This window comes from Chrysemys picta, chromosome 1 (assembly GCF_011386835.1).
Source record: "Chrysemys picta bellii isolate R12L10 chromosome 1, ASM1138683v2, whole genome shotgun sequence".
Lineage (NCBI taxonomy): Eukaryota > Metazoa > Chordata > Testudines > Emydidae > Chrysemys > Chrysemys picta.
This window is the reverse complement of record NC_088791.1, coordinates 353,428,570-353,499,124: the sequence shown is the minus strand read 5'-3', so window position 1 is coordinate 353,499,124 and position 70,555 is coordinate 353,428,570. Positions and strand designations below refer to the sequence as shown.

The 70,555-nt window shown below is 49.0% G+C and overlaps 4 protein-coding genes across 5 annotated transcripts; all 4 read left to right on the top strand.

Annotated features, from left to right (window-relative positions):
* The first annotated feature begins 13,395 nt into the window (after positions 1-13,395).
* Positions 13,396-15,381, top strand: LOC101944802 (olfactory receptor 52R1-like). The gene has a single exon (XM_065549904.1). It carries the CDS (start codon positions 13,617-13,619, stop codon positions 14,784-14,786), a length of 1,170 nt encoding a protein of 389 aa, XP_065405976.1. The 5' UTR covers positions 13,396-13,616; the 3' UTR covers positions 14,787-15,381.
* An 11,659-nt stretch (positions 15,382-27,040) lies between these two features.
* LOC101944533 (olfactory receptor 52E4-like) lies at positions 27,041-28,041 on the top strand. Its single transcript, XM_008177856.2, has one exon. It carries the CDS (start codon positions 27,041-27,043, stop codon positions 28,037-28,039), a length of 999 nt encoding a protein of 332 aa, XP_008176078.2. The 3' UTR covers positions 28,040-28,041.
* Positions 28,042-30,385: 2,344 nt separating this feature from the next.
* LOC101944005 (olfactory receptor 52L1-like) lies at positions 30,386-57,178 on the top strand. Of its 2 annotated transcripts, none has more exons than XM_065581911.1 (2): positions 30,386-30,546; positions 56,081-57,178. In XM_065581911.1, the coding sequence occupies exon 2, from the start codon at positions 56,128-56,130 to the stop codon at positions 57,070-57,072; it is 945 nt and encodes a 314-aa protein (XP_065437983.1). In that variant the 5' UTR covers positions 30,386-30,546; positions 56,081-56,127; the 3' UTR covers positions 57,073-57,178. The 2 variants fall into 2 exon arrangements, with proteins under 2 accessions (XP_065437983.1, XP_008173109.2); XM_008174887.4 differs by lacking the exon at positions 30,386-30,546 and adding an exon at positions 53,622-54,219.
* Positions 48,053-49,056, top strand: LOC101944271 (olfactory receptor 52L1-like). The gene has a single exon (XM_008174888.3). It carries the CDS (start codon positions 48,080-48,082, stop codon positions 49,022-49,024), a length of 945 nt encoding a protein of 314 aa, XP_008173110.2. The 5' UTR covers positions 48,053-48,079; the 3' UTR covers positions 49,025-49,056.
* Positions 57,179-70,555: the final 13,377 nt, after the last annotated feature.

The window sequence follows — 70,555 nt, the reverse complement described above, 5'->3', positions numbered from 1 at the left end:
CTTCTGAGCTTTTCCCCGCAAGGCGCTGACCCTCTCGCTCACTCCTCTTCTCCCCCCGTCACTCGCTGAGTCTCCCTCACCAGCTGAGTTCCCTCTGCTCTGGGGCTGAGACAGGATCTGCTGCAGCCTGACAAGGAGCCTGCAGGGAGTGCAGCAGCAAGCAGTGCTGGGGCCCACAGGCCAGTCAGGAGTGGAGAGGGACACCAGGAAATCACATAAAGCAGCTGAGGGTTGGGAGCAGGTTGAGTGGCTGGTGGGTGAGATTGTGCCTCATACAGCTTGTGGGCCCTAAAGCTTGCCTACAAAGTCCTGAGTGAAGAGACCATTGTGTGCCTTATTTCTTTAGCTTTCCGACCCCTTTTGTTACTCCCGTCTGGGAGCCTGTAGCAGGCAGGGTCCCTGCAATGGGGATGGGCTGGGAGCCCTTTGCCCTGAGTCAGGCCTTGGGGGCCATGCAAGGGATTAGCTTTGAAGCTAGGAGGACAGCAGCTGAGAGAGGTGGAAGGACAAGCCCCTGTGTTAGCTGGGAAGGCGGGATGCTGGGCAGAGGCCGGGGTGGTGTTGGTAGCTCACAGGGAGGGAGATAAACGGCACAGCTGCCATTAGCCGGCTATTTACACAATTACACAGCACCGTATCTGGAGCTACAGGGCACCCATTGCCCAGGGGCTGAAGCTGAACAGTGAAGCTGAGTCTAACATTCGCTCTGTGTGATGCTTTTGATCACTACATCTACAATCTCTTTATCTAGGCTGCTAGCAGTATGATCCCCATGTCATGGACGGACTGAGCCATGCAGAGGTAAAGTGTTTTACCCAAGGCCACACAATGAGTAGGTGGTAGGGCTGAGAATAGGAACCGGGAGTCCTGACCCCCCAACACCATTGCTCTGGCCACGAACTGGCACTGGTCCTCTGATACCAGTACATCACCATTCATCATAACTTCAGACACAAAGATGATACATGCATATAAACAGGATAGTCATAACTAGCAAATCATAACTTTCCCATTCACATCTGACAGGATATACTTTGTACAAGATTTGTTGATATTGCATAACCGTAGTAGAAACAATGATTTCTTAGGAATGTGTATTTCTGCAATATTGGCCCTGGTCTTGCCAGATTCTGTGAGCAGGTCCTGCTGTGACATTATTGACAAAAACAATGACCGTATAGATCATTGTTACAACCATTGTTATATATTTGCAGCAAATATTGTACAAAGGTTGTTGTGTGAGTTGTCTATGAAAAGATTATGATTTGCTTATGTTTATGCTATCGGTATATGTGTAACTTTTTTGTAGTTGAAGTTATGAATATTGACTATGTACTTGTATCTCAATGTGTTTTGATTGTAAGTAGCCTCAGTAAAGCATTTGGTCAGCTTCTTGAGAAACGACTAGTCTCAGTAAGTGCCCAATCAAGAAACACTTAACTGAGAATGGACTTTGCCAGACGCCAATCCACATCTGAGCTTTCCTGGGAACGTTCAAACTAACATGTAAACAATGGTGTCGGCCTGCAAACTGAGTCATGCATGGACATGTGACTTGCCCATGTGACTCCAAGGTCTATCTTGCTGCTGTATTTTCCACAGTAAGAACAAAAGGGGTCCTTCCACAGGGTAAAGAATATAAAAGGCCCTGAGAAACCCTCCGTTTTGTTTTCAGTTCTGCTTCTAACCTCTGGAGCATGGGTTCTCAAACTGGGGGTCGAGACCCCTCAGGCGGTCACGAGTTTATTACATAGGAGGTCGTGAGCTGTCAGCCTCCATCCCAAACCCTGCTTTGCCTCCAGCATTTATAATGGTGTTAAATATATGTAACCCTTTTGCCCATCTAAGTTGGCAGCAACAAGGGCCGGGTTCTATATCTAGGGGTTCCGTTTCAATAACACAATGCAAAACCGGCTCGAGCCCCCACCCAGTGACGTGGGACAATTACATACCACCCCCTGGGTGCCTCTAAGAGGCAATACTTCCCCTCTCGCAAGCACCGAGTCTGAGTGTAGCAGAAAATGTTTAATAACATGAGGTAAACGACATCAGCATTAAATTGGAAAAACACCACAAACAGGATTCATAACACAAACCATGAGCAAAAAAAAAACCCACCCCAGCAAAGTGGGCCGTGTCCTTTCCCTTTGGTTCTTGAATCCAGCAACCCAAAAATCACCCAGAGTCCCCAAAATCCAACACCCCCAAAGTCTCTCTTCCTGGTCAGTGCAGCCCCAGAGTAAAAGGGGGGCACGCAGGGTGTTATGGGGCACTTTATGTGATCTGAGGCCGGCCGGCCGTCTCTCCGTGGGGTTCCGCCGCAGCCTTCACCACGAGCCAGTCCACTTCCTGCCGTCCCACAAACTGCTCTGCTCTACAAGCTGCTCCGCTCTGCGACCTGTGAGCCACTCCAGCCGTCCCCGCAAACAGCTCCGCTCGCCATTCCTTGGGCCACTCCAACCGCCCCCACAAGGCTCCGCACTGCTCACTGCTCCTCCAGTCGTCCCCACAAATTGCTCCACCAGCTGCTTAGCAATATAGCTTCAGGCTCCCCCACTAAATAACCTTAACTCTTGTGTGATTTCAGCTCAGAGTAGGGGAGCCCTAGTGCACTATTGGCCCAAAGTGAATTCAGCTCAGCAGCCTGTAACTAGACTCCTAATGGAATCAAAGCTAGCTCTTACATTGAACAGTGGAGAGAGAAGATGTTTCAATTGGTGTTTCAAGCCCTCAGAGGGGGACACATACTCTCAGGTATAAATATCTATCCACATCTCTGAATTCACTGTGTTTTGTAACCCATGCCCCTTGTAAAGCAAGTGCTACTAAGGTAATGGTGAAGGACTCACTCAGTCCTTCTGTCATACAACAGTTCCACTGGCCTTGATTCACAGAATCAGGGTAACAAAACTTTATTCTCCCTGCCCCAATAACAAAGAAACTGGGGATCCCACACCAGCCAAAGTAACCACTTTCAGTTGTTGTTGTCCCAGGCTAGGCGAGTGGGTGTGCCTATGCAAACAAGATCAGCCCCTGGAGTTCTTTTCCACACTCGCCATAATTCACCACCAGATGTCAGGATGGAGCTCATCCTGACTCTGCTTGCATCTATAAAAAAGTGTTTTTAATTTATTAGGGGGGTGAGGTTTGCTATGCGAAAGGAGTCACCATTACAAAAGTTTGAGAACCACGGCTTTGGAGAAACCTTGTTACAAACTGAAGCTCTGAACAAAGGACTGATGACCCATCCCAGCTATGGATGTTCCAGAGACTTGATTTGAACCTGCAGTTTATTCTATCCCTGCTACAAGCCTGACTCAATAACTTTGCCATTACTGTATGGAATTGATTCCATTTAAACAATTCTAGCTCTCATCTATATTTCTTTCTTTTTATGAATAAACCTTAGATTTTTGGATTCTAAAGGATTGGCAACAGCGTGATTTGTGGGTAAGATCTGACATGTATATTGACCTGGGTCTGGGACTTGATCCCGTGGGATCAGGAGTACCTTTTTTTTTACTGGGATATTGGTTTTCATAATCATTCATCCCCATAACGAGTGGCCCTGGTGGTGATACTGGGAAACTGGAGTGCCTAAGGGAATTGATTGTATGACTTCTGGTTAGACAGTGAGGTAAAACCAAAGTCCTCTCTGTTTGGCTGGTTTGGTGCCTTAATAGTAAAGGAACTCCAGATTTGGGCTGTAACTGCCCTGCTCTAAGCCATTTTTCCTGGATTGATACTCTCAGTTGTGTCCCTCCAGAGGCCGCTTCGTTACAGCACCGAACAAGATCTCACCTGGACATAAGAAAGGAGTAACTGCATTCTAGATAAAGCCAATTTTCCTCAACTTCTGTGGAGACAGGTGGGCTTGGAAGGAATGGAACCTCCTCAGAAGAGGGAACACAAAGAGAAGGTGTTGGTCCAGCCCCATAAAAACACAGAGACTGGATGAGACAGAAGAAGCTGGGGCAGCAGAGAGGCACAAGGGTGGGAGAGGGGACTTTTTGGTTGCAGGGCTATGGCTGCAATAGAGAGACAGACGCCAGCTGGAGAAGAAGCTGTGAGTTTCAACCCCAAAGGGCTCTGACAAAATCTCAAAGACTGCTCCAGGGTGGTGGGGGAACAGAGGCAAGGAATGGTGTACAGGTGTTGTGTTGTGTTTACCTGGATCTGGGTACCTCCTGTGCTGTCTAAAGTAGAGGAATTGTTTTAGCTACCCCTTTTGTAAAACCTGGGTGTGTTTGCTTCAGGAATCATGGGCCGCAAAGGAGAGAAACTGGAGACAGAATGAGCCCATGTGGGAGCTCTGGGAAGGGTGTGCCGAAGCAATTGGACAGTCTGGGTGAGCTGAGCAAAACCTAGTCTCAGGACCTTCGTGTTCAGGTCTCCACTTCCAGAGAGAGGCGCTAGAATGGAAGCTTCACCCCGATGGTGGGTCTAGAAACCCAGAGCCAGAGACAGGGCCTGAATGCTGCTATGATTCCAAAGCACATGGGTCCAGTGTGTTGGACCCAAACACAGCTGCGTGGGGGGTGTCCACCTCTAGGAGCTTAAGCGAGGCAACCCAAACCTGGAGCTGCTACAAGGATGCTAGGGGACTGTGAGTGGAAGGGGAGTGGGACTGGGTGGGGAGGTGTCCACAAGATGTTATCTTCACCCAAATGTGGCCAACTCTTCTCTGCCCTCGGTGTTTCCATGAGTGCTCTGGTTCCTGGCCTTATCCACCCTGAATCCCTGAAGGAAATATTTCCTGAACCAGGCAGTGCTGGTTTGGGATCAAGGAGACAAATTGTCTCTCCCTTGGAAAGTGCTCCTAGGAATGGCCTCCCTCTCTCTGCCACAATTGTGCATACAATCGTATGTGCCAGTTACAAACACTTAAGGGGGTGTTATTCCATCAGTGTCAGTGGCAATTGCAGGTGCAGTGCTGTGAATCGCTGCATCTGAGAGCTGATCTGGCTGGGCAAGAAGCAGTGCACATTAGTCTGGTTATGAATCCAGGTAAAACTACCCTGGTCATTACCATCAAGCAGCCTGCAGTTGCAAACTGCAACCAGCCTCGGCATGAACTTGTCTGGAGGGATTGCTGGGCAGGTGGCAGCTTCATAGACAGGGCTGGACGGTGCTGAAAAGATGTGGGCGTTTGTGGAGTAGCAGCTGCTGCCCTGTTCCCATCTTCAGCCATTGTGGGGATTTCTTGGCAGCAGGCTTCCTACAAAGCTGCAGATCTACAGAACAAGGGGGACCCCGGCTCCCATTGACGGAAGCGAAATGGGGGGGCTGAGGAAGGCTGAGGAACTCTGGGCCGACGTGTTCAATGCGCGTGGTCTCCAGCAGCTGGTCCGTATCAAGGGGTAGCACAAGCTCAGGAGTGAGCATATACTGAACCCAGCGAATGCCCTCATCAGCTGTGTCAGTTTGGGCAGCTTTCAGGCTGGGGACACATTACTAGAGTGAAAGACCAGGATTTCTGAAGTGGGCACACTGAGGAATGCCACTACAAGGCCAGTGATCATGTTTCTGCCAAACGTCGTTGGCACAATATGACTGCCACTGCACGAATATACAACTTAACAACCTTGAACAGCTTTCCAAAGATCTATCCAGACAGCGCTCGGTTTGCAAGGAGGCTACGTTCCTCTGGGATTTGCCATGAAGATGATGATGTTCATGACTGACTGGACGAATAGCCCCCCAAATACTGTTACAAAAGGTCTATTGATCCAGTAACGTGTGTGAGGCTGAGGCCTGACAAACAAAAAGTGCAGGTGACACTCGCTGAACAAGGAAAGAGAGAGGGACATTTCCAGGGGGTCAGGTATTGTGCGTGTGATGGGTAGCAGGGAAAACACTCTTTCCTTTTCCTTTTCTCTGTACCTCGGCTTGCTTTCCTCCTGTGGAACAGAGCAGAATGCAGTCTTTTTCAGGACATGGGTGTATGTCTTATTTAAAAATACAAAATTAGATCTCACAGAGCTGTAGTTCTATAGATGTATTGCTCTGACATGCTGTACCCCAAAGTAACACCCTGGCAACCCCAAATTTACCACTGTTACATAATTGCAATAAAGCTTGTACTGTTCAAGAACAGGGGCTGGTGCGTTATCCTTTCCATATTGAGGGAGGGGAAGACTGGGTAATAAACTTACACTGGTCAGGTTTCTGACCAGGACAAGATGGTACAGCTCTGAGGTCCTAGGCTGGGGATATGGGGGAAATTGGCTGGAGCCTCTTTATTGTTGGTTCCTGAGTGACTGGCAAAAACATTCATGTAACTTTGCGGGGTGTGTCCTTTCCTGAGAATGTTTGTGTGAGTGCAGGACCTGCAGGGGTTTGCAGATTTCCATATTATCACTGTGTGAGAGGGGGCCCAGACTGGTATGCCAGTGGGCTCAGCGGTACTCCAGTTCCAGGATGCACCCTGGGCAAGTCCGTCACAGTGGTGCAGCGAGCAGTGTGAAATGCACAACTTCTTGTTCTGCGAGAGATTTGCACTTGATACACAGATGTGGAGATTTTAAGTGAGACGTTAAGTGTGACGGCTGTAAGTCAGTGACAGAGGTTACCAGTTTGTTCCTTCCTGTTTCTTATTTCGGGAATGGGATGTAGGGACAGAAAAGAAGTAAGATGAGGGAAAAGAGAAACAACGGTGAAATTGGAGCTATTCCGATTGCAGGCAGTAGAAAAAGAACATAGGAGAATTTTGGAGCTAAAGCAGAGAGACGCTGCCAGAGAGGAGGCTGAACACAGGACGTCTATGGAACTAAAACAACAAGAAATTGAGGAGAAAGTGGGAGATTGGAAACACCAATTGGACTTGCTGGGAAAGTAGAACCAGAACCTTCCCACTCCACTGATTCTCACCTCTCCAAAAATCCACAGATGGGAACAGCTGTGTCCTGCATGCAATGAGGCGGGTGATATTGCTGAATACTTCACTACCTTTGAGATGCTGTGTGTGATACAAAAGTTTCATAAATATACACTTGCACTGAGGTTGTGAATGAAATAGGAGACAGACTTGTTGAAAGTCTCTGGGTAAGGATAAAAGGGGTAAAAAACAAGGATGATGTCATGTGTGATAGGGAAGGGTAGGGAGCATGGCCCGTCAATGAACACAATGGGCCATGGAAGACATTTATCCCCACCTGATGGACTTTCCTGTGGACATTCTTTTATGTATGGTAGGTGTAGTAAACAAGAAGCCCTATGGGGATACTGCTTCTCAGCTAACACCTGTAAACAGGCTCAAAGCTTGTCACAGAAGGGAAACCATAATAAACCTGGTCTGCTTTGGGGAAAGGGAGACTGAGGCATACCACCGCATGACATTCATGAATATCTGTATTGAGTTCTTACCAGTGGGAAAAGCACAATAGTTAACAATGCAGCACAGATACAAAGTGTGGTTTTCTAGCGACCCAGAGAAGGCACACTACTTGCTGACTTTTGAGATCACTACGCTGATGTTCAAAATGTTAAAAGGTACACAGAACTGTGCAATAACACATGCAGGTAACAATACAATGTTGTGCAACACCTGAATATTTGAAATGCAAAATAGAATTACGCTCACGAACAGGGGCTGGTGCATTATCCTCTCCATATTGAGAGAAGGGCAGACTGGGTAATAAACTTACACTGGTCAGGCTTCTGACCATGGCGTGATGATACACCTCTGTGGTCCTAGGCTGGAGAACCAGGATAAATTAGCAGGAGCCTCTCTTGTTGGTTCATGAGTGGCTCGTGAAAGCAGTCATGTCCCTGTCCATGTATGGCTGTGTAAGTGCAAGAGCTGGAGATGATTGCAGCATGTCACAGCATCACAGTATGAGATGGATCCCAGATCGGTATGCCAGAGTGGTCAGTGGTACCCCAGTTCAAGGTGGCACCCCAGGGAAATCCATCACATCCACGCAAAGAACAGGCCCTGCTACAGCATGAGTCCATTTCCTTCTTTTCATGCGCTCAGTTACTGACGAAGAAATGGTGGCTACAGTAGGCAAGCCAGGACTCCTGGGTTCTGTCTGTCATTCTCTCTGTGACCTTGGCTAGGTCACATCTCCTTTGCCTCAGTTTACCTATCTGTGTAATGGGGTTATGTTCATAGTAATTTCCTCTTGCTAAGTATTTTGAAGATCCTTCAATGAAACGTGCTGCATGGTATGATGATAGTTACTGGTGAGAATTACTGGTCTCTGAGACCTTAGCGACAGCCCTGTGTGCCTGCAGAAAGTGCTCATGTCTCCCCTCAGGCCACTTTCTCATAAGAACATAAGAACGGCCACACTGGGTCAGATCAAAGGTCCATCTAGTATCCTGTCTTCCAACAGTGGTTAATGCCAGGTGCCCCAGAGGGAAAGAACAGAACAGGTAACCACCAAGTGATCCATCTCCTAATGCCCATTCCGAGGTTCTAGCAAGGAGAGAGTGGGAACACCATCCCAGTCCGTCTTCGCTAATAGCGAGGGATGGATCCATCCTCCATGAACTTATCTAGTTCTATTTGGAACTAGATCTCCAGATATGTGTTAGAGATTAAGAACAGTTACTAGGGGTGGGGAGTAGAATATCCCTCATCTGCCTAGTTACTCACATCTTACTCTGAAGCATCTGGGTTCAGCCACTTTCAGAGCCAGGATCCTGGGCTAGGTGCACATCCATGCATGTTTAGGAACCCAAAGCGTCCTGACTATCACAGGTGCTGACCATCCACAAGGCCAAAGAATCATAGGAGATTAGGGTTGGAAGAGACCTAGGTATTATCCCTAATTCTCTTACTCATACACTATAATTGTTAAATATACACAAATTCACAGAGCAGCCAATTCCTCTGTGACTCATCACAGAGCCCAAAAGTTCTCATCTCCCTTTGGGAAGGTCCCTTAATTACTGTTTACTCCTAAAGCTGGATAAAGAACAAAGAAGCACAGACATGGAAAGAGAGTCATTGGCTAGAGTGTCTCCAGTGTCCAGCCTGTTTACATTCAGATGCCGCTTTGCCCCTAGAGGCTGAGCGAATTACCCTGGGATTGCACAGAGCTCTGTTATAAACAGTGCTCACCACTGTATTGGCTCTCGGCGTCGGATGTTGCTGCAGATGCTGGGGTGAGAGAGGTATGGGACACGGCTACCTGAGGGGGATTCCCAGGGAAGATACTTCTGTCTCAGACTTCACAGGTACCCATCTGTCACTGAAGAGCTCACCTGCTTGACAAACCCAGTGCAACAACAAGCACACGGTGGGATAGAGAATAGGTCTGTGGTTCTTTCTGCTCTGCAGAGCCGACAAACATCCCAAGGCACTTTTCACAGGTAATGAGTTTGCGCCAGTATCATGGGCCAAAATGTCCCTTTCTGCTAATGGCCTCTAGCCCCAAGGCGGCTGCATTTCAATGGCACAGTGAATCCTTGAGGATGAAAGGTGTTACTAGATGTACAATACAAAGGCCAAATTCTGGGGCCCCGGCCCATGGTTTAATCAGGCCCCTCCGAGGCTAAACTTTTCTTGGAGAAAGAACTGAATAAAAACCTCAGTAGCCAGCTGTGTGTTCATGCACAGAGACTGTCACCTCCTCCTCTTGCATCTCAGAGCTCTGGCTGTTTATGGTGGGGGCGGGTCGCAAGGGGAGGCTATTTCCTGACTTTTATCTGCTGGAAAGCATGGAGGTTCTAATGGTCCTCACTGGAACAATTATAAGAATTTTTCAACATGGGCAAGACATCTTCTCTCCTAGCTTCGTTTGAGAATGCAGCTGAACTGTTAGGTCTGAAACTTTGAAAATAAAGTTCAGCTGGAAGCAGACACCCAGCATGGGAAATTTCAGTCCAAACGCTTCAGGTTTGGTAAACTTATAAGCAACTGAAAATGAGGTTCCCTAATTGAAAGTGACAGACAGCCTTAACTAACGGTGGTGCCACCAGCACCACCTACAATGGCCAATCCATTTCTAAATTCCATTCAACTAAATGCTTTGCTCCAATAATGTCTCTGGCAAGGAGTTCCACAGGTCAAATAGGTATTATGTAAACAATTTTCTTTTCTCAGTGTTATATGTTCAGATTTTCAATGTAATCGAATGTAGTTGAATGTTCCCTTGTTCATGTTTTGTGAGACACAGTAAATATAAATGCTTGATCTACTTTCTTTATTGATAGATTCACAGGATACAGGGGACCCTTATATCATCCAGCCTCACCTCCTGTATGACACAGGTCATTATGTTTCACCCATTTATCCCTTTATTGAGCTCCATAACTAATGTGTGAATAAGGTATGGTGTACACTGGGGTTTTACATCATGGAATCATAGAGCCACAGGGTCAGAAGGGACCGCAAGGGTCATCTAGTTTAATCCCTGCCGAGATGCAGGATTTGTTCTGTCTAAACGATCTCTGACACATGGCTATCCAGCCCCCTTTGGAACACCTCCAGTGAAGGAGCTTCCACAACCTCCCGAGGCTTCTGCTCCTTTGTTCTCCTGTTATTACAGTTAGCAATTTTTTCCTCAGGTTTAATCTAAATCTACTTTGCTGTAGTTTGAACCCACTGCCTCTTGTCCTGCCCTCAGTGACAAGAGAGAACATTTTTTCTCCAACTTTTTTGTGGCGGCCTTTCAAGTATCTGAAGGCTGCTGGCATGTCCCCCCTTTACCTCCTCTTTTCCAAACGAAACATACCCAGTTGCTTCAGCCTTTGCTCTATGGTTTGTATTCCAGCCCTTGGAGCCTCCTTTTCTCTCAACTCTGGATCCTTTCTAGTTTCTCTACGTCCTTCCTATGGATTGGTGACCACGACTGGACACCACACTCCAGCTGTAGCCTAAGCCGTGCCAAGTAGAGCGTTATAATCACCTCCTGTGACTTGCATGCTGTGCCTGTGTTAATGCAACCTAGCCCGACATTTGTCTGGTTTCAGCTTTCAACTACTGGGTCTGGCTCTGCCTTTCTTCCGCTCTACTCTGCGCTGGTTAGGCCTCAACCGGAGTATTGTGTCCAGTTCTGGGCATTGCATTTCAAGAAAGATGTGGAGAAATTGGAGAGGGTCCAGAGAAGAGCAACGAGAATGTTGAAAGGTCTTGAGAACATGACCTATGAAGGAAGGCTGAAAGAATTGGGTTTGTTTAGTTTGGAAAAGAGAAGACTGAGAGGGGACATGATAGCAGTTTTCAGGTATCTAAAAGGGTGTCATAAGGAGGAGGGAGAAAACTTGTTCATCTTAGCCTCTAAGGATAGAGCAAGAAATAATGGGCTTAAACTGCTGCAAGGGAGGTCTAGGTTGGACATTAGGAAAAAGTTCCTAACTGTCAGGGTGGTTAAACACTGGAATAAATTGCCTAGGGAGGTTGTGGAATCTCCACCTCTGGAGATATTTATGAGTAGGTTAGATAAATGTCTATCAGGGATGGTCTCGACAGTATTGGGTCCTGCCATTCGGGCAGGGGACTGGACTCGATGACCTCTCAAGGTCCCTTCCAGTCCTAGAATGTATGAATCTATGAATCTGTGAATCAATCAGTGTGCCCGCCCTGGCACCCTCACTGTAATAATCACTCCGCCAATCTCTGGGTCATCCTAAAATTTTATTTGCAGTGATCAGAATCATAGAATATCAATGTTGGAAGGGACCTCAGGAGGTCATCTAGTCCAACCCACTGTTCAAAGCAGAACCAATCCCCAGACAGATTTTTGCCCCAGATCCCTAAATGGCCCCCTCAAGGATTAAACTCACAACCATGGTTTAAGCAGGCCAATGCTCAAACCACTGAGCACTCCCCCCCCCCGCATTTTCCATTCCCTTCTAAACCATTGATGAAAATATTGAAGAGTATTGGCCTAGAACTGATTCCTGCAGAACCCCACTAGAATCAGCCGCATTCACTGACAGTGGCCCATTGACAAGAGCTTTCTGGGATCCTTCAGTTAGCCAGATTTTAGTCCATTTTACATGTGCTCTACTGATATTGTAGACTGTTCATATTTTTTTCTGAATGTTTTCCCCTACTAAATGAAGTGCCTCAGATAATCAAACTTTATTTCATCTGTGGGGTTTCCTTGATCAACCAAACTTGTACCCTCATTGAAGGATGAAATCAGGTTTCTTTGACAAGACCTCTTTTCCATAAACTCTCTTGTTGATTGGCATTAATTATATTCCTAGACTTTTTTTTAATCTAATCCCATACCAGCTTTTCCATTGTTTCCTAACCTTGTCAAATCTTTTTTAAAACATTCCCTTTTGTCTTAATAAATTACATTTAACACAGTACTGTCCTGTAGTTCCTTTTTTTTTTTTTTGGCTCTGCTGCTGTCTGATTGCGCACTTCTGGTTCCAAATGAGATGTGTGGTTGTTTGTAACACTAAGGTTCTATTGTAGATGCTGTTTATCATCCTCTTAGACCGCTAATGGACTGGAAAGTATTAAATCATCTTAGGCGATATGAGTAAATCATACCGCTTCTTTATAAATGTAGAACAAAAAATAAGTATTGAACACATCTACCTTTTCTGCAACATTAGCAAGTTTCCTTTCTCTCTCTAGGAATTGGCCTAAAACTTTTCTCGGATTTCCTTTATCAGTGCTCATAAGTTGTATTGCTTGCTGTCTATGTCCCTGTTTCCCATTTGTTATATATTGCTTTCCCCACCCCTAATAGCTGCCTTCCATTTGTCACTAAACCAGGTTTTTAGCCAAAGTTGTCCACTTCCTTGACTTTGGAATTGTGGCTTTCTAGTTATCTAATAAACTCTTCCAATAAAATTTCCTCTTTTCCTTTCCAGTTTCCTGTCTAATTTTTTCCTCCCAATCCATTTTTCTGATAATTTGCCTCATATCTGGGGAAGCACAAAGTGTCTAAAGGTATTACTGGTTGGGAACTGTTCTCTGTTTGTCCATTTGAACGTAATCAGTTCCATTGTATATTTTCCTCTCCTCTATCATATACCCCTTATTTGTCTCTTCTCTAAACTAAACAGTCCCAGACTTTTCAGTGTGTCCACATCTCGAACCTCCCCCATTCTCATAGCCTGTCTCAGAAATCCCCTTTCTATCTGCTATATCCTTTATAGAGACTGAGTGACCACAACAGAGTGTGTGTCCAGAGCCGGTTATCCTCTATCCCCTTTCTTAGGTATGAGAACATTGTCTTTCTTTTGGCCAGTCCTGCAAATGAACAGGTGTTTCCATGGAGCTTCTGTCAATGTGGCCCAGGTCTTTTCCCTGCCGCTTGGTCTAGCTGGGATGTTTACCCCTGTACATGTCTGGCTAAGCTTTGGTCTTTTCCACTCTCAGATTTTGAGCAACGGGCTAAATAGGGAACTCCTTACAGCATGGACTCTCTAGCCTGGGATTCATTGCATTAAGGAACAATGGTGGATAACCAGTATCCACACTCCGGTTTCCTGCTGGTGCCTATTAAGGATTTCCACACCACGATCTGTAGGAATTACTGACACATGGAGGACCATAAAATATAGAATTGGAATTAGTAGGGTCAGTGTTTCATAATTCCTTTATCTCAATAATGAAAATATCATTTTTCAGTGTGTGAAGAGCGACCAATCTGCTTCATCCATGAGAACAGCCTCCAGTAGTGCATGTAGTGTCTCATATGAACATTGTCTCTCCATCCAGGCATTTATACTGCAACCATCACCCTAGAGCCTGGGCACATACAGGAAGTCTGATGAATGTACGGTACGTGCAGGAGACACCGTTCTACCTCAGAGTTGGACACCTTCTCCCCTACTCCATGTCAGATTCCAACACAACCGAATTCACCAACCCCTCCACCTTCATCCTGTTGGGCATTCCTGGGCTGGAGGCAGCCCATGTCTGGATCTCCATACCCTTCTGCACCATGTACATCATAGCCATCTTGGGGAACCTCACCATCCTGTCCATCGTAAAGACGGAACCAAGCCTCCATGTGCCCATGTACTATTTCCTCTGCATGCTGGCCATCACCGACCTGGTCCTGACTACATCTACTCTGCCAAAATCGCTCAGCATTTTCTGGTTCAATTCCAGGGAAATAGAATTCAGTGCCTGCCTCACCCAGATGTACTTCCTTCACTGCTTTTTAGTAATGGAGTCTGGGTTCTTCGTGGCCATGGCTTTGGATCGCTACGTGGCCATCTGCGATCCCCTGAGACATTCCACCATCCTGACAGACCCTGTGGTGGCCAACATCGGTGTGGCCGTAGTACTGCGTGGTGGCATGATCATACTGCCCTCTTTCCTCCTGGCAATTCAGTGGCCATATTGCAGAACCAACATCATTCCCCACACGCACTGTGATCACATGGCTGTGATGAAGCTGGTCTGTGCTGACATCCACATCACTAGTTACTACGGCCTATTTGTGCTATTCTTTGTGACCGGTGTGGATGTATTTTTTATTGTCGTGTCCTATATCCAGATCCTCAGAGCCATCTTCAGCCTCCCCACAAAGGATGCCCGGCTCAAGACTCTTGGGACCTGCGTCTCCCACCTCTGTGCCATCTTAGCCTTTTACATGCCAGCTCTCTTCTCCTTCCTCATGTACCGTTTTGGCCACAATGTGCCCCTACATTTCCACGTTATCATTGGCAACGTGTACCTCCTGGTGCCCCCTATGATGAACCCCATCATCTATGGCGTGAGGACCAAACAGATCCGGAACAGGCTTCTCCGGCTCATTACTCGTAAAGGGACTAAGTTTTTCTCTTGGTGCTCTGGTTCTCAGACCAAGTTCCATGCAGATCTGGGTGGTGACTTGGTCCTGGGCCCTCTTCCCTGAATCACTGGCTGATCAGTGAGAGACATTAAATCATTTCCTGACATTAGTCTGCTTTGTCAGCGTGACAAACTTGGGAATGGGTCTGTGTACAACTCATTAACTCATAGGGTTGCCACCTTGCTAATTTCTGGTAACTGGACCCCTGATGTCCTGCCCCCTGCCCTGCCTCTCCCTCCAATGCCCAGATTCTGCTCCAAATCTCATCTCAAGGCTCCACCCACTTCTGCGCTTTTCCCCGCAAGGTGCTGACCCTCTCGCTCACTCCTCTTCTCCCCCCATCACTCGCTGAGTCTCCCTCACCAGCTGAGTTCCCTCTGCTCTGGGGATGAGACAGGAGCTGCTGCAGCCTGACAAGGAGCCTGCAGGGAGTGCAGCAGCAAGCCGTGCTGGGGCCCACAGGCCAGTCAGGAGTGGAGAGGGACACCAGGAAATCACGTAAAAGCAGCTGAGGGTTGGGAGCAGGTTGAGTGGCTGGTGGGTGAGATTGTGCGTCATACAGCTTGTGAGCCCTAAAGCTCAGCTACAAAGTCCTGAGTGAAGAGACCATTGTGTGCGTTATTTCTTTAGCTTTCTGACCCCTTTTGTTACTCCCGGCTGGGAGACTATAGCAGGCAGGATCTATGCAATGATTATGGGCTGGGACCCCTTTGCCCTGAGCCAGGCCTTGGGGGCAGGGCAAGGGATCAGCTTTGAAGCTAGGTGGATAACAGCTGAGAGAGGCGGAAGGATCAGCCCCTGTGTTAGCTGGGAAGGCGGGATGCTGGGCAGAGGTCGGGGTGGTGTTGGTAGCTCACAGGGAGGGAGATAAATGGCACAGCTACCATTAGCCGGCTATTTACACAAATACACAGCACCTTATCTAGAACTACAGGGCACCCATTGCCCAGGGGCTGAAGCTGAACTGTGAAGCTGAGTCTAACGTTCGCTCTGAGTGACGCTTTTGATCACTACATCTACAATCGCTTTATCTGGCTGCTAGCAGTATTATCCCCATGTCATGGACTGAGTGAGCCACGCAGAGGTAAAGTGATTTACCCAAGGCCACACAATGAGTAGGTGGTAGGGCTGAGAATAGGAACCGGGAGTCCTGACCCCCGAACCCCACTGCTCTGGCCATGAACTGGCACTGGTCCTCTGATACCAGTACATCACCATTCATCATAACTTCAGACACAAAGATGATATATGCATACAAACAGGAGAGTCATACTTAGCAAATCATAACTTTCCCATTCACATCTGACAGGACATACCTTCTATGCACATTACAAGTGGCAGAGAGAGGGAGGCCATTCTGAGGAGCACTTTCCAAGGGAGAGACAAATCATCTCCCTGCCCCCAAACCAGCACTGCCTGGTTCAGGAAACATTTCCTTCAGGGATTCTGACTGTATCAGGGCAGGAACCAGACCACTCGTGGAAACACTGAGGCCAGAGGAGCCACATTTGGGTGAAGAGAACATCTTGTGGACACCTCCCCACCCAGCCCCACTTCCCTTCCACACATAGTCCCCTAGCATCCATGTAGCAGCTCCAGGTTTGCTGTCACAGCCTTGCTTAAGCTCCCGCAGGTGGACACTCACCAGAAGGTATGTTTGGGTTCCACACCCTAGACCCATGTGCTTTTGAGTCGGAGCAGCATTCAGGCCCTGTCTTTGGCTCTGGGTTTCTAGCTCCAATCTTCAGGTGCAGCTTCTGTTCTAGCGCTTCCCTCTGGTAGTGGAGACCTGAATGCCAAGGTCCCGAAACTAGTTTTTGCTTGGCTCCCCCAGACTCTCCAATTGCTTCAGCACACCCTTCCCAGAGCTCCTGTTTGGGCTCATTCTATTTCTAGTTTCTCTCTTTGTGGCCCATGATTCCTGTAGCAAACACATGCAGGTTTTGCAAAAGGGGTTGCTAAAACAATTCCTCTACTTTAGACAGCACAGGAGATACCCAGATCCAGATAAACACAATACAAAACTTGTACACCATTCCTGTAATTGTCACAGGCTTCTGACCAGGACAAGATGGTACAACTCTGAGGTCCTAAGCTGGGGATATGGGGAAAATTGGCTGGATCCTCTTTATTGTTGGCCCCTGAGTGACTGCCAAAAACATTCATGTAACTCTGCTGGGTGTGTCCTTTCCTGAGAATGTTTGTGTGAGTGCAGGACCTGCTGGTGTTTGAAGCTTTTCACATTATCACTGTGTGGGAGGGCACCCAGCCTGGTATGCCAGAGGGCTCAGAGGTACTCCAGTTCCAGGATGCACCCCGCGGAAGTCTGTCACAGTGGCATAGCGAGCAGTGTGAAATGCCCAACTTGTTGTTCTGCGAGAGATTTGCACTTGATACACTGGTGTGGAGATTTTAAGTGAGATGTTAAGTGTGGTGACTATAAGTCAGTGACAGAGGTTACCAGTTTGTTTCTTCCTGTTTCTTATTTCGGGAACGGGATGTAGGGACAGAAAAGAAGTAAGACGAGGGAAAAGAGTGAAACAATTGTGAAATTGGAGCTATTCAGATTACAGGCAGTAGAAAAAGAAACAGAACATAGGAAAATTTTAGAGCTAAAGCAGAGAGAGGCTTCCAGAGAGGAGGCTGAACACAGGAGAGCTGTGGAACTGAAACAACAAGAAATTGAGGAGAAAGAAGGAGAGCAGAAACACCAATTGGACTAGCTGGAAAAGTAGAACCAGAACCCTCCCACTGCACTGATTCCCACCTCTCCAAAAATCCACAGATGGGAACAGCTGTGTCCCGCATACAGTGAGTCAGGTGATATTGCTGAATACTTCACTACCTTTGAAAGGCTTTGTGTGATTGATAAAATTTATAAGTATACACTTGGACTGAGGTTGTGAATGAAATAGGAGACAGACTTGTTGGAAGTCTCTGGGTAAGAATAAAAGGGGTAAAAAAGAAGGGTGATGTCATGTGTGATAGGGCAGGGCAGGGAGCCATGGGAGAGTGATAGAGGGGAGATATATAAGCCCTAGGCTAATTAAGGCGTGGTTCCCTCTAGACTAGGGTGGGTTGCTACAGGTTAATTGGAGCACCTGTAGTCAATGAAGACCCCTTATAACCTTACCTTACAAGACCCTGGCATAACAAGACCCCAAAGATGACCTTAGACTGAGATCCCTTCTGAAGGGGACACTGAGGAGAAAGGAAAATGAGTAATTTAACACATATTAAAGTTCAGGGAGGTGTTTAAAAACACAATGGGTATTGAACAAACCAAACGGTCCAAGCAGAAGATGTGGTATAATAAAAATACTTGGAAATGCCTGCCTGTGATAAAAGATTTGGTGTTATGGTTAAATATCATGATGCAAAGTTTGTTAATAATTTTAGAACTTTCTTATAATTTTTAAGAAAGAATTTGGTACTGATGGTAAATCCTATGAAAAGGTGTAACACGCATGATTTTCAATGAAAGCTTTTGGACGTTCTAGGAATAGTAAACAAGAAGCCTTGTGAGGATACTACTTCTCAGCTAACACCTGTACACAGACTCAAAGCTTATCACAGCAGGAAACCATAATAAACCTGGTCTGCTGTGTGGAAGGGGAAACGTAGGCCCTCCCAGTCACGGCATTGATGAATATCTGTACTGAGTTATCACCAATTGGAAAAGCACAATGGTTAACAATGGTGCACAGATACAAAGAGGTTCTCTAGCGACCCAGAGAAGCCACACTTGCTGACTTTTGAGATCACTGGGCTGCTCTATGAAGTTTTAAAAGGTACACAGAACCTTGCACAAACACCTGTGGGTAACACCACAATGTTTGCAATACTTGAGAGTTGTATGGTCAAAAGCTAAAGAGGGTCTTGGGCACATTGCCTCCATATTAGTCAGTGACTAACACTCCTGCAGTAAACTAAGGAGGGAGGTGTAACATTCTGTTCCCCAAAGCAACACCCGGGCACCCTCATATTTACCATGGTTATGTGATTATGAAGTGTTTTATACGACATATGTCACATAAGGTATCAATGGGAAATTTATGATTTGCTGAATATGATTACCCTAGTTGTATGCGTGTATCATTTTTGTACCTAAAGTTATGTATGTTGACTAGGTAGTAGTATTGGATGTGTTTGCTCCTGGGTAACACCCACAAGGTACTTAAATCCACTCTAGCCAGTACATTGTGGATGAACCATCCAAGGTAACGCCCATTAAGAAACACAATAGGCCTTAGAAGAAGCTTCTCCCCACCTGATGGACTTTCCTGTGAAAGGCCTGCTATGACTTATCAAAGCATACAAGGGCATGTGACCAACTCATGTGACACTGGACTCCATCTTGTGCCTGAACTTTTCCACTAACTGTGCTGGGGGCTTTTGCTTGGAAGAATGAATTTCCCTCCACATGGCAGAAGCTGTAACAGGTGGAATTGACATCATCTCTTGGCCTCACTCCCTCCACAACTCAACACCTGGAACCACCTTAGAAACAAGAACTGAACTGGGGCTGTGGTCCCACGCTGAGGAGGTTTCTAGCCTGTTTATGGAAGATTGGCGGACTGTTTGTTCCATCAGAGTGACACACTCCTTGTATATTGCATAGATTGTAATTTTGTTTTTTTCGTAGGTAACTAACTTTGATCTGTCGATCTTTCTGTGTCGTTAATAAATCTGTTTTATATATTTTTACCTAATACAGTGTGTTATTTGAAATGCAAAGGGGAAATCTGCTCATGAACAGGGGCTGGTGCATTGTCATCTCCACATTGAGGGGGGGCGGACCAGGTAATACACTTACACTGGTCAGGAATTTGACTAGGGCAAGACAGTGCAGCTCTGGGGTCCTAGGCTGGGGAGCTGGGGGAAGTGGCTCGAGCCTCTCTATTGTTGGTTCATGAGTGGCTAGTGAAAGCTTTCATATAACCACAGCTGGGTGTGTCCCTGCCTGTGTGTGGCTGTGTAAATGCAAGACCTGGAGACAATTGCAGCTTGTCAGAGCTTCCCAGTGTGAGAGGGGGCACAGATTGGTCTACCAGAGGGGTCAGCAGTACCCCAGTTCCAGGTTACACCCCGCGGAAGTCCATCACACCCACCACATGAACAGGCCCTGCTAGACCATGAGTCCTTTTCCCTTTTGTCATGTGCCCAATTATTGATGGAGAGACCATGGTTATGGCAGGGAAGACAGGACTCCTTGGTTCTGTCTGTCATCGCTGTGTGACGTTGGTCAAGTCACTCTCCCTGTGGATCAGTTTACCTATCTGTAAAATGGGGATACATTCATAATGACTTTCCTTTGCTAGGTCTTTTGAATATCCTTCAGTGAAAGGTGCTGCACAGTATGATGATAGTTACTGATGAGAATTACTGATCTCTGATCCCTTAGCAACAGCCCTGTGTGCTTGCAGAATGTGTTCATGTCTCCCCTAAGGCATCTTTCTCTGGATTTCTCTGTCTATTCTCTACACTTCCCTCCTGGGCATTTACAGGGTATCAGACCCTATGGAGGTCTCGGAATTATCCCTAGGTTTATTACTAATCCATTATAATTTTTAAATATGCAGAAATGCACATAGCAGCCAATTCATCTCTGACTAAGCAGTGATCCCAAGAGTTCTCATCTCCCTTTGAGAAAGTCCCTTAATTGCTGTTTACTCCTTAAGGAGGATAAAGAACACAGAATCACAGACAGGCTTGTCTCCAGACTGTTTACATTCAGATGCTACTTCTCCACTAGACGCTGAACGAAACCCCCTGGGATTGCACAGAGCTATATTATAAACAGTGCACACCCCAGTTTCAGCTCTCAGTGTGGGATGCTGCTGCAGATGCTGGGGTGAGAGAGGTGTGGGACACGGCTACCTGAGGGGGATTGCCAAGGAAGACACGTCTGACTCAGGATTCAAAGGTACCCATCTCTTGCTGAGGAGCTCACCTGCTCGACAAACCCAGTGCTACATGGGCATAATGGGATAGAGAATAATTCTGGGGTCCTTTCCGCTCTGTGGAGCCATTAATCATCCCAGGGCCCTTCCCACAGGGATGAATTTGCTGCAGTATCACTGGCCAAAGTGTCCCTCTTTGATGTGCCCTCCCTCCCACCCCCGACTCATGGTCTCCAGCCCCTAGGCAGCTGCATTTCCGTGGCACAGTGGATCCTTCAAGATGGACAATACAAAAGCCAAATTCTGAGGCTGTAGCCTGTAGTAGTTTGCTTAGGCCCCACTGAGGCAAACTCCCCTTGGAATAAGAACTGACGGCATGTCTATGTGAATAGCATAGCTGAAGTCAACATAATTAGATCTTCACTGAAGTTAGTCGACAACTGACGCTCTCCTGTCAACTCTGCCTATGGAGTACGGAGTCAATGGGAGAGCGCTCAGAGGTCGATATATCGCATCTAGACTAGACACAATAAATCAACCCCCGCTGGATCGATCGCTGCCCACCGATACGGCGGGTAGTGTAGACAGGCCCTGAGTAGAGGCCTTGGGAGACAGTTAGGTATTAATGCACAAAAACTGTCACCTCCTCCTCTAGCCTCTCAGGGCTCTTGCTCCCACCAGCGGGAGGGCCCTTGGGCGGCTGTTACTTGACATGGGCCAGACACATTTTCTCCTAGATTAATTTCAGAATTTGGCTGAACTGTTATGCCTGAAAAAAAAATCAGCCAGAAGCAGACACACTGCATGGGAAATTTCAGTCCAAATGCTTAAAGTTTGTCTAATTTATAAGCAACTGAAAATAAGGTCTCCTAATTGAAGGTGTCAGACAGCCTTAACTAACGGTGGTGCCCCCAGCACCACCTAGAAGGGCCAATCTATTTGTGAATGCCATTCAGCTAAACTCTTTGCTCCAATAATGTCTGTGGCAAGGAGTTCCACAGGTCAAATAGGTATTATGTAAACAATTTTCTTTTATCAGTTTTATATGTTCAGACTTTCAATGTAATTGAATGTCCCCTTGTTCATGTGTTATGAAACACAGTGAATATAAATGCCTGATCCACTTTCTTTATCAATAGATTGATAGAGTTTCAGACCTGAAAGGACCATTAGATCATCCATTCTGATCTCCTGCATTGCAGAAGCCATTACATTTGACCCAGTTAACCCACTATTAAGACCAATATGTAACTGAGGCCTGGTCTACATAAGAGACCACAAGGGTCATTTAGTCTAACCCCCTGCAAAGATGCAGGATCTGAACCATCCCAGCCTCCTTATGAAACTCTCCATTGAAGGAGCTTCCACAGCCTGTTGTGGCATCTGGTCCGTTGCCCGGCTGTTCTCACAGTTTGGAAGCTTTTCCTGAGATTTCATCAACATCTGCTCTGCTGTACTTTGAACCCATTGCCTCTTGTTCTGCCCTCTGTGGCAAGAGAAAACTTTTCTCCATCTTTTTATAGCAGCCTTTCAAGTATTTGAAGACTGCTGCCATGCCCCCCTCAATCTCTTCCTTTCCAAACTGAACATACCCAGTTTCTTCAGCCTTTGACTGCATGTAGCTGGACCGCTTGGTAATAGTGAGCATAATATGTTAAATTTAACATCCCTGTGATGGGTAAAACATCACACCAGCCCAACACTGTCACATTTCATTTCAGACAAGGGAACTACACAAAATGAGGAGGCTAGTTAAACAGAAATTAAACGCTACCGCTCTCAAAGTGAAATCCCTGCAAGCTGCATGGAAACTTTTTAAAGACACCATAATAAAGGCTCAACTTAAATGTATCCCCCAAATTAAAAAACATAGTAAGGGAAGGAAAAAAGAGCCACCGTGGCTAAACAGCAGAGTAAAAAAAGCAGTGAGAGGCAAAAAGGCATCTTTTAAAAATGAGACGTTAAATCCTACTGAGGAAAATAGAAAGCAGCATAAACTCTGGCAAATGAAGTTAAAAAGTATAATTAGGAAAGCCAAGAAAGAATTTGAAGAACAGCTAGCCAAAGACTCAAAGAAATAGCAAATAATACTACTAATAATAATAAGTACATGAGAAGCAGGAACCCTGCTAAATAACCAGTCGGCCCACTGGACGATTGAGAGGCTAAAGGAGCACTCAAGGATGATAAGATCATTGCGGAGAAGCTAAATGAATTCTTTGCATCGGTCGTCATGGCTGAGGATGTGAGGGAGATTCCCAAACCTGAGCCATTCTATTTAGGTGACAAATCTGAGAAAATGTCGCAGATTGAGGTGTCATTAGAGGAGGTTTTGGAACAAATTGATAAACTAAACAGTAATAAGTCACCAGGACCCAGATGGTATGCATAAATGATCAGGAAAAAGGGGTAAACATTGAGGTGGCAAAATTTGCAAATGATACAAAATTGTTCAAGATAGTTAAGTCCCAGGCAGATTCAAAGAGCTACAAAGGGATCTCTCAAAACTGGGTGACAGGGCAACTAAATGGCAGATGAAATTCAATGTCGATAAATACAAAGTAATGGGATTAGAAAACATAATCCCACCTATACATATAAAACAATGGGGTCTAAATTAGTTGAGATCTTGGAGTCATAGTGAATAGTTCTCTGAAAATATCCACTCAATGTGCAGCAGCAGACAAAAAAATAAAGAGAATGTTGGGAACTAATAAGAAAGGGATAGATAATAAGGCAATAAATATCTTATTGCCTCTATATAACTCCATGGTATGCCAAATCTTGAATACTGTGTGCAGATGTAGTTGCTCCATCTCAAAACAGATATATTGGAATTGGAAAAGGTTCAGAAAAGAGCAACAAAAATCATGAGTGGTATGGAACAGGTTCCATATGAAGAGAGATTAATAAGACTGGGATTTTTCAGCTTGAAAAGAGAGGACTAAGGGTGGGGGGATATTATAGAGGTCTATAATAGAGGGGTCACCAAATGAAATCAGTAGGCAGCAGGTTTAAAACAAACAAAAGGAAATATTTTTCCACATAATGCACAGTCAACCGGCGGAACTCCTTGCCAGAGGATGTTGTGAAGGCCAAGATTATAACAGGGTTCAAAAAAGAACTAGAGAAGTTCATGGAGGATAGGTCCATCAATGGCTATTAGCCAGGATGGACAGGGATAGTGTCCCTAGCCTCTGCTTCTCAGAAGCTGGGTATGGGCTACAGGGGACAGATCACTTGATGATTACCTTTTCTGTTCATTCCCTCTGGGGCACCTGGCATTGGCCACTATCGGTAGACAGGATACTGGGCTAGAAGGACCTCTGGTCTGACCCAGTATGGCCTCTCTTATGTTCTTGTGGATTGAATTCCATCCCTTTGATCATCTTTGTCTCTTGCCTCTGGATCCTTTCCAGTTTCTCGACATCCTTTCTATACATTTGTGACCAAACCAGGAACTAGTACTGCAGCTGAAGCAGTTTTTAGATCCAAGTTTTTAGATCCAAGGGGGTTGGATCTTGATCGACCAGGAGTTGGTGGGCGAAAGGAGGGGGGATGATTAATTTCTCCTTGTTTTAAGATCCAAGGGGTTGGATCTGTATTCACCAGGGAATTGGTGAAGAGTCTCTCAAGGCTACCCAGGGAAGGGAATTAGCACTTTGGGAGTGGTGGCAGTGGACCAGATCTAAGCTGGTAGTTAAAAGCTTAGAAGTTTCATGCAGGTCCCCACATTTGTACCCTAAAGTTCAGAGTGGGGAGCAGCCTTGACAACATCCAAGGATCACATCAGCCCTTTTGGCCACAATATCGCAATGGGAGCTCGTGATGAGCTGGTTGTCCACAGTGACCCCTAAATCCTTTTCTCATTCCCTGCGTCCCATAATACAGTGCCCTAGTCTGTGTGTCGGGCCTGCATTCCCTGTTCCGAGAGGATAGCTTTGCATTTGAGTGTATTAAAACATATTGTTTGCATAGGCCCAGGTCACCGAACGCTCCAAATCAGTCAATGTACCTGCCCAGGCCTCCTGATTGTAACCACTCTGCCAACCTTTAGTTCATCTGCTAATTTTATCGGCAGTGATTTTCTATTTGCTTCCAAATCTTTGATGGAAATATTGAATAGCATCAGGCCTAGAACTGATCCCTGCAGAAACCCACCAGAAACAGCCCCATTTACTGACAGTGGTCCATTGACAACTGCTTTGTGAGATCTGTCAGTTAGCCAGTTTTTAGTCCATTTAACGTGTGTTCTACTGATATTGTATAATGTTTATTTTTTCATCTCAATGTTTTCCCCTACTAAATCAAATGACTCAGAGAAATTGAAGCCCATTGCATCTGTACAGTTCCCTTGATCAACCACATGTGTTCTCTCCTTAAAGGATGAAATCGGGTTTATTTGACAAGACCTATTCTCCATAAATCCAGTTGTTGACTGGCATTAATTATATTGCTAGACTTTTTTTTTAACTAATCCCAGACCAGCTTTTCCATTGTTTCTTAACCTTGTCAGATCTTTTTTAAAGCTTTCCCTTTATTTGTAATAGTTTAAATTAACACAGTACTGTTCTGCATATGCTTTTTCATATATATGTATTTCATCATCTCATGTGATATGAGTACCTCATACTGCTTCTTTCCAAATGCAGAACTAAAATATTTCTTGAACACATCCTTTCTCCCTCTAGAAATTGGCCTTAAATCTTTTCTAGGATTTCTTTTCTTCTTAATATAATAACCACCTTTTTGTGATCCTTAGCCCTGCCAAGCACAGATTTCTCTCTGATAAGTTTCACGTCCCTTATCAACTTCATACATTCCAATTTGTATTGTTTGCTATCTATTTCCCCTTTTTATATCTTTCTTCCTCCCCCCTCCATCCCAGTTACTGCCTTCACTTTGCCACTGAACTGGGTTTTTAGCCAAAGTTGTCTACTTTCTTGGCTGTGGTAATCATTCCAATTTTTCTTTCTAAAGTTTTCCTCCCAATCAGTTTTAATAATATTTTGTCTCAGGTTTGGGGAATTAGCCCTTTTGAAGCACTAAGTATCTATTGATATTACTGGTTGGGAACTCTTCTCTTTGTTTGTCCATTTGAATGTAATCAGTTCCATTGTTTATTTTGTTCTCCTCTATCATAAGCTCCCTTATTTTTCTCTTCTCTAAACTAAACAGTCCCAGACTTTTCAGTCTGTCTGCATCTGGCAGCCTCCCCAATTCTCATAGCCTGTCTCAGAAATCCCCTTTCTATCTGTTATAGCCTTTATAGAGACTGAGTGACCAAAACTGAGGGCATGTCCATCCCCTTCCTTAAGCATCCGAACATTGTCTTTGTTTGACCACTGCTGTGAATGAGTAGGTGTTTCTGTGGAGCTGCTATCAATGATGCCAAGGTTTTTTTGTTGAGGTATGTTCTAGTTGGGATGTTTCCCCTTTGCACATGGCTTGGCAAAGGTTTGTTTTTTCCACTCAGTTTTTGAGGAACTGGGTGAATGGGGAACTCCCTACAGCATGGACTCCCTAGCTTGGGTTTCATTTCATTAAGGATTGATGATGGATAACCACTATCCACACTCGTGTTTCCTGCTGGTGCCTATTAAGGTTTCCCACACCATGATGTGTAGGACTTATTGGTGGATGGGGCACTATCAAACATGGAATTGGCATTAGTAGAGTCGTAGAAATTCCTGTCCGTTCCAGCTGAGGAATAAGGAGAGACGGACACAGGTAATCAAGCAAGGAGCCCCGGGGGGGGGGGGGGGGGGGGGGCGATCCGTTTATTTCAATTGCAATTGGGTTCAAGCTCATAAGTCAACAAGAACCCCGAAAACACTTACACCAAAGTATCATATGCAGTTGACTATGATAATCTATCGCTCTATGATTGGCCAAAATTTGCCATCATTACCATACATAATTAGCAAGCTACATGTATCTGCCCCTCTTATGACCCCTTATTGTTCATCTACTTGCCCCCCCACCCACATTATTTTGCAAGCCAAGCAGTTAGTTATCTACAGGACGCAGGCACAGAAAATTCCATTGTCTGCAGGGTTGGAGTTTGGTTACATTTCCTCTCGGAGAAACTTCCTGAGTTAAGAGTATCCATAGTTGATGCTGCATATCTCCCTTCTACTTTCTCCCATGTGTACGTGACAAATTTTCCCCCTGGCAGTTAAGTAGAATAATTTTATTTCAGTAGGGTCTGTTGTTCATAATTCATTCCTCTGAATAATGAAAATATCATTTCTCAGTGTCTGAAAAGCGACCAATCTGCTTCCCCCATGAGAACAGCCTCCAGTAGTGCATGTAGTGTCGCAAATTCACATTGTCTCTCCATCCAGGCATTTGTACTGCGACCATCACCCTAGACCCTGGGCACATACAAGAAGTCAGGGGAACGTACGGTACATGCAGGAGACACCGTTCTGCCTCAGAGTTGGACACCGTCTCCCTTACTCCATGTCAGATTCCAACACAACCGACTTCACCAACCCCTCCACCTTCATCCTGCAGGGCATTCCTGGCCTGGAGGCAGCCCATGTCTGGATCTCCATCCCCTTCTGCACCATGTACACCATAGCCCTCTTGGGGAACTTCACCATCCTGTTCATCGTGAAGAGGGAGCTGAGCCTCCATGGGCCCATGTACTATTTCCTCTGCATGCTGGCCGTTACCGACCTGGTCCTGTCCACATCCATCCTGCCCAAAATGCTGAGCATCTTCTGGTTCAATTCCAGGGAAATCGATTTCAGTGCCTGTCTCACCCAGACTTACTTCATTCACTGCTTCACAGTGATGGAGTCTGGGTTTTTCGTGGCCATGGCTTTGGATCGCTACGTGGCTATCTGTGACCCCCTGAGACATTCAACTATCCTGACAAATCCCGTGGTGGCCAGGATTGGGCTGGTTGTGGTGCTGCGCGGCGGCATGCTTGCACTGCCCTTTCTCTTCCTGGCGAGGCAGTGGACATATTGCAGAACCAACATCGTCCCCCACACATACTGTGGCCACATGGCCGTGGTGAAGCTGGCCTGCGCTGACATCAGCGTCAGTATTTACTATGGCCTCTTTTTGGTATTCTCTGGGATTGGTCTGGATGTATTTTGTATCACCATGTCCTATACCCAGATCCTCAGGGCCATCTTCAATCTCCCCACAAACGACGCCCGGTTAAAGACTTTTGGGACCTGCGGCTCCCACCTCTGTGCCATCTTAGCCTTTTACACCCCAGCTCTCTTCTCCTTCCTCACGCAATGGTTTGGCCACAGTATACCCCAGAATTTTCACATTCTCACAGCCAACGTGTACCTCCTGCTGCCCCCCATGCTAAACCCCATCATCTACGGGGTGAGGACCAAACAGATCCGGGACAGGCTGCTCCGGCTCTTTACTCATAAAGAGACCTAAAGTTTTCCCCTGGTGCTCTGGCTCTCAGACTGAGCTCCATACAGAACTGGCTGGTGACATGGTGCCGGACCCTCTTCCCTGAATCCCTGACTGGATAGTCAAAGCGACATTAAACCCTTTCCTGACCTGAGTGTACTGGGGAATTGGTCTGTGTACAATTCATGAACTCATAGGGTTGTTATCTTTGTAATTGCTGATATCTGGACCCCTGAGGCCCTGCCCCTTGCCTCACCTCTTCTGCTAAGGCTTTACTGCTTCTTCTCCCCAAGGCTCCTCCCCGTCGCTCGCTCTTCTCGTCCCCTCCCTCTGTCACTTGCTGGATCATCTCCACCTGGCTCTGCCTCCCCAGCCACAAGGGAGCCCTTTCAGATTTCGGGAGGGGTTGTGTGTCAATTTTAACCATGATTCCAGTGGCTATTTAAGTATCGGGGTAGCTGTGTTAGTCTGTATCCACAAAAACAACAGAGTCCAGTGGCAGCTTAAAGACAAGCAGATTTATTTGGGCATAACCTTCCGTGGGTAAAAAATCCCACTTCTTCAGATGCATAGAGTGAAAGTTCCAGATGCAGGCATTATATACTGACACATGGAGAGCAGGGAGTTACTTTGCAAGTGGAGAACCAGTGTTGACAGGGCCAATTCAATCAGGGTGGATGTAGTCCACTCCCAATAATAGATGAGGAGGTGTCAATTCCAGGAGAGGCAAAGCTGCTTCTGTAATGAGCCAGCCACTCCCAGTCCCTATTCAAGCCCAGATTAATGGTGTTCAATTTGCAAATGAATTTTAGTTTTGCTGTTTCTCTTTGAAGTCTGTTTCTGAAGTTTTTTTGTTCAATGATAGTGACTTTTAAATCTGTTAAAGAATGTCCAGGGAGATTGAAGTGTTCACCTACTGGCTTTTGTATGTTACCATTCCTGATGTCCGATTTGTGTCCATTTCTTCTTTTGCGGAGGGACTGTCCGGTTTGGCCAATGTACATGGCAGAGGGGCATTGCTGGCACATGATGGCATATATCACATTGGTAGATGTGCAGGTGAACGAGCCCTTGATGGTGTGGCTGGGTCCTCTGATGGTGTCGCTAGAGTAGATATGGGGACAGAATAGGACCCAACCACATCAGTCACACCATCAAGGGCTTTGATCAAATCCCAAATTATGCTCCAGGGTGGTGAGGACACTGAGGCAGGGAATGGCTTGCAGGTGTTGTATTGTGTTTACCTAGATATGGGTATGCCACTCTGCACCACATGTTCATTATAGTGGTATGATTATGATGTGATTATGACATAATTACGATGTATCTTGTAGAAAATATGTCATGTGAGGTTTCATTGGAAAAGTTATGATTTGCTGTATATGATTATCCTCTTTGTACACATGTCTCATTTTTGTATCAGGAGTTATGAATATGGACTATGTATCTGTATTTCAAATGTGGTTGCACTTGAGTGACAGCTAGAAGGCAAGAGGCTTCCAGTCTAGACAGCTGGTTGTGAAGGGCCTATTCAGGGTAATGGACCATTAGGGGAAACAATAGGCCTGAGGAGAAGCTCATCCCCCACCTGGTGAACCTTCCTGGGAACGCTTCAGTCAGCCTATCGATAATGGCTGCTATGAATCACATGCAAGGGCATGTGACTAAACCACATGACACTGAGCTCCATTTTGGTACCTGTATTTTTCCACAAACGAGGCTGGGAACTTGTCTTGGAACAAAAAGGTTCCTGCCCTATGGAAGAAACCATAAATGGGGGCAGCAACATCACCAAATGGCCTCACTCCCCACACAAAAAGACCTGGAAACACACGAGGAACAAAGACTGAACTGCAGGAAGTGCTGTTCCCAGCCTGAAGGTGTTTCTAGCCTGTGCATGGAAGCTTGATGGACTGTTTGTAGTATCTAACAGGATGAGACCCTGCTTGATTCAAATCCTATTTCGTGTATAAGACTTAGACTGTGATTTTGTTTATTTCTTAGGTAACCATCTTCGATCAGTTTGCTATTACTTAGAGTCATTTAAATCTATCTTTCTGTAGTTAATAATTTTATATTTTGTACCTAAAACTGTGTGATTTGCTTGAAGTGTGGGGAAAACCTCAGCTCAGTTAATAAAGGTTTGTGCATTGTCCTATTCGCATCAAGGGAGGGACGTACTCAGTCATAAATTCAGACTGGTCAGGCTTTTGACCAGGGCAGGACGGTACAGCTCTGGGCTCCTAGGCTGGGGAGCTGGGAGTATTTTGGCTGCAGCCTCTCTGTTGTTGGTTCATGAGTGGCTGGCCAGAGCATTCCTGAACACAGCTGGGTGTGGTCCCTGCCTGTGGATATTGGTGGGAGTGCAAGCTTGGAGGGCTTTGCAGCTTGTCACAATGTTACAGTGCAAGAGGGAACCCAGATTGGTGAGACAGGGGGCTCAGCTGTACCCCAGTTCCAGGTGGCATCCCGGGGAGGACGCACCACAGTGGCACAGCGAGCAGGATGAAATGCACAGCTTGTTGTGCTGGGTGAGATCTGCACTTCATACACTGGTGTAGAGATTTGAAGTGAGACGTTAAGTGTGGTGGCTTGAGATCAGTCAGAGAGGTTACCGGTTAGTGATTTTCTGTTTGCTTATTTCGGGAAAGGGAAGTAGTGACAGAAAAGCAGAAAGATGAGTGAAGGCAGAGAAGCCATTACAAAACTGGAGCGCTTTAGACTGCAGGTAGCGGAAAAAGAAAAGGAACACCAGATACTTTCGGAGTTAGAAGCAGTAGCACATCAAAGAGCTTTGGAACGGGAACAGTAAGCAATTGAGGCCCAGAAACTGTACGGGGAGATTTCGGCAAACCAGTAAAGTGCCTGAACCCACTATTGCTTATTGCTAAAATCAGCCAAGTCAACAGGCTGTAAAGTGGCCAAGCAGCAGTCTCAGCTTGACCAAGGCAGGAGGGGAGGGGGTTTTGGGTGCCACAAAGAAAGGGCAGCTTGACCCTGTGTCCTTCCTGATAAGAATTGTGTTGGAGTTGCTGATACATGCATTTTAGAAGAGCAGGATGTGCCCCCAAGAATGTCTATTAGGAACTAAAGGCTGCAAACCAGGGCCGCCCAGAGGGGGGGCAAGTGGGACAATTTGCCCCAGGCCCTGCAGGGGCCCCCACAAGAATATAGTATTCTATAGTATTGCAACTTTTTTATGGAAGGGGCACCCGAAATTGCTTTGCCCCAGGCCCCCTGAATCCTCTGAGCAGCCCTGCTCAAATTCTGGAAAAACCCACACCTGGTTAATCAATAATCAGAAGGAATCTTTTGCTTGACCATTGAAACGTCTTGCTTAACAAGTTTTCTTTAAGGGACATGTTGTTGTAATGTTGTAATGTATAAATCAGGGGGGAAAGTTTGAGGTTGTTGGATTCTTCTGGACATTCCCTCTGAATACATCTTGTGGTCCCCACCGGAGCCTGCCGCTGTGTCACTCGAGAGCCACACTCAGCGTCGGTAAATATCGAGGGTTGTGGGTGTTTTACTAATCTGTTGTGGACGTGTGTAAGTGCTTGAGTCTAAGTAAAGGTTAGCTTTAAGTGAAAGCACCCTTGTGTTGTCCTGTTTGTGCCAGCCATCTATCGGTCGGACGGCCGTGTCTCCCCTGATTTATTTCCTGACACCACCTCGCACACAGTAAAAGTTACCAAGAACTTTGGGTTGAAAGAACCCTGGGTAACAAAACTAGCCATGGAACTGAGAGCCAAAGAACTTGAGGGAAAAGAACTAGAGTTAAGATACCAATTGGACTTTCTAGAGAGGCAGAACCAGAACCCCCATAGGCCACTGATTCCCACCTCTCTACAAATCCGGAAATGGGAGTGGTTGTGTCCTGCATACAATGAGGCAGGGGATATTGCTGACTATTTCACCCCTTGAAGAGGCTTGTATGATTCATAAGATTCCTGATGATCAAACGATGCCCACTTTGGTTGCAAAGATAACTGGTGATGCTCTGAATGTATTCAATAAGATGCTAATTACTGATGCTTTCGATTATTGCAAATTCAAAGAAATGGTTTGGAAACAGTTTCTGATAACCCCTGAAACAGATCGAGTGACATTTTGGTACCTTAGGAGTGCTGGGATGAGTAATGTGACATATGTAAACTAGATGAAAGATTTGATGGAAACGTGGGTGAGGGGAAAATGGGTTACAAGTTTTGAAGGAATGTTTGACCTTGTGACTCAGGAGCGTCTCTTACACATATGTAAAGATGACGTGAAACAATGCTGATGGGACAACAAGGGGAAAAGTGTAGCTGAGATGACTGCTCTAGCTAATGATTGTCAACAAACACAAGCATCTATTGTGAACAAACCACAGATGGAGGAGTTTCAATTTGGTGGGAAGCAGGGTTCCCGTTTTACCCCTGGGAAGAAAGAGGCTGTCTGGGAGGCTGGGTACTCACCTCCCCCAAACCATTCATCTAATCCTCGACCCAAATCTCCTGTAAAAAGAGAAGAACCCAGAAGGTGCTGTCATTGCAATTCCACTGATGACCTGGGGAATCAATGCCTAGTGCTGGGAGGAAGCAGGTAGTCCATGTGAATGCTGCGACCCTGAGCACAGAAGCCCCTTAGGCGCCTGTCATTTATCATAGTGGGTTGTAAAATCAGCATTATTGGCAGGAAACACCTTGGGTGGGAAGACAGAGGGGTAGAAATTTGTGTGGTTAGGTAGAGTATAGGGCAAGAAGGTGACATACTGCCAGGACAGATTTCACAGCTTTTATTAGTAGGAGGTTGCAAAATCTTGTACCTTTGGCTAAAGTGTACATAGAAACCGAGGGTTTGGAAGGTGTATTATTAGTGGGGGTAGTAGACAATAATCCTATTGATATGCTAATCGGCAATTATTTCTTCCAGGTAGCTCAGGCTGTTAATGGTGAAGTCCCAGAAACTGCCGAGGGAATGGGAGAAAATCTTCTTTAGTCCTCCGCAGCAGTGAGAAACTGCATGTTTCTAGGGGCAGGGGGGGTTGAGACTGGCTCCTGCCCTGCAGCTGAAGGCGGTGTTCCCTCTGAAATGGAGGGGAGTATATTGCCTGGCAGTGAGAAGGCTGTTTCAGCTGTGAGCTGCAAGCCTGACACACATGAATCAGGGATAGATCCCGCTCTAGGGAGCATAGGGAGGTGTGTCCCAGAAGGGAGCCCAAAGAAGGTGATGAGATCTTAGAAACTCTGTGGAGGTGGATGAGGGTTCCATTAATTCTGCAGCTGGATGCAACAGCACCTCAGGAAGGGAGGGGGATGGAGCGCCAGCTGTGAGACAAGTGTCCAGGCTGCATCGGTCATTTTCACTCCACGCATCTGAAGAAGTGGGTTTTTTACCCACGAAAGCTTATGCCCAAATAAATCTGTTTGTCTTTAAGGTGCCACCGGACTCCTCGTTGTTTTTGTTAATACAGTGTGTTGTTTGAAATGCAAAAAGGAAATCTGCTCGGGAACTGGGGCTGATGCAATGTTCTCCCCACACGGAGAGAAGGGTGGACTGGATAATAAACTAACACTGGTTAGGCTCTTACCAGGGTAAGAAGGTACAGTTCTGGGGAGCTGGGGGAAGTAGCTGGAGCCTCTCTATTGTTGGTTCATGAGTGGCTTCTGAAAGCTTTTTTGGGTTCTGCAGGGGTCTGTTTTGGGACTGGCTCTGTTCAATATCTTCATCAACGACTTAAATATTGGCATAGAAAGTACGCTTATTAAGTTTGCAGATGATACCAAACTGGGAGGGATTGCAACTGCTTTGGAGGACAGGGTCATAATTCAAAATGATCTGGACAAATTGAAGAAATGGTCTGAGGTAAACAGGATGAAGTTTAACACAGACAAATGCAAAGTGCTCCACTTAGGAAGGAACAATCAGTTTCACACATACAGAATGGGAAGAGACTGTCTAGGAAGGAGTACGGCAGAAAGGGATCTAGGGGTTATAGTGGACCACAAGCTAAATATGAGTCACAGTGTGATGCTGTTGCAAAAAAGCAAACGTGATTATGGGATGTATTAACAGGTGTGTTGTGAGCAAAACACGAGAAGTCATTCTTCCGCTCTACTCTGCTCTGGTTAGGCCTCAGCTGGAGTATTGTGTCCAGTTCTGGGCACCGCATTTCAAGAAAGATGTGGAGAAAATGGAAAGGGTCCAGAGAAGAGCAACAAGAATGATTAAAGGTCTTGAGAACATGACCTATGAAGGAAGGCTGAAAGAATTGGGTTTGTTTAGTTTGGAAAAGAGAAGACTGAGAGGAGACATGATAGCAGTTTTCAGTTATCTAAAAGGGTGTCATAAGGAGGAGGGAGAAAACTTGTTCACCTTAGCCTCTCAGGATAGAACAAGAAGCAATGGGCTTAAACTGTAGCAAGAGAGGTCTAGCTTGGACATTAGGAAAAAGTTCCTAACTGTCAGGGTGGTTAAACACTGGAATAAATTGCCTAGGGAGGTTGTGGAATCTCCATCTCTGGACATATTTATGAGTAGGTTAGATAAATGTCTATCAGGGATGGTCTAGACAGTATTGGGTCGTGCCATGAGGGCAGGGGACTGGATTCGATGACCTCTCGAGGTCCCTTCCAGTTAGGGTGACCAGATGTTCCGATTTTATAGGGACAGTCCCGATTTTTGGGTCTTTTTCTTATATAGGCTCCTATTACCCCCCACCCGCTGTCCCGATTTTTCACATTTGCTGTCTGGTCACCCTACTTCCAGTCCTAGAATCTATGAATCTATGTAACTGCAGCTACCCAGTATGCCCATTCAGATGTTCTGATATAGATCCCAAATGTCTCTGCCCCTCGCTTTAATGTTCTAGACCCCACTCCCTGCCCCAGAGCTCAGATCGAAACCAGGAGTCTTGATGGGCTCTCTCTATCTGCAAAGTAGGTAACAAAGTAAGAATATGAATTCATGTTTTTAACCTAACCAGCCACTGTCAGAGCCAGGATCCTGGGCTAGGTGCACATCCATGCACGTTTAGGAACCCAAAGCGTCCTGATTTTCACAGGTGCTCCGCGTCCACAAGGCCTTCCTGGGCCGCTGGTTACATTTTCTATATGGACTTTTATGGTTAACAAATAAACAAGAGATGGAAACTACCTATATAGCATTTGTTCAGCACTAGCCACTGTAATTACGGTCACTTGCAGTATATGATTCAGCCACTAGGTGTCTCTGTGTCTGTACACCACTCCAGCGAGGGGGTGGTCCCTGGTAGGACTTGCACAGGCACGGAAGAGCTTGCACCACATCCTGGCTGGGGGGAGTGGGGGGCTGGGTGCAGCAGAGGGGCTGGCTGCTCCCCAGAGCAGAGCCAGGAATCGGGCTGGGGGTGTTGTTTCCTACGCTGGGCACAGTCACATCCCTTCTCCCGGACCTGGCTGAGCTCAGCAAGGCGAAGTACCGGATTGTTGTCCAGGAGAGGAGGCTGCCCGCATTTCTGAGAGGGGTTAGATGGTGGGTTCGAGGCCCAGGTCCCCGCGTGGTGGTGGTGGTGGCGGTGGCGGTGGCAGGTTCAGGCTTTCACCCAGCACTCCGGCTCCGCCACCTTCCTCCTCGGTGTCTCCCTCCACCCCCTGACAGACTGAATCAGACTTTTGTCTTTGTTCACAGACGGGGCCAGCCTCTGTCTGCGGTAACATGCCTGATCTCCCGCAACATGGCTTCGATGATTATAGTTTGTTTGTGGAGGTTTCCATCAGGCTCTCGCAACGTGGCTCGCTTTCACTCCAAGGCCATCAGGCCATAATTCTCAACGTAGTTACACTAGCCCTGAACTATTGGCCCTGCGCACATCTCATAGGGATGGTGAGTCTCAGTAAGTTACCAGCTTTCAGCAGAGACCTCACATGCTGCCCTTTATGGAGAAATACAAGCAAAGGGGAATATTAGGTGTAGCGAGTTTGTCAGGTCTGAGACAGGAGTTGCCCATAAAGAAGAGTGAACCCTTTGCCACAATGTCACAGAGGCCAAGGACTGAAGAGCCCAGGTCCAGACGGGGTCGTCCATAGCAGGGTGAGGCAGGGAGCAGCGTATTGGGGAATTGTGCCTTCGCTCTCACTGGCTGGAGGACTTCCACCTGCAGGGCTCTCCTGCTGGTGTTAAAGCCACAGAGCCACAACTTACAGGCCTTACTCAGCTTTTATCAAGCCCTGTGTAGCCAGCCAATGCCACAGACACAGAGCCACCATGCAGAACCCAGGTCCTTTGGCACCAAAAGCACCAGCGGCTACCACTGGAGCTAACCTGCTAGCTAGGCAGGGAGTCGCAGGTCTAGACTCTGGGCCCTAGAGTCACCACGAAGCATTTAGTGTGTGACTCCTAGAGACCAAATACTGTGATTGCATTTTGCAGGGAGCAAGAAAGCCTTTCTGCAGCGTGACCGGGGGACCTGCAGAGTGCCTGCCCCCTGTGACACCTCCTCCAGCCCCTCGACATTCACTCTCCTCGGGATCCCTGGCCTGGAGGCCGTGCTCTCCTGGATCGCCCTTCCGTTCTGCTCTGCTGGGAAGCGGCATCCTTCTGGTCATCATCCAAAGCCAGCACCGCGTCCAGGGGCCCATGGGCATCTTCCTGGCCATGCTGGCTGCCCCCGATCTGGGGTGTCACTGCATCAGTACAGCTGTGCCACTCAAAGCTCGCCTCAGTCTGGGATGTCAATACAGTTTTTCTTACCAGCCAAACTTGTGATCTCATCACAAAACTACGGCCACTTTGTTTGGCAAGCCCTATTTCCCATGAAGCCGTGCTGCTCGGCGTTGATTATGCCATCCTTCAAAGCTTTACTGATTGCATCCCCTATCACCTTTACCGTGTTTTTTTTCCTGGATTGGGGTCTGGCCTAAAGTTATCTGTGTATCTTGTTTATCTTTCTAAAACATTGGCACAGCACTGGCTTTTTTCCAGTCCTCTGAAACTTCCACAGTGCTCCAAGATTTGTTAAAAATAGCTCAGAGAGCTTCTTGGCCAACTCCTTTAGTACTCTTGGGTGCAAGTCGTCTGGTCCTGCAGAAATCCACTGACTTATTATTCACTTTTCAGCAGAGGGTTTCTAGTGCAAGGCTCGATGCCCACTGCCTGCAGAATTACGGCAGGGCCAATGTCACTGCTGCCAGACATAGAGGTGACAGCCCCAGCTCTGCAGATGACAGCGTGGCGGGAGGTCCTGCTGCCAGTTAGCTAAGCAGAGGCATTTCACACCCCCAAGGGGAACAAGAGTGTTAATTTCTTCTTAGCCCTTCAGTCTTTAAAGACATATTTTGCTTTCAGAAAACACTGGAGTCCCTGGAGACTCCAGGCGCATATGGAGATTCTGCTGGGATTTGCTGACATTCATTTATAACCATCCCCATTGCAGCAAGCCTGGCAGACGCGTCCGTTCCCAGGCTGTGTTCGGAGCCGTCCGACTGAGAGGACTGTTCTGCGGGAGCTGGGGGGGACTTGGTGCCATTATTCACACCTGTCTTACTGAGCAGAGGGACGGAGCCCGCTGAAAGGGGCTTGTGTGTCCCCGGGGAGCAGGAGTCACTGAAACAGGTTTGGCTTGCACGGCACAGGGAAGCGTCTGTAGGGTTTAGGAAGAACATTTGTTTCAAAATGCAGCCCATATAAGCAACTTAATACTCTGACAACTTCAAAAAGCTACCTGCCTCCCTCCTGTGAGCCGTGTGTGTGTGTGTGTGTGTGTACATGCTGTGCATCTGTGTGTGTATTGTGTGCGCACGTGCGTGTGTGTGCACATACTGTGTGTGCTGTGCATGTGTCTGTGTGGTCTGCGTGTGCATGCTGTGTTGTGTGTGCAGGTGCAAATGCTGTGTGTGTGTGCTGTGTGTTCACATGCTGTGTGTACTGTGCATGTGTGTTTGTGTGTCGGTGTGGTGTGTGTGTGCATGCTGTGTTGTGTGTGTGGATGCAAATGCTGGGTGTGCACATGCTGCATACTGTGGAAGTGTGTATGTGTCGGTATGGTTTGTGTGTGCATACTGTGTTGTGTGTGTGGGTGCAAACACTGTGTGTGTGCTGTTATGCTGTGTGTGCACATGCTGTGTGTGCATCTGTGTGCTGTGTGTGTGCATGATGTGTTGTGTGCGGGTGCAAATGCTGTGTGTGTGCTGTGTGTGCACATACTGTTGTGTGCTGTACGTGTGTGTGTGCATATGCATGCTCTGTGTGTGTATGTGTGTGTGCGTGTGTCTGTGTGGTGTTGTGTGTGCAGGTGTAAAGGCTGTGTGTGTGCGCTGAGTGTGTGTGTTGGTGTATTGTGTATGCACATGCATATGTCTGTGTGTGTGCGTGTGTGCTGTACGTCTGTGTCTGTATGTGTGTGTTTGTGTGCTGTACTTGTGTCTGTGTGTACAGGGAGAATATGGTGGAAGCTCCGCATTGGTCACCTTCCCAAAGCAGGGAACATTTCTCAGGAGGAAGACGAGCCCCAGGACAATCACAATCACAACAGCCCCTTCATGCCTTACAGTCCCTGACGCAGTGATGTGCCCAGGTCCTCGTCCTGCCTCGGACAATGGCTGGTGCGGGGTGATTCAGAGACGCCCCCCACCGCCCTAGTGACACACCGTCCTGACGGGTACGGAGCCCGCGGCTCTCCAAGGGGCAGGGCGGTCGGGACAGGACGCAGACAGAGCGTATTTACTGAGCCCACCTCATGGGGTGCCCCTTGTGGCCTGCTAGGAAGCACTGGCTCGGCCGAACGCGCAGTGCTCGGACAGTGCCCAGCGGCTGTGTAAGGACAGCGCGGCAGCCTCTGCCCTCTCCCCACCAGCAGAGATAGACGGCCAGACACGCCGCTGAGAAAGTGGCTGTGAATTGGGGGATTAGCCGATTTGCATAAAATCTCCAGCTCTCGGGCACTTCAGCCTGCGGGTCTGGGCTCCGGGCGGCTGAGCTGCTTTGGGGGTGGAGCGCTTGGGGCTGGCTTTCGATAACAGGGAAAACAAACCAAAATGAGAATCGCCAGGACAGGCCCGTGGTTCCCCTCCCGGCTGGGAAGGGCCCTGGGCCCGGAACAGAGCCGTCCAGCCCACACGGCCAGGTCCTGTGCCATTGCAGCGCAGCCACGGCCGACAGACAGCAACCGCTCTCCCCAGCACAGGCAAGTGACAGAGTCCCCGTGGCCAGGCAGCCCTCGGACACAGCGCTGTCAACATGGTGACTGGAGCTTGTTCGCTGCCTCGGCCCAGCTCAGTGCTTAGCGGAGGAAAAGCTGCCTCCTTGTGGTTTCTAGGACTGTTAACATTGGGTTTTATTGATATTGTGACAAGGCCTACTGGCCGCAGTCAGTGATCAGGCTAGGAGCTGGGGGCTGGGCCAAAAGAGATCCAAGTGCCCACACTCTGCGTATGGTGAGAGAACCGGTGGATACAACAAACGGGGGAGCACAAGGACGCAGGGACATGCGTAAGAAGCTGCAATCCCTACACCGGTCGCATAACCCCTTTTCGTGTGTTCGTAGGGATCACGTTTAACAGACGCAGGGACGGTGTTTCCCTGCCACGTGGCAGGTGCAGCCAGATGTGGGACTAAGGGAGGCGTTATCCTACCTAGGACCACACTAGGGGGCCATCTAATAATGTATCCTGTCTCTGATAATGGCCAGCACCTGACACTTCCGAGGCCAGCGTAAGAAAGTCTGCAGGTTTGGGATAGCCTGTCCCAAGGAGAGTTTCGCCTTCTCATGGGCTGGGAGTTGGATTATGACCTGACCCAGGATGGTTTCGAATCCAGTGGTAGCAACACTCATGATTTTGTCATGAGTTTCCTGATAATTATTGTTTTCCTTAAAGCCCCAGCTCCTGGAGTCAAGTGGACATGTGCTGATTTGCACCTTCATTCTTAAAGACAAAGTACGTTTCTAGCCCTGGCGGTTGTGGAGAAAGCTTCCGAATGGGACTCCAGTGCACCCTAAAGGCTCAAAAAGCAGAAGGCAAATCAAAAGAACCCCACATGGGTAATTTTATATCATCTCCTGATTTTAAAGCCAGTCTCAGGATTTTTGGTGAGCCTGACTCAGGATTTGTGAACATTTGGGGCTGGCAATACTGAGGATCTAACCTTTTGTCCCGCCGTCCCAGCTCCAGCTCTCTCAGCATCTGTCCTGTGCCCATCACCGCGAGTTCTGACTACTTCACACATGTATTATATCGACCGCAAAGAGCCATGGGCCTTGGAGGAAAAGGCTTCTCCATCGTGGGATAAAAACTACCGGAGAATGTGACCTTGTAAGTCTCGGTCTGAACCTGGCTAGCGCTGAGTGTCAGTGAGCGCGGTGATGGTACAGAAGAGGGAAGGCAGCCCCTGGAGATAGACCAGGCTAGGTGACATCTAGGCAGGATCAACGGCCCATTGAGTCTTGCACCGTGGTGCTGACCAACCGGGGGGCCGGACAGTGACAGTCATTGGGGGAGAATTGCAATGTGGGGTCCTGCCCATATGAACCCCTCCTCCTGCTCCTTTCACATCAGGGCCACAGAATAGCTCCCAGATGGGAAAAGCTTCATGCTAGTCCAGCTCTGGGCCAGAGATTTGTGCAGTCTGTGTCCACCGTGGCAGTGTTTTACAGTGAGTTGCCGTGGGTCCCTCGGAAAAGGGTCTCCTGTTCTTTGCAAACAAGCCTCCCCTCAGCCCTGACAAACTCACGGAACCAAACACGGCTTCAGGATATTTCTCCATAAAGTGTAGCATGTGAGGTATCTGCGGACAGCTCATAACTTGTCGAAATTCATAACCATTGTGATGTGTATGGATGGGTAAGATTTACAGACGAATGTATTGATATTGACAGTGGGCTCTACGGGTGGCTAGTCACTTGTTCAACCAGTGATACAAAGCAAAGCTCAATGATCCAGCCTTGCTCCCTCTCATGATTATCAATGGCAAACCATCAGAGGCAACTGCAAACTGTCATCTTGTCTCACAAGTAAGAAAGGAACATTACAACAGACAGAGATTCACCAGGCCTTGGAGTAGAGACCAAAGACTGGTCCAGCGTAACAGAGGAGGGAGAGTGCTTTCACTCAGGACACATCTTGAAGAGTGAGAGGTTCTCATGAAAAATTGGATCCTGGTTTGTGGGGAGCAGGGTGGGAACCAACTTCCTTAGCTAGGAAAGGGGACTCTTGATCAAAGTCGCCCCAAGTTTGCATTTTATGATTTTGTTTTTCATTGTTACCATTTGTTTCCACCACTCCCTCTTGTTTCTAGTTAAGCCTTTGTTCTTTACTAAATAAACTGACTTTTGTTTTATGCTCACAAATGCCGTGTTTAATACCGGTGTGACGTTATTGACATAAACTGGGACCATATAGATCATTGTTGCAACCAAGGTCCTGTAGTGGCACCCAAATCTTGTATAAAGGGGGTCAAATGGGGTGTCTAGGACAAGGTTATGGTTTACTGGTTATGATTATGCTGTCTATATGTGTGTATCAGTTTTGTAGTCGAAGTTATGAATATTGGCTCTATACTGTCTGTATGGCAAACTTATGCTATGCTTCTGGGTGACATCCCAGACAAGCTGAGATTAGCTCTGCCTAGCCTGCTTGATGGCCCATTAAGGACCATCAGCTATACAATGGACCCATTGAGAGAAGGCAGATACGCCTTGTACCTCAGCAAAGTATGCAGGGACTGGCCCATGTGACTCCAGACTCCATGTTGCTGTAATTTTCCGCAGTAAGAACAAAGAGGTGTTCTTACACCTGGAAAAAACTATATAAGGCGGATGCCTGATCTCCATCTTGTCTTCAATCCTGCTTCTTACCTCTGGAGGAACTTTGCTACAAGCTGAAGCTTTGAACAAAGGACTGAATGACCCATCCCAGTGGGGGATGTATTCCAGAGACTTGATTTGAACCTGCAGTTTATTCCATCGCTGCTGCAAGCCTGAACCAAGAACTTTGCCATTACTGTATGTAATTGATTCCATTTAACCAATTCTAACTCTCATCTCTATCTTTTTCCTTTTATGAATAAACCTTTAGATTTTAGATTCTAAAGGATTGGTAACAGCGTGATTTGTGGGTAAGATCTGATTTGTATATTGACCTGGGTCTGGGACTTGGTCCTTTGGGATCAGGAGAACCTTTTTCTTTTACTGGGGTATTGGTTTTCATAACCATTTGTCCCCATAACGAGTGGTACTGGTGGTAATACTGGGAAACTGGAGTATCTAAGGAGATTGCTTGTGAGACTTGCAGTTAGCCAGTGGGGTGAGACTGAAGTCCTCTTAGTCTGGCTGGTTTGGTTTGCCTTAGAGGTGGAAAAAACCCCAGCCTTGGGCTGTAACTACCCTATTTGAGCAATTTGTCCTGAGTTGGCACTCTCAGTTGGGTTCCGCCAGAACCGCATTGTCACAGTGGCGTAGTCGTGCTAGGATCCACAGAACCAGGTCAATTAAGCTTTGGGTCAGAACCCCGCACTATCCAAATTTGAATTTTGGGACTGAGAGTTTTGTTGGTTAAAGAGCTGCTGCAATGGCTGAGCAAAGAGCATATGAGGGACTTGGGAAAAAAGCCCTGGAAAATTTGTGTTCAGAAAAGAGGATAAGCTTTAGAAAGAAAGCTACAAAGGAAGAATTGAGAAATCTGCTAATAGCCAGTGATCGGGGGCAAGAGCACAGCCCTTACCTGAGGCTGCAGAAGATGCAGAAAAAATTAGGATGCAAAGGGTGACAAGTAAACTGCAATTTGAGCATGAACAGAAGCTAGCAGATCTTCGATTGCTGGAGAAGCACAAAATAGCAGAGTTAGAAAGAGAGAGAGAGAAAGAAGCTGATCAAAGAAAGAAGGAGGCTGATGAGAGAGAAGAGAGAGCTCGTAAGGGGCGTCTAGAGCTGCTCGCTGCGGAACAGGAGACGGCCAGACTTCAGCTCCAAGTAATGGAAGAGCGGAGAAAGTCATCCCCACCTGGTACTCCACTTCCCCCCCGCCATGAGAAAAACTGGGAAAGGATGTGTCCCATTTACAATGATACTGAGGATATAGAGGAGTTTTTGTCTACCTTTGAACGCCTCTGCAATCTGTACCAGATCCCTGAGGGTCAGCGAATGCCTGTCCTGCTAACCAGACTGACTGGAAAAGCCAGGGAGGTGTTTAATGACTTGGGGGAACAAGAAGCATTAAATTATGAGCGGTTTAAGGATTCTGTGTTAAGGCGATTCAAGGTTACTCCTGAATCTTACAGAGTTAAGTTTAGAGAGTTTAAAATGCCTAAGGATTGTACTTTTGTAGAATGTGCTCATAAGCTGATGGGTTTTGTTAAAAAGTGGGTTATGGGAGCCAAGGTTCATGGGAGTTTTGAAAAACTGCTGGATTTAATAACTTTGGAACAGTTCTTAGACGTTGTGCCTGACAATGTGAGAGCAGCTGTGTGTGACAGGGACCCTGAGTCAGTCCTACGGGCAGCAGAGATTGCGGATGCCCATACCCAAAACAGGGCTCGAGAAGGGTGTAAAACCCCGGGGAAAACTGATCACCATTCTCCCCAGTTCAAGAGGAGGGAAGGATTTAAAAATAAACCTGACTCTTCTAAAGGAGTTCAAGGGGGCCCGGAGGGTAGGAACTCACATCCCCAGCAGGTTACATGCTATCGCTGTGGTATGCTGGGCCACATGAGACCAGACTGCCCGACACTGAAGGGCAGCCCAAAACCAGCAACCCCAAATGCCACGGCCAATGCTAACCCTGTTGTTGTAAACTCACAGGCAAGCCACACAGAGCCCAGCATTGGTGCCCTGTGTGCAAATGCTGTTTCTGTGGTCTCTGAAGGATTTGACCTTAAAACTCACATTAAAGCTAAATATGGGGGAAATAATGCAGAGTTTATTAGCAGTGCAGAAGTGAATGGAGTGAGGTGTATGGCATGGAGGGACACCGCAGCAGATATTACTCTGGTTAAAGCAAGTCTTGTCAGGAAGGAAGATTATTTGCCAGGTGAAGATGTAACTGTTGTAGCCTTATCTAAGTATTTTGTCAGGGTGCCTTTGGCTAAAATCCACCTGAAATGGAAGGGATTGGAGGGCACCATGGTTGTGGGAGTAAAAGACATAATCCCTAAGGATATTATGATTGGAAATGATATTAAAGCTATGGTCAGTCAAGTTAATACAAACCAGGCACAAGAGAGGATTGATCCTAAGGTTGTGCCTATGGAGGGTTTCTCCAAAAGTTTGTCTTTGGAAAGTAGCTGTTTGGCTGTGAATGAAGTTTCCGAATGTCTATCTAATGTCTCAGAAGTAAATCTGGAATTAGATCAAGCGAAGGGAGAGGAGAACAAGGAGATTTTGGATGAGCCTAGGCAGTCTTGTGAGCTGATGGCTTTATCTAGTCAGCAGTTTGGGAAGGCAAGGAGAGTGGAAGATGAGTGTCCCTATACCTTATCTGTTTCCTGTGCGAAGAATAGTGACAGTGAAGGAAATGTGCCTGTGTCTGTCAGGGGTATTGACTTGCCTATGGAGGAAGCTACCCCAGTCTCCAAGCAGTTGTCTGTGAACAGCCCGGTGTGCTGGGACAAGGGAAATGAAATCCCAAACAGTATGTCTAGTAAAGGAAAATGCGTCTCCAACTCTTTTTTGTCTGTGGAGCAGACAGAAGGTGCCTTTCGGCCTGTGATGGTTGAGGGTAATTTAGTTGTCTCAGAGTTGGTTCTGGATTCAACTAAAGCCCAGGAAGGGAATGGTCCTAAGTTTGCATCTGCTGGGGAGAATGGCCCCGTAACTAGGTTGCATCCAGTTAGTGGCTTAGCAAAATCCCAGAGACCAAACAATTCTGGTGCTTGTATTTTGCCTGTTGCTCATGTGTGGTTGGAGAAGGGTGTAACAACTCTGTCTAATCAGGGTGATACCCTAGCCAGGGCACAAGGAGAGCAGAAAGGTAATTTGGTTGTGTTACCTACGGACAGTTTAACAACTTGTAGCAAAAAGGAAAAAATTCCTAAGCTTGTGTGTGGCAAAGAGAAGGGAAGTATTTCTAACCTTTTATCTAGGAAGTCTATGGGTTCGCCTGAAAGGGGATTGTGTAGAGATCTGCCTGATGGGCCAAAGGTGATCCTGTATGTAAGTAAGACCCAGACAGAGTCTGTTGTTGCTCAGGAGTGTGCCTTTAGAGCAAGCCCTAGGTGAAGAGGGTAAGGGCAGAATTTCTGTGAGGGGTGAATTGCTGCTTAGAAAAGCTCCTGGAGAAAGGAATCCTCATGGTACTCGGTGCAAGCAGTTCCCTGCAACTGAAGGGTGTGAGAGTGATTTAATCAAGGAAGTTTCAGTTCCTAGCAGCCAAAAATTGTCTGTTGTGAAGGGATCCACTAACTTTCCTTGTAAAAGATCCAGTGTGGGTAGCTTTGAGAAGGTCTCAGAGGAAGTAAAAGTTGTTAAGGAATTGAGGCATCCCTATAACCAAGTGGCTGTGTGGGGCCAACTTGTTGGGGAGACAATGGTGTTGGAACAGGAATGTCTCCTTTCTGATTCTTTAAATGAGCAGTTTGTGCTTCAGGGTTTGAGGACAGATTTGGTTACTGATGTGTCAGAGCAGAGCAGTTTTATGGCTAAATGCTTGAGGATGCAGGGGAGAGGAAGCAAACTCTCACCCGCAGACTCTTTGGATTTGTGTGGTATCTCTTTAAGACAGAGTCCAGCCTTAGAGATGATAGCAGTTACGAATATGAAAACTGGTGGACTGGCTCTGGTCTGGGGTAGTGCAAATTACTTGCCTGGCTGGGAAAGGAAGGACTTGCTAATAGCTGTTAGCAAAGAGGGCCCACCCCATCAGCCAGTGAATTCTGTTAAGCAAGAGAAATCAGGGTTTGATCCTGCAGGACAAGGAGGAAAGAGAAAACTGAATTTTGCAAAGGGAAGCCACAGGTTAACCCTAAAATGCCCAAACTCCAATGGTATTGAGCCAAAGGGGTGGCATGACAAACATGACTGTAGATGGACACTTGCAATGAACTTGTTGTTATTGCTAAATTTTGTAATTAATGTGTTGCTATTGCCACAAACTGTAAAAATATACAATGTGCCTAATCTTTTAGAGAATCCCTTGAACATGTTAAAAGGCCTTGTTACACTGGGGTTTCACAGGTAATGCCTATAAACAATATGGGAACTTTTCACAGGGGAAAGGACATTCCAGACCTAATGTGCTGTATGAAAAGGAAGACTGAGGCACACCACCATATTGCTTTCATGGCTAAATGCCAAGATTCCTGGACTATGAAGAACATTAATATCTGCATTTATTCGATGTTAATTGGGTTCCAAACATTGGCCCGAGCTTGTATGGATAAAGTAGCAGTTTTCTTTAGCTCTTGGCAAGATCACATGGCACACACAGGAACCATGCTGCCAGAGCAGATCCAATTCACTATTGTTCTAACTAAGTGTTACCTTGAGTTTGTAAAGAGGTTCAAGCATGTGGTTGAACATGATTTTGATAAACCATTTCTGTTATACACTGGTACGGCTTCTAACCCAATACTAGCTGTAGTGAGACAGAACCCAGGATGGGGAGCTCTTGGGATGCAGTCAGTGATGTTTGTGTCATCCCTTCCTGCATCAATTTTGCGTTGGGGGTGTGACGTTATTGACATAAACTGGGACCATATAGATCATTGTTGCAACCAAGGTCCTGTAGTGGCACCCAAATCTTGTATAAAGGGGGTCAAATGGGGTGTCTAGGACAAGGTTATGGTTTACTGGTTATGATTATGCTGTCTATATGTGTGTATCAGTTTTGTAGTCGAAGTTATGAATATTGGCTCTATACTGTCTGTATGGCAAACTTATGCTATGCTTCTGGGTGACATCCCAGACAAGCTGAGATTAGCTCTGCCTAGCCTGCTTGATGGCCCATTAAGGACCATCAGCTATACAATGGACCCATTGAGAGAAGGCAGATACGCCTTGTACCTCAGCAAAGTATGCAGGGACTGGCCCATGTGACTCCAGACTCCATGTTGCTGTAATTTTCCGCAGTAAGAACAAAGAGGTGTTCTTACACCTGGAAAAAACTATATAAGGCGGATGCCTGATCTCCATCTTGTCTTCAATCCTGCTTCTTACCTCTGGAGGAACTTTGCTACAAGCTGAAGCTTTGAACAAAGGACTGAGGACCCATCCCAGCGGGGGATGTATTCCAGAGACTTGATTTGAACCTGCAGTTTATTCCATCGCTGCTGCAAGCCTGAACCAAGAACTTTGCCATTACTGTATGTAATTGATTCCATTTAACCAATTCTAACTCTCATCTCTATCTTTTTCCTTTTATGAATAAACCTTTAGATTTTAGATTCTAAAGGATTGGTAACAGCGTGATTTGTGGGTAAGATCTGATTTGTATATTGACCTGGGTCTGGGGCTTGGTCCTTTGGGATCAGGAGAACCTTTTTCTTTTACTGGGGTATTGGTTTTCATAACCATTTGTCCCCATAACGAGTGGTACTGGTGGTAATACTGGGAAATTGGAGTATCTAAGGAGATTGCTTGTGAGACTTGCAGTTAGCCAGTGGGGTGAGACTGAAGTCCTCTTAGTCTGGCTGGTTTGGTTTGCCTTAGAGGTGGAAAAAACCCCAGCCTTGGGCTGTAACTGCCCTATTTGAGCAATTTGTCCTGAGTTGGCACTCTCAGTTGGGTTCCGCCAGAACCGCATTGTCACAACCGGAGAGATGGTTTAAGGTAAAACTGGTAACCGGGGGCCGAGGATGTGGGATGTCTGTGAGTAGCCAGTGTCAGGGGCTGGATATCACAGGGGACAGAGTAAAGGGGATGGGGGTGCACCTGTTACTCTGTTGACCCCAGACAGGCGCAGGCAAGATTCCTTCACACTAGAGGCCAGGGGTGATGAGGTGACTCACAGCCCTGGGCCCCGAGAACCGTTACAGAGAGCAGCCGAAAAACTACCAGAGCTCACAGCCAGACGGCTGACTAGCCATTCTTTGCACGCACAAGGCCGTTACACAATCTATTAATAACTTGCAGGTCTCCAGAGCTGTTCTGCCCGAGTCGGATGTGGCCCTCAGCAGATCATGTCACCCAACAACAACGGCAGCCTCAGACCTTCCACATTTCTCCTGGTCGGCGTACCGGGACTGGAAACCCTGCAGCATTGGGTCGGGATCCCTCTGTGCTCCATGTATATCGTGGCCTTGCTGGGGAACGGCATTGTTCTGTTTGTTATAAGGACGGACCCCAGCCTGCATGAACCCATGTACTTCTTCCTGGCCATGCTGACCATCACCGACCTGGTCCTGTCCACGTCCACCCTGCCCAAAATGCTGAGTGTCTTCTGGCTCGGAGACAGGGAGATCGCGTTCCACGCCTGCTTCGCCCAGATGTTCTTCGTCCATGCTTCCTCGTTGGTGGAGTCGGGCATCCTGGTGGCCATGGCGTTAGACCGCTACGTGGCCATCTGCAACCCCCTCCGGCATGCAGCCATCTTGAAAATCAGTATGGTGGCCAAGATAGCGCTGCTGGTCTTGGTCAGAGGCCTCGTTGTGATAGCCCCCTTCCCCTTGCTCCTCATGAAGCTGCCTTTCTGCCAAGCCTACATCATCCCCCACTCCTACTGCGAGCACATGGCCGTGGTGAAGCTGGCCTGCGCAGACACCACGGTCAATGCGACGTACGGTGTTGTCGTGACCATGCTGGTTGTGGGGATGGATGGCATGTCCATTGTTCTGTCCTACGTGATGATCCTCCGGGCCGTCTTTGGCCTCCCCTCCAGCCAGGCCCGTCTCAAAGCTCTCAGCACCTGCACGTCCCATGTGTGCGTCATCCTCGTGTTCTACGTCCCTGGACTCTTCTCCTTCCTGGCGCACCGCTTCGGCCAGAACGTCCCCCTCTCCGTCCACATCCTGCTGGCCAACCTCTACCTCCTGATGCCACCCATGCTGAACCCCATCGTGTATGGGGTGAAAACAAAACAGATCCGCTGTCGGGTGACCAGGGCCTTCCACGTGAGGGGCCCCTGAGCTCCGGAGGGAGGTCGCTGCATGCTCATTTCTCCAGCTGCCATGTTTGATTTTTTATATGTATCATGACTATCAATAATAAAATAATCATTGAGTAGCACTGTGACTCCACATGGAGCCCTAGGGACATAGGGGCAGCTGGGCTAACTACCCCATTCTAAAAATCATAAGATCCATCCAGCCCAGTAGCCTGTTTGCCAACAGTGGCCGGTGCCAGGTGCCCCAGAGGGAATGAACAGAACAGGGAATCATCAAGTGATCCATCCCCTGTCACCCATTCCCAGCTTCTGGCAAACAGAGGCTAGGGACACCATCCCTGCCCATCCTGGCTAATAGCCATTGATGGACCTATCCCCCATGTACTTATCTAGCTCTTTTTTGAACCCTGTTATAGTCTTGGCCTTCACAACATCCTCTGGCAAGGAGTTCCACAGTTTGACTGTGCATTGTGGGAAGAAATACTTCCTTTTGTTTGTTTGAAACCTGCTGCCTATTCATTTAATTTGGTGACAGCTAGTCCTTGTGCTATGAGAAGGAGTAAACAACACTTCCTTCTTTAGTTTCTCTAACCAGCCATGATTTTATAGACGTCTATCATATCGCCCCTTAGTCAACTCTTTTCCAAGCTGGACAGTCCCAGTCTTATTAATCTCTCCTCATATGGAAGCCGTTCCATACCCCTCGTCATTTTTTTGCCCTTTTCTTAACATTTTCCAATTCTAATGTATCTCTTTTGATATGGGGTGACCACGTCTGCACGCAGTATTCAAGGTGTGGGCGTACCATGGATTTATATAGAGGTGATATGATATCTTCTGTCCCATTATCTATTCTTTTCCTAATGGTTCCTAACATTGTATTAGCTTTCTTGACTGGCGCTTCACATTGCGTGGAGGTTTTCAGAGAACTATCCACAATGACTCCAAGATCTTTTTCTTGAGCGGTAACAGCTAATTTAGACCCCATCATTTGATATGTATAGATGGGATTATGTTTTCCAATGGGCATTACTTTTAAATTTATCAACATTTAATTTTATCTGCCATTTTGTTGCCCAGCCGCCCAGTTTTGTGAGATCTCTGTGTAGCTCTTCGCAGTCTGCTTTGGACCTCACTATCCTAATTTTGTATCATCTGCAAATTTTGCCCCCTCACTGTTTCCCTTTTTCCAGATGATTGATGAGACAGTGAACCAGCGTGCCCGGTGCTGTACAAACACCGGGTCAGAGACAGTCCTTGCCCCGATGAGTGCCATCCAAATGGACAAGGCAAGGCCTGGGAGAAAGGGAATGTTAATGTGCCCAGGTCACAGCTGGGATCTGAGCCGTGTAGCGACACAGTGTTGCACCCAAGGTCTGCCCCCAGATCTCCTGAGCACCAGCCCAGCCCACCCTTCCTGCAGGCTAAGGAGGGCAGGACGGCTTGAAGAGCTGGGGGGAATTTTCAGGGGAAAGAGATTTGGTGGATGTAGACAAGAGAAATGACCCTGGCGAGGGACAGCACCAGCCTGTCTGTCTGTCTAGGTACTTAGACGTCCCTCATCTGAGGAACTACATCCACCCTGATCGAATTGGCCCTGTCGACACTGGTTCTCCACTTGGGCGGTGACTCCCTTCTCTTCATGTGTCAGTATAACAATGCCTGCAGCTGTAACCTTCACTCCATGCATCTGAAGAAGTGGGTTTTACCTTATGCCCAAATAAATCTGTTAGTCTTTAAGGTGCCACCGGACTCCTTGTTGTTTTTGTGGATACAGACTAACATGGCTACCCCTGAGACTTGACCTCATGTGAAGAGAGAGGCATGGACAGTGAGAGTAGGCAAGGGGCCCAGTGGGCAGTAAGGCCCGAGGGCTGGGAGCAGCAGGGGAGCAGAGAGAGCAGAGGATGAGACAGGCGTGAGTTTCTGTAGGGTCTGAACACGTAGCTGTCCATGCAGCAGCTGGGAACTCGCCTCCCGGCCCAGGCAGGGCTAGTCACACTCACGGGGCTCGAAACAGTGCCTCACACATAGCTGTGTGCACACCGAGGCTTGGGCGGGAGCACAGGCTGTTTAGCCTAGAGGGTTGAGTGGGTTTGACGGCCTGAGCCACCATCCGAGCCGCAACGTCCACGCTGCTGTTTCAACGCGCTGGCACAAGGCTCGCTCCCAGCTGTGGGATAGCCACTCTCAGAGGGGCAGACAAAGGGACTGGTTCTGACATGGCTGCAGGTGGGAATCCAGTGGAGACAGACCGGGAGGGGTCAGTGGTGTCCGGGCAGGAGATGACGCTCACAGTGGTGCTCTGCAGAGACTGTCCCAGGACTGGAGTCAGCATGAGGTCGGTGATGGGCTCCTGATTTCCCCACTGGGAATTGGATGGCTGGCCAGGCTGGCGTTTGGGCGTTGCGTGTGAAACATCAGCACAGATCGCTGGGCCCCTCTCCAGGGCAACTCACACGGCTCTCAAGAAACAAGCAGCACCAGGGGGTGATGGAGCGAGCAGGGTCCTCGTGTCCCTCTGCCGCCCGGCCAATCCAGCCCATCAGCCTCTGCTCCACCTGCTGCTGACTCTCAACGACAGGGCTCCAGCCCCTTCCAGCAGGAACCAATCAAGGGCCAGACTCACCATCACGCGCCAGCTGCCCTGGAGAGCCCGAGCAGCAGTAAAGCCTGTGTGATGGGCGTATAACCCCCCCACACCCCGCTTCAGCCAATGAGGGGTTAATGGGAGCCTGAGTGAGCAGTTAGCCGGCCTGGCTGCCCTGGAGGAGGTGGCAGGCTGAGGTCAGTAACAGCCCTGGCTGGGGAGGAGCTGGGTGGGTCCATGTAGGACGTGTTCAGAGCAGGTGGAACCCCTCTCCTGGGTGGAGCGGTGGAAGAAGGACCCACCCATGGGGGAGAGGAGAAGAACCAGCTGCAGGAAGGGGGCAGGACTCAAGGGCCATGGCCCATGCTGATGGTCTGGCAGAGGACAAAGGGGAAGCAGAGGAGATGCTAAGAGCTTTAGCCCACTTGTGAGCGGATGGACTCTCTCCTTTGGATGTCACTGGGTGAAGAGACTGGCGCTGACTTTCTGGTCTATTATCTGGGTTTTAATCCTGGGGAAGGACATGAAGGACAATGATGTCCTGGGAGGGACTCCAGAGAGATCCGGCTGGAGAGCCAAGTACTGGATTGCAGGGGATGGACGACAATGCCTCATGGGGATGCTCTGGTACAGGATAAACACCACAGCCTGCTTCCTGGGGCACCACAGAGCAATGGCAGCGCATTGGGGAATGAATATTTCCTACTGTAGAGCCTAGGAGCTCCAGGCAGGCCCCTGGCCCACACTGTGCTAGGCACTGTACAAACCCACAGACCCGCCCCAAGGGGCTGAAAAGCCAAGTTTAACTGAGCTCAAAGTAACTGAAAGCACATGCAATGAACTGTACAATGTTCTCCTTTCCCAGCCCCTTGCTCCCCAGCACTGGAGCAATACAAATTCTTTACTAAGGGCTGGACTGCGGCCAACAATGATGCAGTGTGCAGTGGGGAGGGAGGAAATATGGACCCCCCCCTCCACACACACACAATCCACGTGCAGCCTGTGTGCGAGCCGCCCAGCCCTGCAGCTCCTGGGAGCAGCTCTGCAGAAAGGGGACGTGTTGATGCTGGACACAGACTGACCCAACGCTCATCCCCCTCACCATGCCAGTGAGCAGATCTGGCATGCAAAGGGCTCGGGGGTGTCTGAGACCTCGCTCAGAGTCTCTGGGGGCATCCAGAGAATTCCTCGCTAGCTAGGCTGGGGCTTGAACTACTCAAGGCCCTGGTCCCAGGGGCAAAAGGGGATTTGAGGGGCAAGGCAGCAGCCAACTCTGACCTCTGGGCCTAACACTTAGAATCACTTAAAATCCACCTTTCTGTAGTTAACAAATTTATTTTAATGCTTTGTCTTTACCAGTCAGTTTGTCTAAAGTGCTTGCGGGATCTGCTCAGATTTCAAAGGCTGGTGCATGTCTGCTACCTTTTGATGTAGTGGTGAACTAATTAATGAGTTTGCATTGTTCAAGAAACGGTCTTGCTGGGGGGCAAGGCAGGGGCTGGGGGGATTTGCTGATGTCTCCCTGTGTATCGGGCTAATGGCTGAGTGAGAGCGAAGGCAGAGGGACTGCTGGTCACTAGCAGAGGAGTGTGAGAGGGACCCTGAGCTGGGACACAACGGTCCCATAGTCCAGGTTGTGCCTTCGGGGGTGTCACAGAGACCCTGGGAGGTAGCCGAGGTAGGAACAGGACTGGTCCAGCTGAGAGCAGGTGAAGGTGATTGTCCCAGGGCAGGTTCCCAGCAGTGTCTCCATGCTAAGGTAGAAGGAAACTCCAACTTGATCGCATCGAAAAACTACGGCCAGTTTGTTTGGCAAGCCCTATTTCCCATGAAGCCATGCTGCTCGGCGTTGATTATGCCATCCTTCAAAGCTTTACTGATTGCATCCCCTATCACCTTTACCATGTTTTTTTTCCCAGATTGGGGTCTGGCCTAAAGTTATCTGTGTATCTTGTTTATCTTTCTAAGACATTGGCACAGCACTGGCTTTTTTCCAGTCCTCTGAAACTTCCACAGTGCTCCAAGATTTGTTAAAAATAGCTCAGAGAGCTTCTTGGCCAACTCCTTTAGTACTCTTGGGTGCAAGTTGTCTGGTCCTGCAGAAATCCACTGACTTATTATTCACTTTTCAGCAGAGGGTTTCTAGTGCAAGGCTCGATGGCCACTGCCTGCAGAATTACGGCAGGGCCAATGTCACTGCTGCCAGACATAGAGGTGACAGCCCCAGCCCTGCAGATGACAGCGTGGCGGGAAGTCCTGCTGCCAGTTAGCTAAGCAGAGGCATTTCACACCCCCAAGGGGAACAAGAGTGTTAATTTCTTCTTAGCCCTTCAGTCTTTAAAGACATATTTTGCTTTCAGAAAACACTGGAGTCCCTGGAGACTCCAGGCGCATGTGGAGATTCTGCTGGGATTTGCTGACATTGATTTATAACCATCCCCATTGTAGCAAGCCTGGCAGACGCGTCCGTTCCCAGCCTGTTTTCGGAGCTGTCCGACTGAGAGGACTGTTCTGCGGGAGCTGGGGGGGACTTGGTGCCATTATTCACACCTGTCTTACTGAGCAGAGGTACGGAGCCGGCTGAAAGGGGCTTGTGTGTCCCCGGGGAGCAGGAGTCACTGAAACAGGTTTGGCTTGCACGGCACAGGGAAGCGTCTATAGGGTTTAGGAAGAACATTTGTTTCAAAATTTAGCCCAGATAAGCAAGCCAATACTCTGACAACTTCAAACAGTTACCTGCCTCCCTCCTTGGCTCTGTGCTTGTGTCTGCACATGCATGTATGTGTCTTTGTGTGTGCCTGGTCACATGATGTGTGCGCTGTGCATATGTGTGTGCGCGTGTGCGGTGTATGTGTGCACACCCATGTGTGCATGCACACATACTGTGTGGGTGTTTCTGCATGCTTTGTGTGTGTCCCCTGTGTGTTGTGCGTGCACATGCTGTGTGTGCTGTGCACGTGTGTGTCTGTGTGTCTGTGTGGTGTATGTGCATGCTGTGGTGTTTGTGTGACAGCATACACTTTGTGTGTGTGTGTTTGTTTGTTGTGTATGCACACAGACGTGTGCGTGTATGTGCTGTACGTGTGTGTGTGTATGTAATGTATATGTGTGTGTGTATATGTGTGCGCCCGTGTGGTGTTGTGTGGGTGTGTGGAAAGGCTGTGTGTGTGCTGTGTGTGTGTGCGCTGTGAGTGTGTGTTTTTGTGTATTGTGTATGCACATGCATATGTCTGTGTGTGTGTGTGTGCTGTATGTGTGTGTGTGTGTGTTGGTGTATTATGTATGCACATGCATATGTCTCTGTGTGTGTGTGCTGTATGTGTGAGCTGTGAGTATGTGTGTTGGTGTATTGTGTATGCACATGCATATGTCTCTGTGAGTGTATGTGTGTGTGTGCTGGGCGTGTGTGTGTGTTGGTGTATTGTGTATGCACATGCATAAGTCTGTGTGTGTGCGTGTGTGCTGTATGTGTGTGTCTGTATGTGTGTGTGTGTGTGTCTACAGGGAGAATATGATGGAAACTCCGCATTGGTCACCTTCCCAGAGCGGGGAACATTTCTCAGGAGGAAGACGAGCCCCAGGACAATCACAATCACAACAGCCCCTTCATGCCTTACAGTCCCTGACGCAGTGATGTGCCCAGGTCCTCGTCCTGCCTCGGACAATGGCTGGCGCGGGGTGATTCAGAGACGCCCCGCACCGCCCTAGTGACACACTGTCCTGGTGGGTGCGGAGCCCGCGGCTCTCCAAGGGGCAGGGCGGGCGGGACAGGACGCAGACAGAGCGTATTTACTGAGCCCACCTCATGGGATGCCCCCTGGGGCCTGGCTTGGCCGAACGCACATTGCTCAGACAGGGCCCAGCGGCTGTGTAAGGACAGCGCGGCAGCCTCTGCCCTCTCCCCACCAGCAGAGAGAGACGGCCAGACACGCCGCTGAGAAAGTGGCTGTGAATTGGGGGATTAGCCGATTTGCATAAAATCTCCAGCTCTCGGGCACTTCAGCCTGCAGGTCTGGGCTCCGGGCGGTGCTCAGCTGCTGAGCTGCTTTGGGGGTGGAGCGCTTGGGGCTGGCCTTGAAAACAAACCGAAACAAAAATCGCCAGGACAGGCCGGTGGTTCCCCTCCCGGCTGGGGCCAAGGATATGGGATGTCTTTGAGTAGCCAGTGTCGGGGGCTGGATATTACAGGGGACAGAGTGAAAGGAATGGGGGTACCAGTTACTCTGCCAGGCAGAGAGAGGCCTGGGCTGGCCTGGAGGAGAGGGCGTGAGTGGCTGAAGGCTGGTGGGGCCAGGGAGCTGACCGCAGACAGACAGAGACAAGACTCCTTCACACTGGTGGCCAGGGGTGACGAGGTGACTCACAGCCCCAGGCCCCGAGAACTGTCATGGAGATCAGCCGTAGAACTACCCTGGCTCACAGCCAGCCAGCTGACTAGCCATTCTTTGCATGCACAAGGCCGTCACACACTCTATTAATCACTTGCAGGTCTCTGGAGCTGTTCTGCGCGAGTCAGATGTGGCCCTCAGCAGATCATGTCACCCATGAACAACAGCAGCCTCAGACCTCCCATGTTCCTCCTGGTCGGCATACCGGGGCTTGAATCCACGCAGCACTGGGTTGGGATCCCTCTGTGCTCCATGTATATCGTGGCCTTGCTGGGGAACGGCATTGTTCTATTTGTTATAAGGACAGACCCCAGCCTGCATGAACCCATGTACCTCTTCCTGGCCGTGCTGACCATCACCGACCTGGTCCTGTCCACGTCCACCCTGCCCAAAATGATGAGCGTCTTCTGGCTCGGAGACAGGGAGATTGAGTTCCACGCCTGCCTCACCCAGATGTTCTTCGTCCATGCTTCCTCGCTGGTGGAGTCGGGCATCCTGGTGGCCATGGCGTTAGACCGCTACGTGGCCATCTGCAACCCCCTCCGGCATGCAGCCATCTTGAAAACCAGTATGGTGGCCAAGATAGCGCTGCTGGTCTTGGTCAGAGGCCTCGTTGTGATAGCCCCCTTCCCCTTGCTCCTCGGGAAGCTGCCTTTCTGCCAGGCCTACATCATCCACCACTCCTACTGCGAGCACATGGCCGTGGTGAAGCTGGCCTGCGCAGACACCACGGTCAATGCAGCATATGGCCTGGTCGTGGCCCTGCTGGTGGGGGGGCTGGATGGCATGTCCATTGCTCTGTCCTACGTGATGATCCTCCGGGCCGTCTTCGTCCTCCCCTCCAGCCAGGCCCGGCTCAAGGCTCTCAGCACCTGCACATCCCATTTCTGCATCATCCTCGTGTTCTACGTCCCTGGGCTCTTCTCCTTCCTGGCGCACCGCTTCTGCCAGAGCGTCCCCCTCTCCGTCAACATCCTGCTGGGCAACCTCTACCTCCTGATGCCACCCATGCTGAACCCCATCGTGTACGGGGTGAAAACCAAGCAGTTCCGCAGTCGGGTGACCAGGGCCTTCCACGTTAGGGGACCCTGAGCGCCGGAGGGCAGTCGCTTCATGCTCATTTCTCCAGCTGCCACACACCGCTTTTACTTTTTAAATGTACCATGATTATTAATAATAAAACAATCATTGAGTAGAACTGGGACTCCACATGGAGCCTTAGGGACATAGGGGAAGCTGGGCTCGCAGCAGCCAATCTAACAAAAAGAGGAGACAGTGAACCAGTGTGCCGGGTGCTGTACAAACACCTGGTCACAGACAGTCCCTGCCCTGACGAGTGCCATTCATAGAATCATAGAAACATAGAAGATTAGGGTTGGAAGAGACCTCAGGAGGTCATGTAGTCCAACCCCCTGCTCAAAGGAGGATCAACACCAACTAAATCATCCCAGCCAGGACTTTGTCGAGCTGGGCCTTAAAAACCTCTAAGGATGGAGATTCCATCACCTCCCTAGCTAACCCATTCCAGTGCTTCACTACCCTCCTAGTGAAATAGTGTTTCCTAAAATCAAACCTAGACCTCCCCTACTGCAATTTGAGACTATTGCTTCTTGTTCTGTCATCTGCCACCACTGAGAACAGCCAAGCTCCATCCTCTTTGGAACCCCCTTTTAGGTAGTTGAAGGCTGCTATCAAATCCCCCCTCACTCTTCTCTTCTGCAGACTAAATAACCCCAGTTCCCTCAGCCTCTCCTCATAAGTCATGTGCCCCAGCCCCCTAATCATTTTCGTTGCCCTCCACTGGACTCTCTCCAATTTGTCCACATCCCTTCTGTAGTGAGGGGACCAAAACTGGACGCAGCCTCACCAGCGCCCAATAGAAGGGTATAATCACTTCCCTTGATCTGCTGGCAATTCTCCTACTAATACAGCCCAATATGTCATCACCTTCAACACTCCTGGAGCTGGACCCTGCAGATACTGTCCTAAATATCCCCAGATCTATATGAACTTAATTGGACAGTTTTCCACTGAGACAACATAGAAAGACAAAAGCTTTAATTTTAATGTATACATGAGCAGACGATCGAAGGCTGACAACCTTCTCATTTGCGATGTGGTTGCCATGACAGGTCTAATGAGAAAGGTGGGAGAATTCGGTGGAATGCTTTGTGATATTGGACTTTTTGAAGGAGATACTAGACAAATCATCTTATGAGACAGCAGCAAACCATATACACCCCAAAGAATTCCTCTCCCATTGCTTCATAAAATAGAGACTGAGTTAAAGAGAATGGAATTCGAAGGGCATAATTACAAAAATCTCTGAGCCAGCTGCATGGTGCACACCAATGGTACCTGTTGTAAAGAAAAATGGGAAAACACCCATCTGTGTGGATCTTAAAAGACTTAATGAAGCAATAGTGAGAGAAAAGTGTATCCTCCACTAGAAAACTTCATCCCTAATGCTGCAGGAGCTACTGTATTCTCTAAGCTAGATGCCGTAAGTGGTTTCCGGCCAATTGTTTTAGCCAAAGAGAGTGCTAAACTGACCACATTAATTATGCCACTTGGGAGATTTTGGGGATTACCTGCGCTCCTGACATTTTCCAAAGAAAGAACATAAATGAGGTTGTTGTTTTTATGGATGATATTTTAGTATGTGGGTCATCGATGGAAGAACATGACAAAAAGCTAATAAGGAAGTTCTGAGCTTAATCAGGGTGTCTGGATTCAAGCTAAAGAAAGAAAAATGGGTTTTGGCCTATAACAGATTGAATGTTTGGGACAGATAATAAACAAAGATGGAATTAATCCTAGCCCTGAGAAAGTAAAAGCAATTGCAGAGTTGAATGCACCAACAAGAGTGCCTGCAAGGAGATGCATACTAGGGATGGTACACTATCTTGGCCGATACCTGCACAATCTTTCTAAACAGTGGCAAAACCACTCAATGAACCGTTAAGGTGCAATGCATCCTGGCTGTGGGGACCAACTTAAGAGACTGCCTTCCAAAGGGTAAAAGAAATGTCCAGTTTCAAAGTTCTACAGTATAACCAATCTCACAGTGGTCAGTGCTGATGTCAATAGCTGTGAACGTGGTGGCGTATTGTTGCAGCTGTGAGGACCTGAGTGGAAACCAGTTGCATTCGGCTCTCGTATACTTACAAAAGCAGAAAGATGATGTGTAGATTGAAAAGGAGTGCCTGGCAAGCATATGGGCATGTGGGAACTTCTACAGATATCTGTAAACTGACAACCGACCCTACGCTTCTTGTAACCCTCATCGATGGGAAAGACCTGGATCAAGCACCACGAAGGTGCCAATGTCTTTTGATTAGGCTAATGCGATTCAATCCGATTGCTGAATATGTTTCTGGTCAAAACCTGGTAAGAGCAGACATGTCCCAGAGTCCAGCATCGTACTCAAACACCTGTGCGTAAGAGGACGTTGTAAAGGTTTACGTGGCTGCTGTGGAAGTTTACAGACCAGTATCAGGAAGGACACTATACAGCTGCTAGCAAAAGATAAACAACTTCAATCGTGCTGTAGTTACATTCAGGCAGGATGGCCCAAGAATCTAAAGACCACTAGGGCTGTGGTAAGAGACCACTTTGCTGTACATGAGCAGTTAAATGAGTCCAATGGACTGCCAGTTAAAGGCAATCACATTGTCATCCCAAACGCTTGAGAGGACAAAGTCTAGACCTCATTCATGAAGGACATCATGGATTAACTAAATGCTGAGTGGGCCAATCAGTCAACGACTCAGTGAGGACATCAACAAAGCAGCTTCATGCTGCCATGGTTTCACAGGTCTGGTGCACTTGAACAGCTCCGGAACAGCCCCTGGGAGGAGCCCTTCAGTGTGGCAGCCCCCTTAGGGTCACACTCTCTCACTGGGGTCAGCCACTTGGCGTCACCGCCTCCTGGGACTGAACCTCGGAGCCTTCAGCCCCCCGCTTCACACCGTGAGCTCCCCTCAGCCAGTCCTCCTGGGTTGGACACCAAAGGAAGCAATGCACCCCCAGCTTCAGCATCTGCAGTGACTTTCAGCCAGCACTGTGAACAGCAGTCAGGTTTATTCGATGTGGGGAACAGAGTGTAGAAAGTCCTTGGGGGGAGCATAGAGAACAGAAAGTTACAGCATGGGCCACTTGGTCATCCCAGAGCCCTCTGACCCATCTTCTGTCCCAATTCAGGAGAGTCTGCAGCTCCCAGCAGCTCACACTTAACAATCCCCCACCTGGCCCCTCCTCAGTCTTCTATTGTTCAGCTGATCAAACAAAACTGGCCTCCTGCAGGGCGGGGGAGAGGAGCATCCATGGTCGTTAGTTGCTAGATATCAAATGACTGGACAATTGGAGTGTCCATTGTCTTCTCAGACTCATGGAAATGGGGCCCAGGACTCAGACAGCCAGGTGTTCATCACACCTGTATCTCTGCAGAGAGTAAACCTTTTCCCACCACCTAGTTAACGATGCAGCCAGGAGGGGAAACTGAGGCACACACCATGGTCCTACAAAATTATTACAGAAAATGCCCAGTCTCTCCCACACGTGAACACTGCAGAACTAACAGACCAACACAACCCAAAGCCTCGAATAACAACACCTCTACTAAACAGACCCTGAAATAGGCAAGCAGCAGATTGCTGCGAATTCAGAGGACGCCATTATCTAGTTGCAGTGGATTATTTTTCTAGATATACATTGAAATCGCACATTTGAACGCTACAACATGTTGCAGTGAGATCAAGAAAGCAAAGAGCGCATTCACCAAGGTTGGTATTGCAGAACAACTATTGGTGGACAATGGGCCACAGTTCACGGCAGCTGAAGTTAAGTCTTTCCAAACACAATCTGATTTTGAACACATCACTAGCAGCCTGCATTACCCACAAGCCACTGTAGAGGCAGCGAGAGCTGTACAGAGGGCCAAGGAAATACTGAAGCAGGAAGATCCATTCCTTGCTCTTCTGAGCTACAGACCAACACTGCTAGTAGTGGCCAGCTGCCGCCCAGCTCAGCTCCTGATGCAAAGGCAGCTCAGGACAGTTGCAACCTTGGAAAAGCATTGAGCCTCAAAGTGGCTGGATCTGAGAAGAGTCGTCAGATCAGATCAACAGGCAAAGAGAGCGTATGGACACTTCTCTTACCGATGCCACTCAGAGAACTGCCTGATGGGAACTTGGTGACTGTGTTTGTGTCAAACTGGATGGAGGAACATGATGTAAAACTCCAGCTGCTGTCAAGAAAAAGAACGCGTCTTTCTCCCCATATGGGTTTATTTGGTGGTGCCTCCACCCCCTCGCTCTTTCCTGGCAGGGTCACCAGGGCAGCGTGGGAGGAAAATTCTAACCTGGGTCACCAGGCGAGCGAGGGAAGAAAATTCTAACCACAGGGTAACCCCCACTTACTTGCCAGATAGTTGGAGACTCCCAAGAAATAACACAGACACATACAACGTCTTTAACACAGTAATTACATCAAACAGCAGGTAAATAGAACAGAACAGGGTAAAACACTATTCTCAGGGTCACTGGTGCCCACACTGATAATACCCATGAATTTCCCCAGTCACGTGACCTGATCTAGCAAAAGTCATACTAGTGTTCCATGGGTAGGCGTACCTTGTAGGGGCCCTTCATGACCTGTGACCATGCTACCTTCTGTGCGGGCCGCAGTTAGCGATGTGGCTGACTGGGCTCTGCACAGCCCAGAGGACTCACATGTGGGATAAGATGGTAAGTCTTTCTACAGGTTTAATAGGCAGCAGGTAATAAACCCCCCAAACCCTGACCCCTGGCTTGAGGACACAGTTCAGGGTCTGGGGGTCTCACTAACTAAAGATGGTTCACTCACACCTCCGTGAGTCAGGCTGCTGCTGGTGCCAGGCTCTCCCCTCCCCACAAAGGGCTGCAGGCTCTGGGTGCAGATTACAAAACTCTACTAAACTCCTAACTGTCGTCCCCCACCCCAGCGCTCAGACACACGCCCAGCGGGCAGCAGCCCTGGACTAGCAGGCAGAGCAGAGCTGGCCATGTGCTGACTAGGGAGCTGGGGGCTCACTCCGCCTGGCTGGGGGAAGATTCAGCAATAAAGCTCTACAAACTGGGAGTCAGCTTGGAGCGGGAAAGGCTCAAACTGGGGGATTTTGCTTTCAGGTCCCCAGAGGCCAGTTCTCAGGGGGAACCTTGCATGCAGGCCTGGAACTCACCAGCCCCCAGGGCCAGCTCCAGGTTTTTTGCCACCCCAAGTGGAGAGTCGGGGGGGGGGGAAAGATTGGCGGCACTTCGGCGGCAGCTCAAAGAAGAAGAGAGGGACTGAGGCTGAGGGACCCGCCGCCTAATTGCCGCCAAAGATCCAGATGTGCCGCCCCTTTCCATTGGCCACCCCAAGCACCTGCTTCCTTCGCTGGTGCCTGGAGCCGGCCCTGCCAGCCTCCCACATTGCCAGTCCTGCCCTTTCCCTGGGAGCCCCAGGGACCTAGGTTAGCTCCGTGGGGGTTACATTTGCTTTGTCCACAGATAACACCTTCCACCCAGGTCTGAAATGGTCTATGCACCTTCATGAAGCTACGTTCCCGCTGCAATGCGGGAAAGCATTAGAATCTCCTTTTACACGACAGAGGAAACTGAGGCACAGACAGGGGACTAGTGATTTGGAGGGGTCTCCATTTTGGGGGGCACTACTTGAGATACCTTAAATGGTGATCTTTTCAGAATCGGCTGAGCGGCCACCCTCTGATGAGGAGTCGTGTGTGTGAAGTTCTGCAGTCAAAGCCAGAGACGTCCCACATGATTAGACACTTTTGAAAATCTTGGCTGGAATAACTTGCCACCAGTCAGCCAAGGAGTCCTTGGTACAGAGAGCCCAGCTCTGTGCTGCTTTGGGTATTTCGGCTTGTCAGCGTGATTTGCCGTGTCGCTGCAGTGCACAGAGCCACAGTCTCTCTCACCCCAGGCCTGTCCCAGCGAGAAAGTGGGATCACCTTCTTGCGTCATGCTGAGTAAATGCCACTGGGTCACAGGCAGTCAGGAATGTCCAACAGTCCCAGGACGCCAGACATGGTCTGGTTTTAACACCCACCTTGGCTGTAGCCTTTAAGACAGGGGCGGGCAAACTTTTTGGCCCGAGGGCTGCATCGGGTTTCGTAAATTGTATGGCGGGCCGGTTAGGGGAGGGGGTCGTGGCCCGGCCCCCACCTCCTATCTGCCCCCCCCCCCAGGACTCCTGCCCCATCGAACCCCCCCTGTTCCCTGACGGCCCCTCTGGGACCCCTGCCCCATACACACACACACACGCTCCCTGTCCACTGACCACCCCCGGACCCCCGCTGCCCCATCCAACCCCTCCTCTCATTCCTGACAGTTCCCCCGGGACCCCTGCCCCCATTCAACCACCCCTTCTCCCTGTCCCCTGACTGCCCGCAGAACCCCCTGTCCCCTGACTGCCCCCTGCTGCCCCATCCAACCCCCCTCCTTCCTGACTGCCCCCTGGGACCTCTGCCCACATTCAAGCCTATGTTCTCCCCGACCGCCCCGACCCCTATCCATACCCCCGCCCCCGACCACCACCCCGAACTCCCCTGCCCTCTATTCAACGCCCCCTGCTCCCTGCCCCCTTACTGCACTGCCTGGAGCCGGGCCACGCCGCCGCCGCCACCGCGCAGCACAGAGCACCGGGTCAGGCCGGGCTCTGCCGCTGCGCTGCCCCAGGAGCGCATAGCCGCACCGCCCAGAGCATTGCGCCAGCAGCGGAGCAAGCGCGCGGAGGCTGCGGGGAAGGGGGGACAGCAGGGGAGGGGCCAGGGGCTGAGCCTCCCGGGCCAGGAGCTTGGTGGCCTGGCAGGACGGTCCCCCCGTGGGCCATAGTTTGCCGACCCTTGCTTTAAGTGCTACCACAATACAAATGATAAATAATAATAATAGTTAATGATTTCAGCTCTGCCACTGACTCTAGGTGTGTCCTTGGACAAGTCTATTAATCCACCCTGCACCTCCATTCCCCATCTGTAAAATGGAGACAATCCTTCCCTCTCTCCTGGGAGCACCGTCCTTGAGCAAGGCTCTGATTCAATGTGGATGGGGACCATGGAAGGGCCCAGCCTGAAGGAAGCACGTTCTGATGCAGTGAGGTTCAAGAAAAGCAGCTCAAGTCAAAACTCCAGAAAGCAGGAAACTGGAGCAGCTCCAGCAAAGGCCTCTGGGGGCGCAGACGAAGAGGAGGAAAGGGACGAGCATGCAGATGAAGAAGCTGAGTCTCCTGCGTGATCCCTAACAAGGCTCGGGCCCCCATTGTAACCACCCAATACTCCACCTGGCTCCTCCCCATACCACGGCATGACCCACGACACACTCATTGGCATCGGTGAAACAAGTTGGTGGTTCTCAGCCTCTCAGGGTCTGGAACATTTTGCTTGGCCCTGTGCACCATCCTGCCACATTCTCCATCAGCAGCCGGTCACTGGAGTGCCTCGTCTGTCAGTGGCCCCTGCCCTCTCCAGCGCTCTGCCCTCGCTGGGTAACACACTGCATAGCCCCGGGGCCAGGGGGCTCCTCGGGGAAATGGGAGCGTCCGGTTCAGATCTCTGCTCCAATGAATAATGACAGAGCTTCGACAGGAGCGAGTGAGACACCCCAGGATATTCCATAGCCCAGTGGTTAGCGGTCCACTTGGGTTGGAGATGCCGGATCAAGGCTCTGCTCCTCTCAGGCAGAGGGGGGGACTTGAACCAGGGTCCTCCACATCCAAATCTACCTAGTTCTGAGCTCCGGGGACGGCTCCATGGCTGTCAATCCGCGGCAGAAGGAGGTGTGTCCATCCGGCCCAGATGTAGGCTCCTGGGTCCCTTGGAGGGTGAGGCTCTCGCCACTCTCCATAGCATTTCCTTCTGGCTGGCTTTGGCAGCTCCCCACTCAGCGCGATGGCTTGTGTGGATCCCATTCTCAGGTGCCAAACACCCCCCGGGCACTGTGCGGGGAGCCTGGGCACCTCACTCCATTGGGCATGTTAACATTCAGGTCGCTGAGCCCAAGGGCACCTCCACACGGGAGCTGGCGGGGTGATTCCCAACTGGAGGAGACAGACCCACGCTAGCTCTGCACATGCTGGCGGGCTAAACATAGAGGCAGCACAAGCCCCAGGAGGGGCTAACCACCGTAGGTAGCCATCTGAGATGCTAGACATGTAATCGGGGCAGCTAGCCCCTCCCACCGCCGGCACTGCCGCAGCTCCAGCCTAGTTTTATTTCGCTAGCTCGATCCGAGCTAGTGTGTCTGGCTCCTCCAGCTGGGAATTACACCCCCGGCTCCCGAGTAGAGGTCCCTTACGCTCCCCGGTGTCTCTGTGCTCCATTATCTTTAAATAGCTAAGAACTCTGGCTGGCTGGCTGCAGAGACAGCAGCCATTTGTGCGTCTAGCTGGGGCAGATTGTACAGAGGAAGCGCAGGCACACACAGCGCTCTCTCTCCGGAAGGTCGGTGGGAAGGTTCTACTTAGGGCACTGGGGTAGGAAGATGGGCATCATTATCCCCATTTTGCATGGGGAGAACAGAGGCACTGAGGCGTGCTGTAAAAAGAACAGGAGTACTTGTGGCACCTTAGAGACTAACACATTTGTTTGAGCATAAGCTTTCGTGGGCTACAGCCCACTTCATCAGATGCATAGAATGGAACATATAGTAAGGAGATAGATATATACATAGAGAACATGAAAAGGTGGAAGTAGCCATATCAACTCTAAGAGGCTAATTAATTAAGACTAATTAATTGTGACTTCCCCAACCTCACCCAGTGTTTAATGGCAGAGGTAAGAAAAGCACTGAGATCCCCTGGCTCCTAGCCCACTGCCTTAGCCACTGGTGACACCGCACGGAACAAGGCCTGCTGGTGGCCAAGGAGGAGGGTTCGCTGTGGTTTCTATTTACATGTTATACACACACTCAAGGATACACGGGCTCCTTCCTGGCTGTGGCCCTGTGGCCAGTGACACCCGCTGAGCGTCTGGCCCTCTGCTTTTAACTGGACACTTACGCTGACTAGCATAGTCCTGCTGGGCAAGTGGAGCCACTCCTGATTTACACCAGCATGTGCGAGAGCAGGAGCAGGCCCGAAGTCCCAACTTTGTCAAAGGTATTTAGGAATTGCGGTGCTCATCAGTGCAAGGCCTAACGGATTTAGGAGCCCAAGAGATTTAGGCACTTGGAGCCTAAATCCCATTCACTGTCCTTGTGAGTTTGGCTCCTAGATCTGTTAGACATTGCAACACTGAGCGCAGCAACACCAAAATACCTTTACACATGGGAACCTCAGTCCTCCCCCCCCCCACTCCTCCTTGCTGCATAGTCCTGTTTTCTGGTCAGACCGGGAGCTTAAAAACACATCATCACCAGCCACCAGCAGGGGGCAGCAGCAGCTGGGACAAGAGGAGACCCAGCTGTTTCCGAATAGCAGGAGCAGCCAAAGAGGCCAGCCCCCCATGTCTGCTCTTGCTAGCGCCCCCCACCTCTGCACCCTCACCCCCGTGGCATTCGGTGAGGCCGGGGAAGCCATCTCTACCCTCCCCGGGGGACACGTGACTGTGTGTCAGGGAAGTGTCCCCCCACAACCCCCCAAACAGATCAAAGCCAGCTGGAATTGAGGGGATGGGGGGGGCACTGCGGGGGCCGGGGTGTAGGCTCGTATCGCAGCTCATGGCCAACCTGGGCACTGTCTCATCACATGTTCCTGTCGTGTCTGGAGCAGGGGGGGCTGTGACGCCCGTTCTGCATGGGAGGGCCGTGGGTATTTCATGGAGGGGATGGAGCGAGTTCATTCATCGCCCCGTCTAGCAGCCATGAGGCTCATTCTCGTTCTGTCTCCTCGTGGTCTTGGGATTCGAACCTGAGGACCCTGTAAGCCAGGCACCGCATAACAAAGCGGCGCAACCGAGTGGCCTGAGCACAGGCCTGGGAGCTGGGAGCTGTGATCCCAGGCAATCTGGGGTGTGAGTCACTTGGGGTGTCGTCAGTGGTTGATTTGTAATACAAGATCTTCCAGGGCTCAAGCAATTTTTAAAAATTCATAACTGATGTGCCTAGCCTGGAAGTCCCGGGGCTCTGAGCTGCCAGGCACTGAGGTGCTGGTGCTATGAACTTCCATACCCTAAGGTGCTGGGGCTATGAACTGCCAGGCTCAGAGGTGCTGGGAATAGGAAATTCTATGCCCAGAGGTGCCCGGGCTCCGACCTGACAGGCTCAGAGGTGCCAGGGCTAGGAACTGCCAGGCCAGGAGTTGCCGGACCTATGAACTTCCAGGCTCCCAGGTGCTGCGACTATTAACAGCCATGCCCAGAGGTGCCAGGGGTAGGAACTGCCAGGCTCAGAGGTGCCAGAGCGTTGAACTACCAAGTCCAGAGGAGCCGGGGCTCTGAGCTGCCCGTCCCGGATGTACAAAAGGGGTCTGAATTACCAGGCCTAGAGGTGCCTGTCCTAAGAAATGCCAGGCCAAAAGGTGCCGGTGCAATGAACTGCCAGGGCAGGAGTTGCCGGGCCTATGAACTTCCAAGTTCACAGGTGCTGGGACTATTAACTGCGATGCCCAGAGGTGCCAGGGCAGAAACTGCCAGGCCCAGAGTTTTCGGGGCTCTGAACTGCCAGGCCCAAAGGTGTTGGGGCTACAATCTGCCAGGCCTAGATTTGCCAGACCTCTGAACTGCCAGGCCCAGAGGTGCCGGGGCTCTGAACTGCCAGGCCCAGAGGTGCCGGGGCTACGAACTGCCAGGCCCAGAGGTGCCGGGGCTCTGAACTGCCTGGCCCGGAGGTGCCGGGGCTCTGAACTGCCAGGCCCAGAGGAGCCGGGCGCTGAGCTGGCAGGCCCAGAGGTGCCAGGGCTCTGAACCGCCAGGCCCAGAGGTGCCGGGGCCCTGAACCGCCAGGCCCAGAGGTGCCGGGGCTCTGAACCGCCAGGCCCAGAGGTGCCGGGGCTCTGAACTGCCAGGCCCGGAGGTGCCGGGGCTCTGAACTGCCAGGCCCAGAGGAGCCGGGCGCTGAGCTGGCAGGCCCAGAGGTGGCCTGGCAGTTCAGACTAAACAAACCCAATTTCCAGACTAAACAAACCCAATTTTTTCAATCTTCCCTCATAGGTCATGTTTTCTAGATCTTTCGTCATTTTTGTTGCTCTTGTCTGGACTTTCTTCAATTTTTCCACATCTTTCCTGAAACGTGGTGCCCAGAACTGGACACAATATTCCAGCTGAGGCCTAATCAGTATGGAGTAGAGTGGAAGAATTCCTTCTCATGCTTCCTTACAACACTCCTGCTAATACAGCCCGGCATAATGTTGTATTTTCTCCTAATTACTGTTTATTTCTATGTCCTGAACTTCTTCCTCTTTCAAAATTTGTTCCAAGACCTTGCATACAATGGAGGTCAAACTAACAGGCTTGTAATTTCCCAGATCATTTCCCCCCCTTCCTTAGAAATAGGTACTATATTTTCAGTTCTCCACTCAGAGGGTTTTACCCCTGAGTTTATGGATTTGTTACAAATCCTTGCAATTGGGCTTGCAATTTCCTTTAATTTTCTTGGATGGGGATTATGCAGGCTCCCAGTTTAGTCCATTAAGCTGTATGAGTTTGACTTCCGCCTTCGATGTGGTAATTTCTACTTTCATATCCTCGTTCCCATTAGCTGCCCTGGCACTGTACCTCAGCTCCTCATTACCCTCATTAAAAACCGAGGCAAAGTATTCATTTAGATGTTGGGCCAGGCCTAGATTATCTTTAATCTCCACCCCGCCCTCAGTGTTAAACTGTCCCACTTCTTCATTCCTTTCTATTTATATAGCTATCAAACAAAGCTTTGGTTTGAATTTCCTTTAATCCTTTAATCCTGCTTGGCATTTGGCAGCTCTCACTTTCCCCCTGCACTTTCTGACTTCCAAGTGGTAGTTTTCTTTGCTGATCTGGCCCATCTTCCTTTCCTTGTAGGCTTTCTCCTCTCTCCTACTCACCTGTTTGAGATGCTTGGTCTGCATCCCTCGCCTCTGAACGTTTCCCCCTTGCTTGGGATGCAGGCTCCAGAGAGTTTCTGCAGCTTTGCCTTAAGGCTTTGAGCCTTGGGATGTCTGTGTTCTGTTTGAAGCGTGAATGGTTCCCAGCAGTCACACTTGGCGTAGCTAAGTGGTTTAACTTTGTCCCCCATCCAAACTAGCACTGCCTCATACTGGTACCGCTCCGCTGTACCAATCCTCACCACAAGGCCTGGCGGCAGGTGGCCCTGCTTCTCAGGGGGCAGTGTGCACTAGCGGATAGAGCATTGGACTGGGATTCAGGCTCTCTGTCTAGCCATTCAATAGAATTGCTGGGTGACCTTGGGCAAGTCACTCCCCTGCTCTGTGCCTCAGTTTCCCCATCTGTACAGTAGGGATAATGATAGTGCCTACCGAGCGTGTAGAGATCGCCTGATGAAAGTGCTGTGTGAGAGCTTGGTATTATGACTCTCTACAGCTCGCAAACCTTTAGCTCACCTGCTGAGTCCCACACTGTCCTCCTAAGCCGTACCCCCACATGCTCTGTGCCCTCTTGCCTCCAGCAATGAGTCTTGCTGATATTAATGTGGTGAGAGCATGTTCTAAGCCTCCCAGTTATGCCCCCCCGGGCCTGCTCACCAGCGTGCTCCCTCACTTCAGCAAGTGGCCCTCCCTGTCACATCCCCAGTTGGGGCACCGGCTGCCAGGCCTGTCTGACGCAGGGAGACAGCTCAGTGTCGGGGTTTGGTCAGCGAACTTGCTCCAGGCTCCGGCGCATGCAGGAGGGGCAGCCCTGCCTGACGTCTCAGAGGAGGAGGGCTGTGGAGTGAACGCGCCAGGCACGGGCGCTGCTCCCTCAGTGACCCGGAGAGAACGTGCAGCTCGGACCACCAGTGGGACGTTGACATAACCTCCCTGGTCAGTGCCTCGGGGAGAGACAGGTGTGTGTGTGTGTGTGTGTGTGTGTGTGTGTGTGTGTGTGTGTGTGTGTGTGTGTGTGTGTGTGTGTGTGTGTGTGTGTGTGGTCAGAGAAGCCAGGCTGGGATTGGAGAGTACGTTTACACAGGGAGAAAAGCTGCACAACCGTGGCTGGCCCGGGTCAGCTGACTTGGGCCAGCCAGGGGGGTTTTATCCATGTGTAGATGGAGCCTTTGTGCGGCCCGTCCGTGCAGGAGAAATAACCAGCAGCCCCCTTATCTCATCAGCTCCACATTCCAGTCTATTCGTTCTCCACTCCCCTTCCTGCTGGCTCACGCCTTTTGTCTCTTTTCCCTTTTAATATTAACTATAAACAATAATGAATTTGAAGCACTGGGGATGGAATCTCCCTCCCCCCACCACCACCCCCGCTGATTGTGCAGAGGGCCGGGACAGACCTATGCACCATAAACAGGCCTCATGCTGGCCTCTCCTTGCCCGGACTGGGTTCCCGAGGCCCTTGCCCCACTCCCGTGGCCCAGACCGCTGCCTGTCCCCCCGCTGCTCACACAAGCGCAATCCGAGTGCCTGGCCAACACCAGGAGGCTGCTGGATCCTGCCAGCTGGAAATAGCCCCCGGCAC

Bases quoted from the DNA above. Each gene is read 5' to 3' on its own strand.
- LOC101944802 (XM_065549904.1), top strand. From the start codon at position 13,617: ATGAACATTGTCTCTCCATCCAGGCATTTATACTGCAACCATCACCCT.
- LOC101944533 (XM_008177856.2), top strand. From the start codon at position 27,041: ATGCAGGAGACACCGTTCTGCCTCAGAGTTGGACACCGTCTCCCTTAC.
- LOC101944271 (XM_008174888.3), top strand. From the start codon at position 48,080: ATGTCACCCAACAACAACGGCAGCCTCAGACCTTCCACATTTCTCCTG.
- LOC101944005 (XM_065581911.1), top strand. From the start codon at position 56,128: ATGTCACCCATGAACAACAGCAGCCTCAGACCTCCCATGTTCCTCCTG.